The sequence below is a fragment of the Coregonus clupeaformis genome, chromosome 6 (assembly GCF_020615455.1).
Source record: "Coregonus clupeaformis isolate EN_2021a chromosome 6, ASM2061545v1, whole genome shotgun sequence".
In the NCBI taxonomy this organism is placed as follows: domain Eukaryota; kingdom Metazoa; phylum Chordata; class Actinopteri; order Salmoniformes; family Salmonidae; genus Coregonus; species Coregonus clupeaformis.
In genome coordinates, this window is record NC_059197.1 from 18461468 (window position 1) to 18533556 (window position 72089).

Below are 72089 nucleotides of genomic sequence, written 5' to 3' on the forward strand. Positions count from 1 at the left end.
TAAAAAGACAAATTATATTTAATTTATTTTTACTTTACACTAAATTAATGAATTATGTATTTACTTGGCTTCCTTCATGGTTTCTCTGTCAATCAGTCTGCCTGTCAGTCTGTCAGTCTGTCAGTCTGTCTGTCTGTCTGTCTGTCTGTCTGTCTGTCTGTCTGTCTGTCTGTCTGTCTGTCTGTCTGTCTGTCTGTCTGTCTGTCTGTCTGTCTGTCTGTGTTGTACTTATGGGCAGTGTCTCTCTCTGCGCTTTCATCATGGGCTGTATTCAAAGGTCTGTCTGTCTGTCTGTCTGTCTGTCTGTCTGTCTGTCTGTCTGTCTGTCTGTCTGTCTGCCTGTCTGTCTGTCTGTCTGTCTGTCTGTCTGTCGTACTCATCGGCTGTCTGTTTCTCTATGCTTTCTTCATGGGCTGTATTCAAGGGCTGTCTGTCTGTCTGTCTGTCTCTTGTACTCATCGGCTGTCTGTCTCTCTATGCTTTCTTCATGGGCTGTCTTCAGGGTCTGTCTGTATGGGCTGTCTTCAGGGTCTGTCTGTCTATAAATGACAAAACAATATAATTGAGTCATCATACACAATCACATTACCTGTGTTGTCAATAAAAACAATGTAACAACTGAATCTTTATAAACAAATAACAATATTTTATTATATCGATATATACATTATTAAAAAAATAGAATAGTACAAGATGAAAAACTGAAATATCACATAAGTATTCAGACCCTTTACTCAGTACTTTGTTGAAGCACCTTTGGCAGCGATAACAGTCTCACATCTCTTGGGTAAGATACTACAAGCTTGGCACACCTGTATTTGGGGAGTTTCTCCCATTCTTCTCTGCAGATCCTCTCAAGCTCTGTCAGGTTGGATTGGGAGCGTCGCTGCACAGCTATTTTCAGGTCTCTCCAGAGATGTTCGATCGAGTTCAAGTCCGGGCCCCAGTCTAAGGTCCTGAGCACTCTGGAGCAGGTTTCCATCAAGGATCTCTCTGTACTTTGCTCCGTTCATCTTTCCCTCGATCCTGACCAGTCTTCCAGTCCCTGCTGCTGAAAAACATCCCCACAGCATGATGCTACCACCACCATACTTCACCGTAGGGATGGTGCCAGGTTTCCTCCAGACTTGACGCTTGGCATTCAGGCCAAAGAGTTCAATCTTGCTTTCATCAGACCAGAAAATCTTGTTTCTCATGGTCTGAGAGTCCTTTAGGTGCCTTTTGGCAAACTCCAAGTGGGCTGTCATGTGCCTTTTACTGAGGAGTGGCTTCCGTCCGGCCACTCTACCATAAAGGCCTGATTGATGGAGTGCTGCAGAGATGGTTGTCCTTCTGGAAGGTTCTCCCATCTCCACAGAGGAACTCTGGAGCTCTGTCAGAGTGACAATCGGGTTCTTGGTCACCTCCCTGACCAAGGCCCTTCTCCCCCGATTGCTCAGTTTGGCCGGGCGGCCAGCTCTAAGAAGAGTCTTGGTGGCTCAAAACTTTTTCCATTTAAGAATGATGGAGGCCACCGTGTTCTTGGGGACCTTCAATGCTGCAGACATTTTTTGGTACCCTTCTCCAGATCTGTGCCTCCACATAATCCTGTCTCGGAGCACAACGGCCAAATCCTTCAACCTCATGGCTTGGTTTTTGCTCAGACATGCACTGTCAACTGTGGGACCTTATATAGACAGGTGTGTGCCTTTCCAAATCATGTCCAATCAATTGAATTTACCACAGGAGGACTCCAATCAAGTTGTAGAAACATCTCAAGGATGATCAATGGAAACAGGATGCACCTGAGCTCAATTTCGAGTCTCAGCAAAGGGTCTGAATACTTATATAAATAAGGTATTTCTGTTTTTAGGTTATATAAATTGGCAAGCAAATCAAAAAACCTGTTTTCACTATGTGATTATGGGGTATTGTGTGTAGATTGATGAGGATTTTTATTTATTTAATCAATTTTAGAATAAGGCTGTAACATAACAAAATGTGGAGAAAGGGAAGGGGTCTGAATACTTTCCGAATGCACTGTATGTGTAGCAAATATATTAAAGAAGCGGGGCATTTGAAAATGTCAGTCGTCTCATCTAATTGGATTGCAAACCAATTTGATGCGCGGGCTCTGTCTAAAACCTGTGGTTCAATATCATCTGCCATATCCTAGATTCTACGCGTGACAGTGTTATTTTAAAGTGGGATTTCACTGACCTTTGTAGCAGCAGTTGGGACTAAAACTTATCAGCAAGCATCCACGACTGGGGGCATGACCACTTTTTCAACTATAGTGAAAGGAGCCTGGCATTTGGAAATGTAATGAGAGAGTATGAAGCCTTCAGTAAAATGTAGTTGTCTGTGAAATTATTGTGCAGCATTTCTGTTTGGTCGGTCATCTCATCTCTTTTTCGTACGGTTTATACTTGAGATGGTTTTGCTTTGTTTCTAAATGTTTGCGCATTTTCGATGGCTTCATAGCATAGTTGCTGAGGCAAGACTGACAGACCGGTTTTGGTGGGCAGCTGTCATTTGAAACAAATCCAGGGAGAGAGAGAGCGCAAGCATGTAGAATACGCAGCAGGGCTACACTAGCAGTGGTGATTTTAGCACGTAAACCTTGGTGGGGCAAACTCAAAAACATTTTAGATGCATGCCAGCAAAGCCACTACACTACACAACACAACACTAAACAATACATTCATTGCACTATAATGGTGACAAACGGTGCCCACAAACTGTTAGGGCCTACATAAAGCTGTCCCAACAGCAGAGCTTTCTTTTCAGCACCATAATAATAATATAATATGCCATTTAGCAGACGCTTTTATCCAAAGCAACTTACAGTCATGTGCGCATACATTTTTACATATGGGTGGTCCCGGGGATCGAACCCACTACCCTGGTGTTGCAAGCGCCATGCGCTACCAATTGAGCTACAGAGGACCATAGAGTGAGTCCTTACCACCGCTACACCTGGCTATCAGCGGAGCCTTGTCTGGCAGCGAAACAGTTAATTCAGCCTAATTTACTGCCTTTAAAAAAAACATAGCTGATATGGCTGACTTGCTTAAACAAATGTGGTTTCTACTGACAATTGAAATGTACAAACTATGGCATAAGGGAACGATGAGCAGAGAAGAGGCAATCTGTAATTTTGATTAAGACATTAATGAGCGAGCTAAGATGGACAAAGTCAATATTACTATTTGTTCAGCACTTTTGAAATCTACAGTGACAGAATTCAGAACATGGGCCATCTTACAGTATTCTCCCTGTACACCAAGTCAGAACCATACGATAAATAAAAGGGGCATAAAAGCTGATATTACAATATTCGATGATGACAATTCTCTAAAACAGGCTATAGGCTACATGTGCACCACCAAGTCAGAACAGTAGGCTAAGTTATGAGTGGGAAAGGGACCAAATTATTAGGGTGAGGCACATGGGCTGCTAACAGCTTACTACACAACATACACTTAGTATTACTTTCTTAGCTAAGGTATACATATCTCCCTGGCATATTACATCATTTATGCAGCAGCATACAATATATTTTTGGACTCACCGTTGTGCTGTGCTCCCTTGAACAGGAAGGTGGTGCAGCGGTCCTTCTTATGGGCAAATCTTGTCATGGAACTTTATCATCAAAGTCTGGCATTCTTAGGATTTATGGTGCTTTCAAGACAACTGGGAACTCTGGAAAAAAGCAGGTCGAATCATGACGTCAGTGATCTTCAGGTCGGAGCCCTAGAAAGAGGCCAGAGTTCCCGACTTGGAATTCCCAGTTGGATGACCGTTCAAAAAGTATTTTCCTAGTCGGAGCTCATTTTCCCCAAGTTCCCAGTTTTCTTGAACTAACTGAAGTCTGAGATTTCCTAGTTCTCAGTTTCCAGTTGTTTTCATCATGTTGACTTGACAACATGGGGTATGTATTCAACCTTTTCTGGCCCATGGTGTTGCGTGAATGTTTATCCTTTTAAGTTTGGAAAAGAGACCCTTAAACCCAGACTTGGACCAAAACACCCTCTCCACCGAATAGCAGGCAGGGGAAGCAATATACTAATTGCTTTGCAATGCTTGCAGTTAGCCACTGATTCCTTCCAAACCACTCATTGTTGAATTTGCGACTTCCAACATGTTGTGTAATGTCTATGTCCAATGGCCGATGAGCACCGATATGTTTTCTCTATAATTTCTCTTCATATGACAAGGATTGAAAAGGATTTGCCAGTAGATTGTCGACGTGATTCATGATGATGACTGCTTGTCTAGCTTGCTAGCTAAGACTTTGAATGTATGATGTTGACATGATCAGTCCAATCAAACCTACGGTAGATATAACGTGATTTGACATCGTTTTATCTGTGGCCAATGACCTTGAGTCTTCTTGGATGGGCACTTCTAATGTACATCTATGGCAGCACCCAAGGGAGCTTGAACTTTCTAGCGCTCCCTGTAGATTTTGCGGTGATGTAGTGTCCCCATGAGTGACAGAACACTGAGCCAATCACGGCGCAACTAGAGAAGATTACCAACCACTACGCTCTGTATTTTCTGCTGGCTGCCCCTCCACCACAGAAAGCACTAAATTAGGCTGAAACACCTGCATTTTGGAGCTGCCTTACTCAAGAAAGCAAAAAAGAGACCATGTTTGTATGAGGCTTTATTAACTCAACGATTTTATTTTATTTTATTTTACAGTGTTTACAAACTGATATGTGATACATATTAATGTCAAAATAACATGCAAAACAGCCTAAAAATATATATGACAGGTCGCCAATGTATACTAGTGTGTGTGTTTAGTGTAGCTATACTTCGTCATGGCAACACAATTTTGTTTCATGCAGCCTAGGTTCAAAATATATCCCATCTTAAACCTGTACTGCAGCATGCATGTAGCATATGTAGTTCAGCGCATTGCGCAAGTAGGCCTACCTCAAGTAGGCCTATTTATACAAGACAAATATGCTGCGGATCAGCAAGCATTCCTCCACGGACCGGCGCCGGTCCACGGACCGGGTTTGACTGACTGCGATAGGCTACCTGCCACCCTGTTATATAAATAGTAATGCTCAATTGTTCACATACTATGTTAAAAGATGGTCTAATGTTTGTCTAATGTTTTGTAAACATGAATATTGTGTCAGCAAGACAAGGTTCTGATTCACCACCTGATAACCTTTATGCAGGTTAAATCACATCTCCACATTACCAGGAATTCATTCAGCGATAAACCTAAATCAGTGTACAACATGTGGGCTAAATACCAGTCAAACCAGTTATCAACAGAATAAACAAATCATGTCAATTTAAATTTCAGATGTAGTTTTTATTAGCAAAAAAGTATTTCTTACATAATGAAATTACACAATTATTCAGTAATTATTTAATTACATATTGAACATTCAAGGCTTACAATATACACACACTCATGATACTCACAAAGAAACACAAATGTTTTGTCACTCGCATGCCATTCCAGTGCTGTCGTTGTGCTGGCACATTCTGTGCAGATGCTTCAGGACCAGGGGTCTGTGGAGGGTTTTTGGCGTTGGACAAGTTGTGCAGGATTTCCCCACTGTGTGTGTGTGTGTGTGTACGTATGTCAGCGTGCATGTGTAAGTGGCGTATCAGTATTGGCAAGGGAACTGACCCCCAGAACACATGTCCACTGATTCTGTAGTGCTCGTCTTCTCCAGTCAATTACCTCCAGCCCAATACTGAGCACTCTGTCATGTGATTGTTCTATTTACTGGACAGAATCATGAAACATTCACGGCTAATTTCCATTCAATGCAAGTGGACAGTTTTTAAAACTTGCTTCTTGTATGGTTTCAATAGAGGAGTTGCTCTTTACAAAAGGGTGGATGGTCAAGCCATTGTTCTGGGAGACTTAAATCTCTAGCAAAGAAGCACTTTAAAAAATGAAAGAACAAAATACACCCATGCAGTTGAGGCAAGGTTACGATACATTCACATGCTACCATCCCCTTGAAAACAGTTTATGTGGTTATCTTCTCCCATCACATGCATAGCTCCTGTTCCACCTGAGCCTTGTTTTATAGTTAGACTGTTAGTGCTGAATCATTCCTGTCACGCCCTGGCTCTGGGGACTCTTAAAAGTTGAGCCAGGGTGTGTAGTGTCTATGTTGTAGTTTCTATGTTTTTGTTCTAGTTCGTGTTTTCTATGTTGGCCAGGGTGGTTCCCAATCAGAGGCAGCTGATTCTCGTTGTCTCTGATTGGGAACCATACTTAGGCAGCCTGTTGGCACTAGTTAATTGTGGGATCTTGTTCTGTATAGGTTTGTGTTGGTGAACCTTTAGACTTCACGTATCGTTTTGTTGTTTTGTTATTGTGTAAAGTACTCATTAAAAGATGTACGCCTATCACGCTGCGCCTTGGTCCGGTTCCTATAACGATCGTAACAGAAGATCCCACCAAAATAGGACCAAGCAGCGTGTGCAGGAGCAAACGCCGGGTATGGAACAGGAGGTTACTCTGGTAGATGTCCTCCTCGGTTGGGGGAGAATCACAGAGGAGGAGGCCGTCCGCTACCGGAGGGCGATGAGGGAGGATGCCCAGGCAGGAGAGGAGAAGCGGCGCCAACCGGGCCGTCGTCGGACAGGCGAGAGGCAACCCCAAGTAATTTTTTTTGGGGGGGGCACACGGCATGGACGACGGGGCTGCTGGAGGCAGCTACAGGGCAAGTTTGCGGACTAGGAGAGGAGGCCACCAGGTTACGGGGGCCATTGGTCATGAGGGGGAAGGAGAGTGTAGAGGCACGGCGAGAGGTACTGTGGTGTATTACCAGTCCGGTCCGGCCCGTTCCTGATCCCTGCACAAGGCCAGTGGTGTGTGTTCCCAGTACGGTCCGGCCTGTTCCTGTCCCTCGCACCAAGCCTGTGGTGCCCGTCGCCAGCCCGGTCCGGCCTGTTCCTGCTCCCCGCACCAAGCCAGTGGTGCGCGTCGCCAGCCCGGTCCGGCCTGTTCCTGCTCCCCGCACCAAGCCAATGGTGCGCGTCGTCAGCCCGGTCCGGCCCGTTCCTGCTCCCCGCACCAAGCCAGTGGTGCGCGTCGTCAGCCCAGTCCGGCCTGTTCCTGCTCCCCGCACCAAGCCAGTGGTGCGCGTCGCCAGCCCGGTCCGGCCCGTTCCTGCTCCCCGCACCAAGCCAGTGGTGCGCGTCGTCAGCCCGGTCCGGCCTGTTCCTGCTCCCCGCACCAAGCCAGTGGTGCGCGTCGTCAGTCCGGCACAGCCCGTGCCTGTTCCACCGGTGCCTGAGCAATCCGCTCCACCGGTGTCCAGTCCAGCTCCGGCCAGCAGGGCCAGACCAGACCAGGGAAGCTACGGGGGGGTAGCGAGAGAGTGGTGGTCACGCCCGGAGCCGGATCCGCCTCCGAGGCGGAATGCCCACCCGGCCCTTCCCCTGTTGGGTTTGGTTGGCGCGGTCGCAGTCCGCGCCTTTGGGAGGGGGGGTACTATCACGCCCTGGCTCTGGGGACTCTTATATGTTGAGCCAGGGTGTGGATTTTCTATGTGTGATTTTCTATGTTGTGTTCTAGTTCGTGTTTTCTATGTTGGCCAGGGTGGTTCCCAATCAGAGGCAGTTGATTCTCGTTGTCTCTGATTGGGAACCATACTTAGGCAGCCTGTTGGCACTAGTTATTTGTGGGATCTTGTTCTGTATAGGTTTGTGTTGGTGAACCTTTAGACTTCACGTATCATTTTGTTGTTTTGTTATGGTGTCAAGTACTCATTAAAAGATGTACGCCTATCACGCTGCGCCTTGGTCTGCCTCTTACAACGATCGTGACAATTCCACTGGAGGTATTGTAAGACATGCAGTGTGTGGAGTTATGGAAGAAGCGCTCTGATCGTAGAACACATTGGGAGAGCCTGGGACCCTTAACCCTGGAGCCTGGGACCTTAAACACTGGAGCCTGGGAACCTAAACCCTGGAGCCTGGGACCCTAAACCCTGGAACCTGGAGCCTGGGACCCTAAACCCTGGAACCTGGAGTCTGGGAACCTAAACCCTGGAGCCTGGGACCCTAAACCCTGGAGCCTGGAGCCTGGAGCCTGGGACCCTAAACCCTGGAGCCTGGGAGCCTAAACCCTAAACCCTGGAGCCTGGGACCCTAAACCCTAAACCCTGGAGTCTGGGACCCTAAACCCTGGAGCCTGGATCCCTAAACCCTGGAGCCTGGAGCCTGGGACCCTAAACCCTGGAGCCTGGGACCCTAAACCCTGCAGCCTGGGACCCTAAACCCTGGCACACCAAAACCACCTGAGAAAGGGAAACAGTTAACTGGAAATAATGTCATTGCATGATGTCACTTTCCTCCATTGCAATCCCATGCTCAAATCCCATGATCTCTGTCATTTGATCCATGTGGTCCAGTAAAGATTGCTGCCAGGGGGTTCCAACCAACCACTTTCAGGGTGGAATATCATGTGCTTCACTGCTCCTCCTCTGACTGGTCAGTCCAGGTACTGAAGAAATGTGAGACTTTGGGTGTTTTGGGGTTGCGTCTGCCCCCCCTGGAGCCCAGCCTGGCCCCTGAGGAAGCGCCCCCTCCCTGGGCCAGGTGGATCCTCTGACTCCCTGAGGTTCTGGGCCCGCACTTCCTGGTTTTGGATCTCTTCTACCACCCGACAGGGGAACCAGCCCCTCTCTCCATCATGGAGCATCTCACCCATCATCCAGCCTGAGGGGGTGATAGAGGGGAGAAAGAGAGTGAGAGCGAGAGGGGAGAGAGAGAAAGAGAGGGAAGAGTGGAAGAGGAGTGTAGATAAAGAAAGAGAGGGAGTAAAGGGAGAGATATTAAATAACAGGCAGCCTGGTAAATCTACAGTAGAGCTAGTAATAAGATCTCCCAGGAGATATGTTGTCTGGTCTCACCATCGTCTGTCGTCTCCAGGATGTTCAGCACGTCAGCCATCTCAATAGACAGCTCATCTGGCTCCTGAGACGAGTATGACTGAATACACTGGACCTGGGGAAAGGCTGACCACACACACACACGCACGCAAACACACACACACACACACACACACACACACACACACACACACACACACACACACACACACACACAGTGGCACATTAATAACATACTGTATATACCACCTGTTATTTGGTACCTAAGAGTTCAGCTGTGAGTAGTGGATGTCATCTCTGAGTCGGTGTGTGTCATCTTTGTGTACTTCTCACCTGGTCGGTGGGCGATTGTAGACATGAATCGCGGGCGGCGGTTTGGCGTGAGAGCACAGATCCAGCGCAGCTTATCACTCCTGGCAGCAGCACACAAGCACACATGGGAGATTGTTTATAACGGATCAATGACATACAGAGAAGTAGTGTACAGAGTACTCTAGGTGCCGAGGGGGCTTGAGGCTCAAATATAATACTGTTAGTTGTAGTCACTCACATGCTGGAGGTCTTGAGCATGTAGTTGACAGGCCTCTCCTCCTGGTTCTCCAGGAGTTTCAGGTTGAACACGTTGGCCAGCATCTGACCATGGTCTTCCAGGTCCTCAGTCCTCAGCATGGCCCGCGTGCACGAGTCCAGCACCTGGAACTTCTCACCACTGACGGAGACACGCACACACAGACACACACATTCACAAAGCCTCCTGTGAGCAAAGGGCAGTTTGGCAGGTAGTAGACTTCAAAACTGCCTGTATACAAAATAATGTGTTGTGAGGGGGAGCAATAGAAAGTCCCAAACTGAAAGTGGGTGTACACTGCGACCCCCAATGACCACTAGCTGTCTCTGTGTGATGATGTCATGTGCTGACCTGGAGCTGCGCTTGGTGATGAGCAGCAGGTTGTTAAAGAGGAACAGGTAGACAGGGTGGTGGAGCTTCTTGCTCCGCATGGTCCTAGTGCTCTTGGGCCCGGCCATCTGCTGCACCTCACCCTTCTTCAGCAGCCAGCGGGAGTGGGAGATCACCGGCACCGACTGGAGGGAGAGGGTCACAGGTCACAAGGTCAGAGTTCAACTCAGGGTTATTATAGATCATGGAGATGTCTTTATTTACATCAGATTTGTTGTTGTTGTTGAAATGCCAACATTTCAGTCTATCGATCTCCTTAAAGGATTCAAACAGGCAATGAACCTAACTGAGATAGATAACCTTTGATCAAGTCTGTTTGTGCCAGTCTGGCAGTGTCACTGTTTGACTATACAGAATATAGACATGTTGTCACATGACTGGCGGCTGCAGGTACCTTAGACTTGAACTCCAGTGTTTTCTCAATGCTGATGAGTTCCTCTGTACGACTCATCTTCCTCACACCCTCGTTGCACTCCTTCACAATCTGACATGCGCACAAACAAACCATTATATAAGGAACACATCCCAACACTCCCTTGGAATTGTATATAGGCAGTTAAAGACATGCTCCGGAACTTTGGCGACTAGTAAGTATTTTTTAAACCTCCCGCTTTGGGCTGGATGTGTCAATGTGTAGTTTATGTAAGGGATAATCAACGACGTAAAAGGTGTGTTCCACGATGTGCTAGCGGAGTGGAACTGACATTCCACAGATCTGCATTCTTTTCCAGAGAACGCATAACGCCTCATTGATTATCCCTTTTATACCATGGCTATATTTTAGCACATTTGCCAGTAGAAATGTGTTCATTTGCCACAAAAAATGTGTTCAACATCCACTGAAGTAGCTAGCAAGTTTACTAGATAGCTACAGTAGTTGCCGTGGTAACCAAACAAACAGACTTGCTAGTTTAGCTAACCAAACCATCAGTCTTAGCTTGCTATTCAAAAGCAGCTCAAACAAAACATGTAAAAATGAACTATAGCCATTGAATTATACCGTGCAAATATACCATGCATTATAGGGAAATAATGCACACTCTAGAATGACCTTCAAGCCAATCAGAAAGGAGTATTCAACAATGCCATGGTATAATCAAGCAATAATGCCAAAGAAGCCGGTGTTTGGAGGATATATTGGCACGGGTGTTGTTAGGCCCGAGACGAAGTCGAGTGGCTCATGAGCTCCACTTTCAGAACTACTGGCAAAAAATTATATAAAAGTACCGGAGAATCTCTTTAACAAACATTACTGGGAGGCAAAGAATATATGCAAATTGTGAGTCCAAAGGAATGGCTGCTAAACCTGTTTCAGAGAGCAAACTAAATGTTTATGTAGAGGCTATACTTGATGCTCCAATTAAAACTACATTCCTTTGTTTGTGGCGACGACAATTAACCTCATCATGACAATCATAATTCAATACACAGAGAGTTGTGGCAACACTAAGTCTTCCCAACATGATGATGGCGATGATTGTTTTTGATGCAACACTCAACACCATGACATGCCATAATCACCACCCGCACTACTTCCTCTAACACGCCCCAGGCCAGTACTGAACCAAATCCAGCACCCTGTCATCTCGCCCAGACTGGTTTAGTACTGTAAACTGGTTTGGTACTGTAAACTGGTTTAGTACTGTAAACTGGTTTAGTACTGTAAACTGGTTTAATACTGTAAACTGGTTTGATACTGTAAACTGGTTTAGTACTATAAACTGGTTTAGTACTGTAAACTGGTTTGGTACTGTAAACTGGTTTAGTACTGTAAACTGGTTTGATACTGTAAACTAGTTTAGTACTGTAAACTGGTTTGGTACTGTAAACTGGTTTGGTACTGTAAACTGGTTTAATACTGTAAACTGGTTTGATACTGTAAACTGGTTTAGTACTATAAACTGGTTTAGTACTGTAAACTGGTTTGGTACTGTAAACTGGTTTAGTACTGTAAACTGGTTTGATACTGTAAACTAGTTTAGTACTGTAAACTGGTCTGGTACTGTTACTGTACCTGCGTCAGTAATGGACCCAAGAAAAGTCAGCACCCCTCCCTACCGTACCTGCTCCAGCTGCTGGTGAGCCTTGATGGCATTGGCCTCCCTCTCAGAATTCTCCTCTGCCTTCTTCAGAATGTTCTGCAAGCAAACACAGCATCAAAAGCTCAACACCAAAAAAAAAAATACTGAATACTGATACTGCAATATGTTAGCACACAGTAAAGCATTATCACAACCATTATTCGCTTTTCAGCAACGCCATGCTTCCCCATCTTGTTTCAGCCCACTCTCTTGCTCCACTTACCTGGACCAACATTTTGAGTCTTGTGATCCTCTGGAAGGGGAGGATGAGGAAGGAGGTGAAGGAGAGGCCTCGGACACGCGGCTGGTTCTCCAGCTGAGCCATGGCCTCGCGGAACGACTGGTTTCCCTGGCTGGACAAAACACAGGCATGTTCAAACCACCACAAAGACAGCCAACACAAAACACAGGCATGTTCAAACCACCCCAAAGACAGCCAACACAAAACACAGGCATGTTCAAACCACCACATGACTTTCCATTGTGCAGAAAGTCATACCATACCAACCACAACACCATCCATATTGTACTACTGCACAGAGAGGTTACACCACATATCCTACTACTATAGACATTAGTTGGAGGGGTACCAACAGAGATGTTAAACCACATATCCTACTACTATAGACATTAGTTGGATGGGTACCCACAGAGAGGTTACACCACATATCCTACTACTATAGACATTAGTTGGAGGGGTACCCACAGAGAGGTTACACCACATATCCTACTACTATAGACATTAGTTGGAGGGGTACCCACAGAGAGGTTAAACCACATATCCTACTACTGTAGACATTAGTTGGAGGGGTACCAACAGAGATGTTAAACCACATATCCTACTACTATAGACATTAGTTGGAGGGGTACCCACAGAATGCGTCGGTAGTTCTTCTCCTGGTACACCTGGTTGATGACATAGGTGATAAAGACGTGAAAGTGCTTGACGGCGTGGTGGTGGACGATGTCACACACCTCTGAGATCTGGAGGGACTGTTCGATACGGTTCTCCAGGTCCATCAGGAACCTAAGGAAGGATGTATAGTATGACATCACCAGCAGGGGACAGGTGAATAAAGGTCACTATACAACTATTACAGTATGATAAGGAATGAAAGATTAATAAGGACTTGTTAACCTTTTACTTTCAGAAAGCTTAACAGCAGTTTAGTGGGGTCAGTAATCACACGTTGCAGAGAGAATGAGGGGCTGATTAGTCACACACACACGCTTCTCTTACCTCTCGCTGGCCTTCATCACCTCCTTGATGTTGGAGAACAGGAAGTGCATGTCTGATTGGCTGAGTGTGTTGACCAGCACAGGGTTCTTCAGGAAGTGGGTCTCCAGCACCTCCAGACTCTTGTAGTAGGATGCCTCTGAGGTCACCAGCTCAAACATGGCCTAGAGAAGAGAGAGAGGACACAGGTCATGTAAGGCTCTCACTTCCCATTCACCACCAGTAAGACCTCTCTGACTTTTCACCCTCCAGTATAACCTTTGACCTCTCTCTCTCTCTGCCCTTGTCACACCCTGGCTCTGGGACTCTATATGTTGAGCCAGGGTGTGTTCATTCTATGTGTTGTATTTCTTTGTTGGGAGTTCTAGTTTGTTTATTTCTTTGTTGGCCTGAGTGACTCCCAATCAGAGGCAACGAGTGTCAGCTGTGGCTGGTTGTCTCTGATTGGGAGCCATATTTAAACTGTCGGTTTTCCCTTAGTGTTGGTGGGATCTTGTTTCTAGTCTGTTGTGTTAGACCGTGAACTGTCACGTTATCGTTTTGTTGTTTTGTGGTGCTTATTATCACTGAAGATAATAAAGTTCAGTATGTTCGTCTGCAACGCTGCGCCTTGGTCTTCATCTGTTCTAGATGATCGTGACAGAAGATCCCACCATCACAGGACCAAGCAGCGTGTCCAGGAGCAGGCGGCCTGGACGTGGGAGCAGATCTTAGACGGGCAGGGGTCCTGGACCTGTGAGGAAATCATGGCCGGGATGGATCGCCGGCCATGGAGTGAGACAGTAGAGAGGCGACGGAGAGAGGAGCAACGGCGTGATCAGTGTCGTCGTCGGACGGTCGAGAGGCAACCCCAAAACATTTTTAGGGGGGGGCACAGGGCATGGACGACGGGGCTGACGGAGGCAGAAAAGGGGCGTATTCAGAAGGCCACCAGGTTACGGGGGCCACTGGTCAAAGTAGGGAAAGAAGGTTTAGAGGCACGGCGAGAGGTACTGGGGTGTGTTACCAGTCCGGTCCGGCCCGTTCCAGATCCTGGGGTAGAGCCAGTGGTGTGTGTCCCCAGTACGGTCCGGCCTGTTACGGCCCCTCGCACCAAGCCTACGGTGTGCGTCGCCAGCCCGGTCCGGCCTGTCCCTGCTCCACGCACCAAGCCTACGGTGTGCGTCGCCAGCCCAGTCCGGCCTGTCCCTGCTCCACGCACCAAGCCTACGGTGTGCGTCGCTAGCCCGGTCCGGCCTGTCCCTGCTCCACGCACCAAGCCTACGGTGTGCGTCGCCAGCCCGGTCCGGCCTGTCCCTGCTCCACGCACCAAGCCTACGGTGTGCGTCGCCAGCCCGGTCCGGCCTGTCCCTGCTCCACGCACCAAGCCTACGGTGTGCGTCGCCAGCCCAGTCCGGCCTGTCCCTGGTCCACGCACCAAGCCTACGGTGTGCGTCGCCAGCCCGGTCCGGCCTGTCCCTGCTCCACGCACCAAGCCAGGGGTGCGCATCGTCAGCCCGGTCCGGCCCGTTCCTGCTCCACGCACCAAGCCAGGGGTGCGCATCGTCAGCCCGGTCCGGCCCGTTCCTACTCCACGCACCAAGCCAGGGGTGCGAGTCGTCAGCCCGGTCCGGCCCGTTCCGGCTCCACGCACCAAGCCAGGGGTGCGCGTCGTCAGTCCAGCACAACCCGTGCCTGGGTCACCAGTGCCTAATCAGGTACCGGTCAACTGCTCCACAACGGAGCTGAAGCTAACCGCTCCTGCTACGTCCAGTTCAGCCCCAGCCAGCGGGGCCAGACCGGACCAGGGGCGCTATGGGGGGTTTATTGGAGGGTGGTGGGCAAGCCCGGAGCCAGAACCGCCGCCGAGGAGGAATACCCACCCAGCCCTCCCCTGTTTTGTTCTAGTTGAGGCGCGGTCGCAGTCCGCGCCTTTAGGGGGGGGTATTGTCACACCCTGGCTCTGGGACTCTATATGTTGAGCCAGGGTGTGTTCATTCTATGTGTTGTATTTCTTTGTTGGGAGTTCTAGTTTGTTTATTTCTTTGTTGGCCTGAGTGACTCCCAATCAGAGGCAACGAGTGTCAGCTGTGGCTGGTTGTCTCTGATTGGGAGCCATATTTAAACTGTCGGTTTTCCCTTAGTGTTGGTGGGATCTTGTTTCTAGTCTGTTGTGTTAGACCGTGAACTGTCACGTTATCGTTTTGTTGTTTTGTGGTGCTTATTATCACTGAAGATAATAAAGTTCAGTATGTTCGTCTGCAACGCTGCGCCTTGGTCTTCATCTGTTCTAGACGATCGTGACAGCCCTTCCTTCTACTGTATGACCTTTGACCTCTCACCTCTTGTATGATGACCTCTCTCTGCGATAGCTGGGTGAGCAGGCCACTCTGCTGCACGACCTCCAGGTTCTGCCACAGACTCAGAGAGCGAGAGTTGTTCCTCAGCTGCAGCTGCAGGGCCGGTGGGGATGTCACCCCTAACCCCGTGCTGACCCCCAAGGTCAACCCATCCTGCTGCCGTCGCTGCTCGATCTCCTGCTGCTTGGATGTGTCCCGGTACTCCTGGTAGAGGAAGGCTGGAGGGACAAAAAGGGACAAAACAGAAAGAACAAAGGACAGAAGCAAGACAACATGAGTCTGAGGACACAGGCATGTTTGGTTTGATAACAATCATATATTATTAGGGTTATTTAGCAGAACTTTAGTCCGAAGCCACATCATACAGAATATGTGGCCCATGGGGGAATCAAACTTATAACTCACAACCACACTTTGGTGTCTTTACACTGACCCCTGTGACCCAGAACTAAAACGTTCCCTTCATATTTGTGTGACATCGTGGAGTTGTAACTACATGAGTTATTGTGTACAGTCAATTTGGAAAGAATGGATCTCATCTCCTTTGAAAGAATAGATCTCATCTCCTTTGAAATAATTTATCTAATTTCCTTCGAAAGAATGGATCTCATCTCCTTTGAAAGAATAGATCTCATCTCCTTTGAAAGAATAGATCTCATCTCCTTTGAAAGAATGGATCTCACGTTCTTTGAAAGAATGGATCCCAGCTCTTTTGAAAGAATGGATCTCAGCTCCTTTGAAATAATGGATCTCATCTCCTTTGAAAGAATGGATCTCATCTCCTTTGAAATAATGGATCTCATCTCCTTTGCGTGTTGGCAGGCCGCCAGTGGCTGACTGACTTCACATTTCTCTTTAAGTCCTCTCCTTTCTTTCTCTTTACCTCTCCCTCAGCCAGTTTCAGGTGAAAGAGGGCTGGACACTTGCACATTGATAAGCAGGGTGGTTAGTTGCGGAGGAGAACATTGGCACTGTGTGTGTGTGTGTGTGTGTGTGTGTGTGTGTGTGTGTGTGTGTGTGTGTGTGTGTGCATGCATGCATGCATGCATTGTTGGCATGCATGTTTATGTTCTGTCTTCTCACGCTACATAGAGGTTAAGGTGATGTTGAACAGCAGGAAACAGTTGCATAAGCCCCCTCAGTCAGATTAAAATGCTCACCTACTGTAGGTGGGCGTCTGGTATTGACACTTATATAAGAGAGGGAGAGAGAGGGTGAGATTGAGAGAGGAGAAAGAGAGAGTGTCACGCTCTGGCTCCGGGACTGTGTATTTTGAGCCAGGGTGTGTTCATTTGGTTGTGTGTGGTATTGGTTGTGTTGTATTTGTTTGGGTTTCCTTGTTTGGTCGTGTGACTCCCAATCAGTGGTAACGAGTGTCAGCTGTCGGCTCGTTATCTCTGATTGGGAGACATATTTAAACTGTCAGTGTTCACCTTAGTGGGGTGGGTTTTTGTTCCGTATTCAGTCTTTGTCACTGTGGACTTCACGTATCGTCATTTGTTTTGTGGTTTTCGTGCTTGCACTTTAATTTAATAAAGTCATGTTCACTCAACGCGCTGCGCTTTGGTCTCATTCGTCAGACGATCGTGACAGAAAAACCCACCGTACCAGGACCAAGCAGCGTGTCCAGGAACACACGCAGGAGGTAACGCTGGTGGATGTCCTCCTCGGCTGGGGGCATATTACGAAGGAGGAGGCCGTCCGGTACCGGAGGGCGATGAAGGGGGAGACCCAGGATGGAGAGGAGCAACGGCGTCAGCAGGGTCATCGTCGGAAGGACGAGAGGCAACCCCAAAAAGTTTTTTGGGGGGGGGCACATGGCTTGGGCGGCTGGGCAGCAGGAGGCTGCCACAGGGCAATTTGGAGAGGAGGCCACCGGGTTTTGGGGGCCAGAAGGCAGGTTGGCGAGGCCGGGATGGAGAGCGGAACCAACTTCCCGTACTCAGGCATGGCAGCATGGGACGGGGCAGGTTCCGCGGTATGCGGAGCAGCGTACGGTGCCACGAGTGGTCCGGCACAGTCCTGTACGTCCTGTGCGAGCACCCCGCACGTGTCGTGCGAAGGGGGGTATGCAGCCAGGACGGAGTGTGCCGGCTCAACGCTCGTGGTCTCCTATGCCTCTCCGCGGTCCCGGATATCCTGCTCCAGTATCACGTGCTGTCATGTCGGTACGGGTACACAGCCCTGTACGTCCTGTGCGGATGCCTCACACAGAGGGTGTGAGGGTAGGCATTCAGCCGGGACGGGTTGTGGCCGCTCTTCATTCCAGGTCTCCTATCCGTCTCCACAGTCCGGTGAGGCCTGTCCCTGCTCCACGCACTAAGTTAACGGTGTGCGTCGCCAGCCCAGCCCGGCCTGTTCCTGCTCTACGCACAAAGCCTACGGGGTGCGTTGCCAGCCCAGCCCGGCCTGTCCCTGCTCTACGCACAAAGCCTACGGTGTGCGTCGCCAGCCCAGCCCGGCCTGTTCCTGCTCCACGCACAAAACCTACGGTGTGCGTCGTCAGCCCAGCCCGGCCTGTTCCTGCTCCACGCACAGAGCCTACGGTGTGCGTCGCCAGCCCAGCCCGGCCTGTTCCTGCTACTCGCACCAAGCCAAGGGTGCGAGTCGTCAGCCGGATCCAGCCTGTTCCTGCTACTCGCACCAAGCCAGGGGTACGAGTCGTCGGCCTGGTCCAGCCCGTTCCTGCTACTCGCACCAAGCCAAGGGTGCGAGCCGTCAGCCTGATCCAGCCCATTCCTGCTACTCGCACCAAGCCAGGGAGGCGAGTCGTCAGCCTGGTCCAGCCCGTTCCTGCTACTCGCACCAAGCCAGGGGTACGAGTCGTCGGCCTGGTCCAGCCCGTTCCTGCTACTCGCACCAAGCCAAGGGTGCGAGTCGTCAGCCTGGTTCAGCTCGTCCCTGCTACTCGCACCAAGCCAAGGGTGCGAGCCGTCAGCCTGATCCAGCCCATTCCTACTACTCGCACCAAGCCAGGGATGCGAGTCGTCAGCCTGGTGAGGCCCGTTCCGGCTCCACGCATCAAGCCTAGGGTGCGTATCGTCAGCCAGGTCCGGTCCGTTCCTGCCTCACGCGCCAAGCCAGGGGTGCGCGTCGTCAGTCCAGATCCTACCAGCTGGGTCAGATCGGACCGGGGGCGCTACGGGGGGATTGAAGAAGGGTGGTGGTCAAGCCCGGAGCCGGAGCCGCCTCCGAGGAGTAATGCCCACCCAGCCCTCCCTGTTTGGGGTTTTGAGGCGCGGTCGCAGTCCGCGCCTTTAGGGGGTACTGTCACGCTCTGGCTCCGGGACTGTGTATTTTGAGCCAGGGTGTGTTCATTTGGTTGTGTGTGGTATTGGTTGTGTTGTATTTGTTTGGGTTTCCTTGTTTGGTCGTGTGACTCCCAATCAGTGGTAACGAGTGTCAGCTGTCGGCTCGTTATCTCTGATTGGGAGCCATATTTAAACTGTCAGTGTTCACCTTAGTGGGGTGGGTTTTTGTTCCGTATTCAGTCTTTGTCACTGTGGACTTCACGTATCGTCATTTGTTTTGTGGTTTTCGTGCTTGCACTTTAATTTAATAAAGTCATGTTCACTCAACGCGCTGCGCTTTGGTCTCATTCGTCAGACGATCGTGACAGAGAGGCATGCTTGAACCAACATGTTGACAAGAAGCACTTTCTCCAGAGTTATTCCATTCATGCATCCATTCAAAGGACATCCATTTATTTACATCCGCAGAACAGGTGTGACCCTGCTCTGAACACCACTATCTTAACTCATCTATACCCATTACGGTAAGTACAGAAAACAAAGCCCCGAACACACTAAACTCAGCCTTCAACCTTGACGGATGCACGGTGAAGTTGTAAGTGATAGATGGATTCAACTTAAGGGAAATCTTGTTCTTTTTAAGGCAATAGCATAGGATATGTTGTTGTTAACAGCAGTGTGTGTGTGTGTGTGTGTGTGCATGCGTGTGTTTGTGTGTACCACTACCTGCGCATGTGTACAGTGGCTTGCAAAAGTATTCACCCCCCTTGGCATTTTTCCTATTTTGTTGCCTTACAACCTGGAATTAAAATTGATTTTTTTGGGGGGGTTGTATCATTTGATTTACACAACATCCCTACCACTTCGAAGATGCAAAATAATTTTTTTTGTGTAACAAACAAGAAATAAGACAAATAAACAGAAAACTTGAGCGTGCATAATTATTCACCCCCCCCCCCCAAAGTCAATACTTTGTAGAGCCACCTTTTCCAGCAATTAGAGCTGCAAGTTTCTTGGGGTATGTCTCTATAAGCTTGGCACCTCTAGCCACTGGGATTTGTAAGGCAAAACTGCTCCAGCTCCTTCAAGTTGGATGGGTTCCGCTGGTGTACAGCAATCTTTAAGTCATACCACACATTCTCAATTGGATTGAGGTCTGGGCTTTGACTAGCCATTCCAAGACATTTAATGTTTCCCCTTAAACCACTTGAGTGTTGCTTTAGCAGTATGCTTAGCGTCATTGTCCTGCTGGAAGGTGAACGTCCGTCCCAGTCTCAAATCTCTGGAAGACTGAAACAGGTTTCCTCAAGAATTTCCCTGTATTTAGCGCCATCCAGCATTCCTTCAATTCTGACCAGTTTCCCAGTCCCTGCCGATGAAAAACATCCCCACAGCATGATGCTGCCACCACCATGCTTCACTGTGGGGATGGTGTTCTCGGGGTGATGAGAGGTGTTGGGTTTGCGCCAGACATAGCGTTTTCCTTGATGGTCAAAATGCTCAATTTTAGTCTTATCTGACCAGAGTACCTTCTTCCATATGTTTGGGGAGTCTCCCACATGCCTTTTGGCGAACACCAAACGTGTTTGCTTATTTTTTTCTTTAAGCAATGGCTTTTTTCTGGCCACTCTTCTGTAAAGCCCAGCTCTGTGAAGTGTACGGCTTAAAGTGGTCCTATGGACAGATACTCCAATCTCTGCTGTGGAGCTTTGCAGCTCCTTCAGGGTTATCTTTGGTCTCTTTGTTGCCTCTCTGATTAATGCCCTTCTTGCCTGGTCTGTGAGTTTTGGTGGGCGGCCCTCTCTTGGCAGGTTTGTTGTGGTGCCATATTCTTTCCATTTTTTTATAATAGATTTAATGGTGCTCCGTGGGATGTTCAAAGTTTCTGATATTTTTTATAACCCAACCCTGATCTGTACTTCTCCACAACTTTGTCCCTGACCTGTTTGGAGAGCTCCTTGGTCTTTATGGTGCCGCTTGCTTGGTGGTGCCCCTTGCTTAGTGGTGTGGTAGACTCTGGGGCCTTTCAGAACAGGTGTATATAAACTGAGATCATGTGACACTTAGATTGCACACAGGTGGACTTTATTTAGCTAATTATGTGACTTCTGGAGGTAATTGGTTGCACCAGATCTTATTTAGGCGCTTCATAGCAAAGGGGGTGAATACATATGCACGCACCACTTTTCCGTTATTAATTTGTTATGATTTTTTTAAACAAGTTATTTTTTTCATTTCACTTCACCAATTTGGACTATTTTGTGTATGTCCATTACATGAAATCCAAATAAAAATCGGAAAAACATAATCGGAAAAACGCCAAGGGGGGTGAATACTTTTGCAAGGCACTGTAGGTGGTGGAACAGAGAAGATCATTATGTTAGAGCAGCAGCAGCTCTGGAGGCTGAACTGTGGGTGGAATACATATGTTACCTCCACCTTGCATGGAATGGACAGTTCTACTGGCTACATTTTTCTCACCAATGTTCTTGACAATGTTGAGACTGTTGCAGATGGATTCTACTTTCAATGGTGTTGAGCCCTTTCTTTCCCCGTTGCTCACCAACCTGAGTAGAGAAAGAGAGAATGAGAGAAAGAAAGAGATAAAAAATAAAGATGAGAGATGAGATGCCTTGACGTCAATGACAAAGCACTATTCATCCTATAATTTACAACATTTCGAGGACACTCATTTGATCATCTGGAGGTCTATGAGAGTCAGATTGAGAGCACTTCATTTCACATTATCCAAATACCATCTGTTCATTTTGTGTGGGCCGACTAACACTGCATGAGAAATGTTAGATATTCAAATCTCAACAGACTACCCATAGATTCTTGTTCTCCCAAACATTTCTTATATGAGAGATTCCATCCTCAAGATCAATAATACGCATTTTAAAAGGCACGTTCCCATAAAATAAGGAATATATTCATGCCCCAAGATTTAAAGCAGGGACCAGGGACTCTGATAGAAGGTGCAGAAATGCTGCAACTCCCACTTCCTCTCATTCTACCGACACACTTGTTGAAATGCCCTGCATAGCTCACTCACACTGTTTTAGTACTTCACTGAGCAACTCTTCAAAAATCTCACCCTCTTAAGCATATTAAAACCCTCTTAAGCAAATAAATCACCTGCAACATACTGCACTTTCACTAATCAATTACCAATTAGCACATAATTACCACGCCCCCCTCCACATATTTTTACCTGAGTTTGACTCCCTCTATGTCGACTTCCTCCTCCGCTGGTTGCGGTGACTGTGTTCCCCCTCCGGGTTCCCGTATGGAGCAGGCGGCGGTGCGTTCTGAGAGGCTCTCCATGTCTTCAGTGTGTATGTGCATGCCATGCGTCCGGTACAACGGAGCGCTAGGAACGGAGGAGGAGGAAGTGGAGCCCCCTCCACACTGACCGCTAGCTGGAGAAGCATCTGCACCCTTCCTCCCTCCTCCTCCTCCTCCTCCACTCGTCTTAAGAGGGGAAGAGGCCATGCTAGAAAGTGTGTGTGGGCTCCTGGGCTCCCCGTTGCTTGGCAACGCAGTTCCAGAATGGAGTGGACGTGGAGATGTTGGCGTACTACATACAAGAGGTACACAGTAATAAGTAGCTGTAATAACAATAAGGAGGAGTGATATCTCTACTTCAAGATGAGGAGGAAAATATAACTCTAACTGTATTAGAGTAACGAAAAAGTATGAAAATGTATGCACTCACTACTGTAAGTTGCTCTAGATAAGAGCGTCTGCTAAATGACTCAAATGTAAATGTAACTGTAGCGCATTCAGCAAACCGATATTCCTTGACACAATATATGGGACAAAGAGCAGTGTCATGTATTGTCTTGCTCTAGGCTCATATATCACTCAATGGAAAGGCAGCTCATGAAAGACAATTACAGTCGAAAGTTTACATACACCTTAGCCAAATACATTTAAACTCAGTTTTTCACAATTCCTGACATTTAATCCTAGTAAAAATTCCCTGTCTTAGGTCAGTTAGGATCACCACTTTATTTTAAGAATGTGAAATGTCAGAATAATAGTAGAGAGAATGATTTATTTAAGCTTTTATTTATTTCATCACATTCCCAGTGGGTCAGAAGTTTACAAACACTCAATTAGTATTTGATAGCATTGCCTTTAAATTGTTTAACTTGGGTCAAATGTTTCAGGTAGACTTCCACAAGCTTCCCACAATAAGTTGGGTGAATTTTGGCCCATTCCTCCTGACGGAGCTGGTGTAACTGAGTCAGGTTTGTAGGCCTCCTTGCTCGCACACGCTTTTTCAGTCCTGCCCACACATTTTCTATAGGATTGAGGTCAGGGCTTTGTGATAGCCATTCCAATACCTTGACTTTGTTGTCCTTAAGACATTTTGCCACAACTTTGGAAGTATGCTTGGGGTCATTGTCCATTTGGAAGACCCATTTGCGACCAAGCTTTAACTTCCTGACTGATGTCTTGAGATGTTGCTTCAATACATCCACATAATTTTCCTTCCTCATGATGCCATCTATTTTGTGAAGTGCACCAGTCCCTCCTGCAGCAAAGCACCCCCACAGCATGATGCTGCCACTCCCATGCTTCACGGTTGGGATGGTGTTCTTTGGCTTGCAAGCAACCCCCTTTTTCCTCCAAACATTACGATGGTCATAATGGCCAAACGTTTACATTTTTGTTTCATCAGACCAGAGGATATTTCTCCAAAAAGTACGATCTTTGTCCCCATGTGCAGTTGCAAACCGTAGTCTGGCTTTTTTATGGCGGTTTTGGAGCAGTGGCTTCTTCCTTGCTGAGCGGCCTTTCAGATTATGTCGATATAGGACTCATTTTACTGTGGATATAGATACTTTTGTACCTGTTTCCTCCAGCATCTTCACAAGGTCCTATACTTGCGTACTATTGTTTGTACAGATGAACGTGGTACCTTCAGGCATTTGGAAATTGCTCCCAAGGATGAACCAGACTTGTGGAGGTCTATAATTTTCTTTCTGAGGTCTTGGCTGATTTCTTTTGATTTTCCCATGATGTCAAGCAAAGAGGCACTGAGTTTGAAGATAGGCCTTGAAATACATCCACAGGTACACCTCCAATAGACTCAAATGATGTCAATTAGCCTATCAGAAGCTTCTAAAGCCATGACATCATTTTCTGGAATTTTCCAAGCTGTTTAAAGACACAGTCAACTTAATGTATGTAAACTTCCGACTTCAACTGTATATACTGGTTGCTTCTCAGTTTGAGTGTGTTTCTGCATGTGAGTGTCTTGTGTGTGTTTGAATCAGTCTGGACTGGGTTATGGTGAGGCTCACCGTCGTGCCCGGGGAGATAGGGTAGGTTTCTGGAGATCAGGGACACTGAGGGAGCTGCTGCCTGACCTGCTGGCTGGGCTGGGCTCTTGGCCAGGCCTCAGAGAGACTGCAGGGCATGGAAGAGGGAGAGAGAGAGGGAGAGGAAGAGAGGGTGAGAGAGTGAGAGAGAGAGAGAGAGAGAGAGAGAGAGAGAGAGAGAGAGAGAGAGAGAGAGAGAGAGAGAGAGAGAGAGAGAGTGAGAGGTGAGAGAGAGAGAGAGAGAGAGAGAGAGAGAGAGAGAGAGAGAGAGAGGAGCCGAGAGCCGAGAGCCGAGAGAGAGATGATAAGTAAGGATTAAGGGAAAGGGGTGAGTGGGCAAAGAGGGAACAGTGACTCACACACACACACACACAGTGACTCCTTTGAGTACAGGGCTGACTGGCAGGTAGTCTTGACTTTGAAACCCCCTTTAGACAGAAGAATTTGTTGCTAGGGGAGCCTCCTGAGTTGGATGGAGAGAGAGTGTGTTTTCAGCATATTACTGTACACTGGGACACGTGAATAACTGGGTTTTCCTCCCAGTGCTAAACTAGTCTACTTAGGGATTGTTTTTCAATGGCACTGTTTGCCTAGCAGCTCCATTCTGGTTCTATATAAGCTGCTGCACCACTGACTAACACCGCCCAGACCTGCTAGCCCTTGATTTTCTTCTGGCAAACTGGCACTAAGTGGGTGAGTTAAGTGACTGATTATCTCATGAGAACACTCACACAGTGAAATTTGAATTAGTAAACTATAAACTCTTGATAAACAGCTGTGCAAATCCCCTACCCTTACCCTGACCTTAACCATAACCATAACCCCTACCCTTACCTTAACACTTACCTTAACCATTTTAAATTTCAACTTCAATGGGGTAGGGACGTCCCAAGGATCCGGGAATTGCGCGGACCGATGCGAATAGCTAGCCTTCAAACACATGTCAATTCCCCTTTTCTGAGATTACCTCCTGCTTGTTCTGAGTCAATTGCTTCCATACGTTCCAGGTTATTGTTGTAACATCAGTTCTATGCAACCACCCATTATGCTTCAGTTCAGTGGAGTTGCAAAGTGCGACCCTTTTCTGCTGTTCTGAGACTACATGGGGCAAAGGCACATGATATTCAATACATACAACAGAATATAATCCTTTGAGATAATCTATCCCTGTTCAGGTGTTTGTCGCAGGATTCCAGTGAAAAATAAAACATTCTTTAGAAAAAGACTTTGTACTTATAGACTGCTGGGGGTTTTATGCATTACTTAACTATTCTGTGTACACTGGCCATGAGTCTGTTAATAAATTGTTATGCAATAGCATACCAGTTTGGACAAAACAAGGCCATTTAATACTATGGGCACACATCCACCACACACTCCACTGAACACCTGTTGTACTTATTACACAGACAGAACAGTGAGTTTAGTTTACACATCCACACACATCAGTAGCTATGGTACAGCCAATCCAATCCCTTACACCTCAGTAGCTATGGAACAGCCAATCCAGTTCCTTACACCTCAGTTGCTATGGAGCAGTCAATCCAGTAACTTACAGCTCAGCAGTTATGGATCAGCCAATCCAGTCACTTACACCTCAGTAGCTATGGAACAACCAATCCTTTACACCTCAGTAGCTATGGAACAGCCAATCCAGTTCCCTTACACCTCAGTAGCTATGGAACAGCCAATCCAGTCCCTTACACCTCAGTAGCTATGGAACAGCCAATCCAGTCCCTTACACCTAAGTAGCTATTGTACAGCCTATCCAGTCTTACACCACAGTAGCTATTGTATAGCCAATCCAGAGTCTTACACAATCAGTAGCTATGGAACAGCTAATCCAGTCATTTACACCTCAGTAGTTATTGTATAGCCAATCCAGTCTTACACCTCAGTAGCTATGGAACAGCCAATCCAGTCACTTACACCTCATTAGCTATGGATCAGCCAATCCAGTCCCTTACACCTCAGTAGCTATGGAATAGCCAATCACTTACACCTCAGTAGCTATGGAACAGCCAATATCTTACACCTCAGTAGCTATGGAACAGCCAATCTAGTCCCTTACACCTCAGTAGCTATGGAACAGCCAATCCAGTCCCTTACACCTCAGTAGCTATGGTACAGCCAATCCAGTCACTTACACCTCAGTAGCTATGGAACAGCTAATCCTGTCCCTTACACATCAGTAGCTATGGAACAGCCAATCCAGTCACGCACACCTCAGTAGCTATGGAACAGCCAATCCAGTCCCTTACACATCAGTAGCTATTGTATAGCCAATCCAGTCTTATACCTCAGTAGCTATGGAACAGCCAATCCAGTCACTTACACCTCATTAGCTATGGATCAGCCAATCCAGTCACTTACACCTCAGTAAATATGGAACAGCCAATCCAGTCACTTACACCTCAGTAGCTATGGAACAGCCAATCCAGTCACTTACACCTCAGTAGCTATGGAACAGCCAATCCAGTCCCTTACACCTCAGTAGCTATGGAACAGCCAATCCATTCCCTTACACCTCAGTACCTATGGTACAGCCAATATCGCCCTTTCACCTCATTAGCTATGGAAAAGCCAATCCAGTCCCTTACACCTCAGCAGCTATGGCATAGCCAATCCAGTCTCTTACTTCTCAGTAGCTATGGAACAGCCTATCCAGTTTCTTACACCTTAGTAGCTATGGAACAGCCCATCCAGACCCTTACACATCAGTAGCTATGGAACAGCCAATCCAGTCACGTACACCTCAGTAGCTATGGAACATCCAATCCAGTCCCTTACACCTCAGTAGCTATGGAACAGCCAATCCCTTACACCCCAGTAGCTATGGAACAGCCAATCCAGACCTTTACACCTCAGTAGCTATGGAAGAGCCAACCCAGGCCATTACACCTCAGTAACTATGGAACAGCCAAACCAGTCCCTTACACATCACTAGCTATGGAACAGCCAATCCAGTCCTTTAAACCTCAGTAGCTTTGGTACAGCCAATCCAGTCCCTTACACATCGGTAGCTATGGTAGAGCCAATCCAGTCATTTACACTTCAGTAGCTATGGAACAGCCAATCCAGTCATTTACACCTCAGTAGCTATTGTATAGCCAATCCAGTCATACACCTCAGTAGCTATGGAACAGCAAATCCAGTCACTTACACCTCATTAGCTATGGATCAGCCAATCCAGTCACTTACACCTCAGTAGCTATGGATCATCCAATCCAGTCCCTTACACCTCAGTAGCTATGGAACAGCCAATCCAGTCCCTTACACCTCAGTAGCTATGGAACAGCCAATCCAGTCCCTTACACTTCAGTAGCTATGGTACAGCCAATCCAGTCCCTTACACATCAGAAGCAATGGAACAGCCAATCCAGTTCCTTACACCTCAGTAGCTATGGAGCAGCCAATCCAGTAATTTACACCTCAGCAGTTATGGAACAGCCAGTCCAGTCCCTTACACCTCAGTAGCTATGGAACATCCAATCCTTTACACCTCAGCAGCTATGGAACAGCCAATCCAGTTCCCTTACACCTCAGTAGCTATGGAACAGCCAATCCAGTCCCTTACACCTCAGTATTTATGGAACAGCTAATCCAGTCCCTTACACCTCAGTAGCTATGGAAGAGCCAATCCAGTCCCTTACACCTCAGTAACTATGGAACAGCCAAACCAGTCCCTTACACATCACTAGCTATGGAACAGCCAATCCAGTCCTTTAAACCTCAGTAGCTTTGGTACAGCCAATCCAGTCCCTTACACATCGGTAGCTATGGTAGAGCCAATCCAGTCATTTACACCTCAGTAGCTATGGAACAGCCAATCCAGTCCCTTACACCTCAGAAGCTATTGTATAGACAATCCAGAGTCTTACACCTCGGTAGCAATGGAACAGCCAATCCAGTCATTTACACCTCAGTAGCTATTGTATAGCCAATCCAGAGTATTACACCTCGGTAGCAATGGAACAGCCAATCCAGTCATTTACACCTCAGTAGCTATTGTATAGCCAATCCAGTCATACACCTCAGTAGCTATGGAACAGCAAATCCAGTCACTTACACCTCATTAGCTATGGATCAGCCAATCCAGTCACTTACACCTCAGTAGCTATGGATCATCCAATCCAGTCCCTTACACCTCAGTAGCTATGGAACAGCCAATCCAGTCCCGTACACCTCAGTAGCTATGGAACAGCCAATCCAGTCCCTTACACTTCAGTAGCTATGGTACAGCCAATCCAGTCCCTTACACATCAGAAGCAATGGAACAGCCAATCCAGTTCCTTACACCTCAGTTGCTATGGAGCAGTCAATCCAGTAATTTACAGCTCAGCAGTTATGGAACAGCCAGTCCAGTCACTTACACCTCAGTAGCTATGGAACATCCAATCCTTTACACCTCAGTAGCTATGGAAGAGCCAATCCAGTTCCCTTACACCTCAGTAGCTATGGAACAGCCAATCCAGTCCCTTACACCTCAGTATTTATGGAACAGCTAATCCAGTCCCTTACACCTCAGTAGTTATGGAAGAGCCAATCCAGTTCCCTTACACCTCAGTAGCTATGGAACAGCCAATCCAGTCCCTTACACCTCAGTATTTATGGAACAGCCAATCCAGTCCCTTACATCTAAGTAGCTATTGTACAGCCTATCCAGTCTTACACCACAGTAGCTATGGAACAGCCAATTCAGTCACTTACACCTTAGTAGCTATGGAACAGCCAATCCAGTCACTTACACCTCATTAGCTATGGATCAGCCAATCCAGTCACTTACACCTCAGTAGCTATGGATCAGCCAATCCCTTACACCTCAGTAGCTATGGAACAGCCAATCTCTTATACCTCAGTAGCTACGGAACAGCCAATCACTTACACCTCAGTAGCTATGGAACAGCCAATCTAGTCCCTTACAACTCAGTAGCTATGGAATAGCCAATCCAGTCACTTACACCTCAGTAGCTATGGAACAGCCAATCCAGTCTCTTACTTCTCAGTAGCTATGGAACAGCCTATCCAGTTTATTATAGCTTAGTAGCTATGGAACATCATATCCAGTCCCTTACACATCAGTAGCTATTGTACAGACAATCCAGTCCCTTAAACCTCAGTAGATATGGTACAGCCAATAGAGTCCCTTACAACTCAGTAGCTATGGAACAGCCAATCCAGTCCCTTACAACTCAGTAGCTATGGAATAGCCAAAACAGTCATTTACAAATCAGTAGCTATTGTATAACCAATCAAGTCCCTTTTACCTCAGTAGCTATGGAACAGCCAATCCAGTCACGTACACCTCATTAGCTATGGATCTGCCAATCCAGTCATTTACACCTCAGTAGCTATGGAACATCCAATCCAGTCCCTTACAAATCAGTAGCTATGGAACAGCCAATCCAGTCCCTTACAAATCAGTAGCTATGGAATAGCCAATCCAGTCCCTTACATCTCAGTAGCTATGGAACAGCCAATCCAGTCCCTTACACCTCAGTAGCTATGGTACAGCCAATCTAGTGCCTTACACCTCAGTAGCTATTATACAGCCAATCCCGTCTTACACCTCAGTAGCTATAGAACAGCAAATCCATTCACTTACACCTCAGCAGCAATGGAACAGCCAATCCAGTCCCTTACAAATCAGTAGCTATGGAACAGCCAATCCAGTCCCTTACACCTCAGTATTTATGGAACAGCCATTCCAGTCCCTTTCACCTCAGTAGCTATGGAACAGCCAATCCAGTCCCTTACACCTCAGTAGCTATTATACAGCCAATCCCTTACACCTCAGTAGCTATGGAACAGTCAATCCAGTCACTTACACCTCAGTAGCTATGGAACAGTCAATCCAGTCACTTCACCTCAGCAGCTATGGATCAGCCAATCCAGTCACTCACACCTCAGTAGATATTGAACATCCAATCCAGTACCTTACACCTCAGTAGCTATGGAACAGCCAATCCAGTCCCTTACACCTCAGTAGCTATGGAACAGCCAATCCAGTCCCTTACACCTCAGTAGCTATGGTACAGCCAATCCAGTCACTTACACCTCAGTAGCTATGGAACAGCCAATCCAGTCCCTTACACCTCAGTAGCTATGGAACAGCCAATCCATTCCCTTACACCTCAGTACCTATGGTACAGCCAATATCGCCCTTTCACCTCATTAGCTATGGAAAAGCCAATCCAGTCCCTTACACCTCAGCAGCTATGGCATAGCCAATCCAGTCTCTTACTTCTCAGTAGCTATGGAACAGCCTATCCAGTTTCTTACACCTTAGTAGCTATGGAACAGCCCATCCAGACCCTTACACATCAGTAGCTATTGTACAGCCAATCCAGTCACGTACACCTCAGTAGCTATGGAACATCCAATCCAGTCCCTTACACCTCAGTAGCTATGGAACAGCCAATCCAGTCCCTTACACCCCAGTAGCTATGGAACAGCCAATCCAGACCTTTACACCTCAGTAGCTATGGAAGAGCCAACCCAGGCCATTACACCCCAGTAGCTATGGAACAGCCAAATCCAGTCCCTTACAGCCCAGGAGCTAAGGAACAGCCAATCCAGTCCTTTAAACCTCAGTAGCTTTGGTACAGCCAATCCAGTCCCTTACACATCGGTAACTATGGTAGAGCCAATCCAGTCATTTACACCTCAGTAGCTATGGAACAGCCAATCCAGTCCCTTACACCTCAGAAGCTAGACAATCCAGAGTCTTACACCTCGGTAGCAATGGAACAGCCAATCCAGTCATTTACACCTCAGTAGCTATTGTATAGCCAATCCAGAGTATTACACCTCGGTAGCAATGGAACAGCCAATCCAGTCATTTACACCTCAGTAGCTATTGTATAGCCAATCCAGTCATACACCTCAGTAGCTATGGAACAGCAAATCCAGTCACTTACACCTCATTAGCTATGGATCAGTCAATCCAGTCACTTACACCTCAGTAGCTATGGATCATCCAATCCAGTCCCTTACACCTCAGTAGCTATGGAACAGCCAATCCAGTCCCGTACACCTCAGTAGCTATGGAACAGCCAATCCAGTCCCTTACACATCAGAAGCTATTGTATAGCCAATCCAGTCATACACCTCAGTAGCTATGGAACAGCAAATCCAGTCACTTACACCTCATTAGCTATGGATCAGCCAATCCAGTCACTTACACCTCAGTAGCTATGGATCATCCAATCCAGTCCCTTACACCTCAGTAGCTATGGAACAGCCAATCCAGTCCCGTACACCTCAGTAGCTATGGAACAGCCAATCCAGTCCCTTACACTTCAGTAGCTATGGTACAGCCAATCCAGTCACTTACACCTCAGTAGCTATGGAATATCCAATTCAGTCCCTTACACCTCAGTAGCTATGGAACAGCCAATCCAGTCCCTTACACATCAGAAGCTATGGAACAGCCAATCCAGTTCCTTACACCACAGTAGCTATGGAACATCCAATCCTTTACACCTCAGTAGCTATGGAAGAGCCAATCCAGTTCCCTTACACCTCAGTAGCTATGGAACAGCCAATCCAGTCCCTTACACCACAGTAGCTATGGAACAGCCAATTCAGTCCCTTACACCTCAGTAGCTATTGTATAGCCAATCCAGAGTCTTACACCTCAGTAGCTATGGTACAGCCAATCTTGTCATTTACACCTCAGTAGCTATTGTATAGCCAATCCTGTCTTACACCTTAGTAGCTATGGAACAGCCAATCCAGTCACTTACACCTCATTAGCTATGGATCAGCCAATCCAGTCACTTACACCTCAGTAGCTATGGATCAGCCAATCCAGTCCCTTACACCTCAGTAGCTATGGAACAGCCAATCTCTTATACCTCAGTAGCTACGGAACAGCCAATCACTTACACCTCAGTAGCTATGGAACAGCCAATCTAGTCCCTTACAACTCAGTAGCTATGGAATAGCCAATCCAGTCACTTACACCTCAGTAGCTATGGAACAGACAATCCAGTCTCTTACTTCTCAGTAGCTATGGAACAGCCTATCCAGTTTCTTGTACCTTAGTAGCTATGGAACATCATATCCAGTCCCTTACACATCAGTAGCTATTGTACAGACAATCCAGTCCCTTAAACCTCAGTAGATATAGTACAGCCAATAGAGTCCCTTACAACTCAGTAGCTATGGAACAGCCAATCCAGTCCCTTACAACTCAGTAGCTATGGAATAGCCAAAACAGTCATTTACAAATCAATAGCTATTGTATAACCAATCAAGTCCCTTTCACCTCAGTAGCTATGGAACAGCCAATCCAGTCACGTACACCTCATTAGCTATGGATCTGCCAATCCAGTCATTTACACCTCAGTAGCTATGGAACATCCAATCCAGTCCCTTACACCTCAGTAGCTATGGAAGAGCCAATCCAGTCCCTTCAAATCAGTAGCTATGGAACAGCCAATCTAGTGCCTTACACCTCAGTAGCTATTATACAGCCAATCCCGTCTTACACCTCAGTAGCTATAGAACAGCAAATCCATTCACTTACACCTCAGCAGCAATGGAACAGCCAATCCATTCCCTTACACCTCAGTATTTATGGAACAGCTAATCCAGTCCCTTACACCTCAGTAGCTATGGAACAGCCAATCCAGTCCCTTACACCTCAGTAGCTATGGAACAGCCAATCCAGTCCCTTACACCTCAGTATTTATGGAACAGCCAATCCAGTCCCTTACATCTAAGTAGCTATTGTACAGCCTATCCAGTCTTACACCACAGTAGCTATGGAACAGCCAATTCAGTCACTTACACCTTAGTAGCTATGGAACAGCCAATCCAGTCACTTACACCTCATTAGCTATGGATCAGCCAATCCAGTCACTTACACCTCAGTAGCTATGGATCAGCCAATCCCTTACACCTCAGTAGCTATGGAACAGCCAATCTCTTATACCTCAGTAGCTACGGAACAGCCAATCACTTACACCTCAGTAGCTATGGAACAGCCAATCTAGTCCCTTACAACTCAGTAGCTATGGAATAGCCAATCCAGTCACTTACACCTCAGTAGCTATGGAACAGCCAATCCAGTCCCTTACTTCTCAGTAGCTATGGAACAGCCTATCCAGTTTATTATAGCTTAGTAGCTATGGAACATCATATCCAGTCCCTTACACCTCAGTAGCTATTGTACAGACAATCCAGTCCCTTACACCTCAGTAGATATGGTACAGCCAATCGAGTCCCTTACACCTCAGTAGCTATGGAACAGCCAATCCAGTCCCTTACAACTCAGTAGCTATGGAACAGCCAAAACAGTCATTTACAAATCAGTAGCTATTGTATAACCAATCAAGTCCCTTTTACCTCAGTAGCTATGGAACAGCCAATCCAGTCACGTACACCTCAGTAGCTATGGATCTGCCAATCCAGTCATTTACACCTCAGTAGCTATGGAACATCCAATCCAGTCCCTTACAACTCAGTAGCTATGGAACAGCCAATCCAGTCCCTTACAAATCAGTAGCTATGGAATAGCCAATCCAGTCCCTTACATCTCAGTAGCTATGGAACAGCCAATCCAGTCCCTTACACCTCAGTAGCTATGGTACAGCCAATCTAGTGCCTTACACCTCAGTAGCTATTATACAGCCAATCCCGTCTTACACCTCAGTAGCTATAGAACAGCAAATCCATTCACTTACACCTCAGCAGCAATGGAACAGCCAATCCAGTCCCTTACAAATCAGTAGCTATGGAACAGCCAATCCAGTCCCTTACACCTCAGTATTTATGGAACAGCCATTCCAGTCCCTTTCACCTCAGTAGCTATGGAACAGCCAATCCAGTCCCTTACACCTCAGTAGCTATTATACAGCCAATCCAGTCCCTTACACCTCAGTAGCTATGGAACAGTCAATCCAGTCACTTACACCTCAGTAGCTATGGAACAGTCAATCCAGTCACTTCACCTCAGCAGCTATGGATCAGCCAATCCAGTCACTCACACCTCAGTAGCTATGGAACATCCAATCCAGTCCCTTACACCTCAGTAGCTATGGAACAGCCAATCCAGTCCCTTACACCTCAGTAGCTATGGAACAGCCAATCCAGTCCCTTACACCTCAGTAGCTATGGTACAGCCAATCCAGTCAGTTACACCTCAGTAGCTATGGAACAGAAAATCCAGTCCCTTACACCTCAGTAGCTATGGTACAGCCAATCCAGTCCCTTACACCTCAGTAGCTATGGTACAGCCAATCCCTAACACCTCAGTTGCTATGGAACAGCCAATCCAATCCCTTACACCTCAGCAGCTATGGCATAGCCAATCCAGTCTCTTACTTCTCAGTAGCTATGGAACAGCCTATCCAGTCCCTTACACCTTAGTAGCTATGGAACAGCCCATCCAGTCCCTTACACATCAGTAGCTATTGTACAGCCAATCCAGTCCCTTACACCTCAGTAGCTATGGAACATCCAATCCAGTCCCTTACACCTCAGTAGCTATGGAACAGCCAATCCAGTCCCTTACACCCCAGTAGCTATGGAACAGCCAATCCAGTCCTTTACACCTCAGTAGCTATGGAAGAGCCAACCCAGGCCATTACACCCTAGTAGCTATGGAACAGCCAAATCCAGTCCCTTACAGCTCAGTAGCTATGGAACAGCCAATCCAGTCCCTTTACACCTCAGTAGCTTTGGTACAGCCAATCCAGTCCCTTACACATCGGTAACTATGGTAGAGCCAATCCAGTCATTTACACCTCAGTAGCTATGGAACAGCCAATCCAGTCCCTTACACCTCAGAAGCTAGACAATCCAGAGTCTTACACCTCGGTAGCAATGGAACAGCCAATCCAGTCATTTACACCTCAGTAGCTATTGTATAGCCAATCCAGAGTATTACACCTCGGTAGCTATGGAACAGCCAATCCAGTCCCTTACACCTCAGTAGCTATGGTACAGCCAATCCAGTCCCTTACACCTCAGTAGCTATGGAACAGCCAATCCAGTCCCTTACACCTCAGTAGCTATGGATCAGCCAATCCAGTCACTTACACCTCAGTAGCTATGGAACAGCCAATCCAGTCCCTTACACCTCAGTAGCTATGGTACAGCCAATCCAGTCCCTTACACCTCAGTAGCTATGGACCATCCAATTCAGTCCCTTACACCTCAGTAGCTATGGAACAGCCAATCCAGTCCCTTACACATCAGAAGCTATTGTATAGCCAATCCAGTCATACACCTCAGTAGCTATGGAACAGCAAATCCAGTCACTTACACCTCATTAGCTATGGATCAGCCAATCCAGTCACTTACACCTCAGTAGCTATGGATCATCCAATCCAGTCCCTTACACCTCATTAGCTATGGATCAGCCAATCCAGTCACTTACACCTCAGTAGCTATGGAATATCCAATTCAGTCCCTTACACCTCAGTAGCTATGGAACAGCCAATCCAGTCCCTTACACATCAGAAGCTATGGAACAGCCAATCCAGTTCCTTACACCTCAGTTGCTATGGAGCAGTCAATCCAGTAATTTACAGCTCAGCAGTTATGGATCAGCCAATCCAGTCACTTACACCTCAGTAGCTATGGAACATCCAATCCTTTACACCTCAGTAGCTATGGAAGAGCCAATCCAGTTCCCTTACACCTCAGTAGCTATGGAACAGCCAATCCAGTCCCTTACACCACAGTAGCTATGGAACAGCCAATCCAGTCCCTTACACCTCAGTAGCTATTGTACAGCCAATCCAGTCCCTTACACCTCAGTAGCTATGGTACAGCCAATCCTGTCACTTACACCTCAGTAGCTATTGTACAGCCAATCCTGTCCTTACACCTTAGTAGCTATGGAACAGCCAATCCAGTCACTTACACCTCATTAGCTATGGATCAGCCAATCCAGTCACTTACACCTCAGTAGCTATGGATCAGCCAATCCAGTCCCTTACACCTCAGTAGCTATGGAACAGCCAATCTCTTATACCTCAGTAGCTACGGAACAGCCAATCACTTACACCTCAGTAGCTATGGAACAGCCAATCCAGTCCCTTACACCTCAGTAGCTATGGATCAGCCAATCCAGTCACTTACACCTCAGTAGCTATGGAACAGCCAATCCAGTCTCTTACTTCTCAGTAGCTATGGAACAGCCTATCCAGTTTCTTATACCTTAGTAGCTATGGAACATCATATCCAGTCCCTTACACATCAGTAGCTATTGTACAGACAATCCAGTCCCTTAAACCTCAGTAGATATAGTACAGCCAATAGAGTCCCTTACAACTCAGTAGCTATGGAACAGCCAATCCAGTCCCTTACAACTCAGTAGCTATGGAATAGCCAAAACAGTCATTTACAAATCAGTAGCTATTGTACAACCAATCCAGTCCCTTACACCTCAGTAGCTATGGAACAGCCAATCCAGTCACGTACACCTCATTAGCTATGGATCAGCCAATCCAGTCATTTACACCTCAGTAGCTATGGAACATCCAATCCAGTCCCTTACACCTCAGTAGCTATGGAACAGCCAATCCAGTCCCTTCAACTCAGTAGCTATGGAACAGCCAATCCAGTCCCTTACACCTCAGTAGCTATTATACAGCCAATCCCGTCCCTTACACCTCAGTAGCTATGGAACAGCCAATCCATTCACTTACACCTCAGCAGCAATGGAACAGCCAATCCATTCCCTTACACCTCAGTATTTATGGAACAGCTAATCCAGTCCCTTACACCTCAGTAGCTATGGAACAGCCAATCCAGTCCCTTACACCTCAGTAGCTATTATACAGCCAATCCCTTACACCTCAGTAGCTATGGAACAGTCAATCCAGTCACTTACACCTCAGTAGCTTTGGTACAGCCAATCCAGTCCCTTACACATCGGTAACTATGGTAGAGCCAATCCAGTCATTTACACCTCAGTAGCTATGGAACAGCCAATCCAGTCCCTTACACCTCAGAAGCTAGACAATCCAGAGTCTTACACCTCGGTAGCTATGGAACAGCCAATCCAGTCATTTACACCTCAGTAGCTATTGTACAGCCAATCCAGTACTTACACCTCGGTAGCTATGGAACAGCCAATCCAGTCATTTACACCTCAGTAGCTATGGTACAGCCAATCCAGTCCCTACACCTCAGTAGCTATGGAACAGCCAATCCAGTCCCTTACACCTCAGTAGCTATGGTCAGCCAATCCAGTCACTTACACCTCAGTAGCTATGGATCATCCAATCCAGTCCCTTACACCTCAGTAGCTATGGAACAGCCAATCCAGTCCCGTACACCTCAGTAGCTATGGAACAGCCAATCCAGTCCCTTACACCTCAGTAGCTATGGAACAGCCAATCCAGTCCCTTACACCTCAGTAGCTATGGAACAGCCAATCCAGTCCCTTACACATCAGTAGCTATTGTACAGCCAATCCAGTCACTTACACCTCAGTAGCTATGGAACAGCCAATCCAGTCACTTACACCTCATTAGCTATGGAACAGCCAATCCAGTCCCTTACACCTCAGTAGCTATGGATCAGCCAATCCAGTCCCTTACACCTCAGTAGCTATGGAACAGCCAATCCAGTCCCGTACACCTCAGTAGCTATGGAACAGCCAATCCAGTCCCTTACACCTCAGTATTTATGGAACAGCTAATCCAGTCCCTTACACTTCAGTAGCTATGGAACAGCCAATCCAGTTCCTTACACCTCAGTTGCTATGGAGCAGTCAATCCAGTAATTTACAGCTCAGCAGTTATGGATCAGCCAATCCAGTCACTTACACCTCAGTAGCTATGGTACAGCCAATCCCTTACACCTCAGTAGCTATGGAACAGCCAATCCAGTCCCTTACACCTCAGTAGCTATGGAACAGCCAATCCAGTCCCTTACACCTCAGTAGCTATGGAACAGCCAATCCAGTCCCTTACACCTCAGTAGCTATTGTACAGCCAATCCAGGTCCCTTACACCTCAGTAGCTATGGTACAGCCAATCCTGTCACTTACACCTCAGTAGCTATTGTATAGCCAATCCTGTCTTACACCTTAGTAGCTATGGAACAGCCAATCCAGTCCCTTACACCTCAGTAGCTATGGAACAGCCAATCCAGTCCCTTACACCTCAGTAGCTATGGAACAGCCAATCCAGTCCCTTACACCTCAGTAGCTATGGAACAGCCAATCCAGTCCCTTATACCAAAGTAGCCATGGAACATCCAATCCAGTCCCTTACACCTCAGTAGCTATGGAACAGCCAATCCAGTCCCTTACATCTCAGTAGCTATGGAACAGCCAATCCAGTACCTTACACCTCAGTAGCTATGGAACAGCCAATCCAGTCCCTTACATCTCAGTAGCTATGGAACAGCCAATCCAGTCCCTTACACCTCAGTAGCTATGGAACAGCCAATCCAGTCCCTTACACATCAGTAGCTATTGTACAGCCAATCCAGTCCCTTACACCTCAGTAGCTATAGTACAGCCAATCGAGTCCCTTACACCTCAGTAGCTATGGAACAGCCAATCCAGTCCCTTACAACTCAGTAGCTATGGTACAGCCAAACCAGTCCCTTACACATCAGTAGCTATTGTACAACCAATCCAGTCCCTTTCACCTCAGTAGCTATGGAACAGCCAATCCAGTCACTTACACCTCATTAGCTATGGATCAGCCAATCCAGTCCTTTACACCTCAGTAGCTATGGAACATCCAATCCAGTCCCTTACACCTCAGTAGCTATGGAACAGCCAATCCAGTCCCTTCAAATCAGTAGCTATGGAACAGCCAATCCAGTGCCTTACACCTCAGTAGCTATGGTACAGCCAATCCCGTCCCTTACACCTCAGTAGCTATAGAACAGCCAAATCCATTCCCTTACACCTCAGTAGCTATGGAACAGCCAATCCAGTCCCTTACACCTCAGTAGCTATGGAACATCCAATTCCTTACACCTCAGTAGCTATGGTACAGCCAATCCAGTCCCTTACACCTCAGTAGCTATTGTACAGCCAATCCCATCATACACCTCAGTAGCTATGGAAGAGCCAATCCAGTCACTTACACCTCAGTAGCTATGGAACAGTCAATCCAGTCATTTCACCTCAGCAGCTATGGATCAGCCAATCCAGTCACTCACACCTCAGTAGCTATGGAACATCCAATCCAGTACCTTACACCTCAGTAGCTATGGAACAGCCAATCCAGTCCCTTACACCTCAGTAGCTATGGAACAGCCAATCCAGTCCCTTAAACCTCAACAGCTATGGATCAGCCAATCCAGTCACTTACACCTCAACAGCTATGGTACAGCCAATCCAGTCACTTACACCTCAGTAGCTATGGAACAGCCAATCCAGTCCCTTACACCTCAGTAGCTTTGGTGCAGCCAATCCAGTCCCTTACACCTCAGTAGCTTTGGAACAGCCAATCCAGTCACTTACACCTCAGTAGCTATTGTATAGCAAATCCAGTCTTACACCTCAGTAGCTATGGAACAGCCAATCCAGTCATTTACAAATAAGTAGCTATTGTATAGCCAATCCAGTCTTACACCTCAGTAGCTATGAATCAGCCAATCCAGTCACTTACACCTCATTAGCTATGGATCAGCCAATCCAGTCACTTACACTTCAGTAGCTATGGAACATCCAATCCAGTCCCTTACACCTCAGTAGCTATTATACAGCCAATCCCGTCTTACACCTCAGTAGGTATGGAACAGTCAATCCAGTCACTTACACCTCAGCAGCTATGGATCAGCCAATCCAGTCACTTACACTTCAGTAGCTATGGAACAGCCAATCCAGTCCCTTACACATCAGTAGCTATGGAATAGCCAATCCAGTCCCTTACACCTCAGTAGCTATTGTAGAGCCAATCCAGTCCCTTACACCTCAGTAGCTTTGTAACAGCCAATCCAGTCCCTTACACCTCAGTAGCTATTATACAGCCAATCCCGTCTTACACCTCAGTAGCTATGGAACAGTCAATCCAGTCACTTACACCTCAGCAGCTATGGATCAGCCAATCCAGTCCCTTACACCTCAGTAGCTATGGAACAGCCAATCCAGTCCATTACACCTCAGTAGCTATGGAACAGCCAATCCAGTCCCTTAACCACAGTAGCTATGGAACAGCTAATCCAGTCCCTTACACCTCAGTATCTATGGAACAGCCAATCCAGTTTTTTTGACCTCAGCAGCTATGGATCAGCCAATCCAGTCCCTTACACCTCAGCAGCTATGGAACAGCCAATCCAGTCCCTTACACCTCAGTAGCTATGGTACAGCCAATACAGTCCCTTACACCTCAGCAGCTATGGAACAGCCAATCCAGTCCCTTACACCTCAGTAGCTATGGTACAGCCAATCCAGTCCCTTACAACTCAGTAGCTATGGTAAAGCCAATCCAGTCCCTTACATCTCAGTAGTTATGGAACAGCCAATCCAGGCCCTTACACCTCAATAGCTATGGAACATCCAATCCAGTCACTTACACCTCAATAGCTATGGAACATCCAATCCAGTCCTTTACACCTCAGTAGCTATGGAACAGCCAATCCCGTCCCTTACACATCAGTAGCTATGGAACAGCCAATCCAGTCCCTTACACCTCAGTAGCTATGGAACAGCCAATCCAGTCCCTTACACCTCAGTAGCTATGGAACAGCCAATCCAGTCCCTTACACCTCAGTAGCTATGGAACAGCCAATCCATTCCCTTACACCTCAGTACCTATGGTACAGCCAATCCAGTCCCCTTACACCTCAGTAGCTATGGAACATCCAATCCAGTCCCTTACACCTCAGTAGCTATGGTACAGCCAATCCAGTCCCTTACACCTCAGTAGCTATGGAACAGCCAATCCAGTCCCTTACACCTCAGTAGCTATGGAACAGCCAATCCAGGCCCTTACACCTCAGTAGCTATGGAACAGCCAATCCAGTCCCTTACACCTCAGTAGCTACGGTACAGCCAATCCAGTCACTTTCACCTCAGTAGCTTTGGAACAGCCAATCCAGTCCCTTACACCTCTGTAGCTATGGAACAGCCAATCCAGTCCCTTACACATCAGTAGCTATGGAACAGCCAATCCAGTCCCTTACACCTCAGTAGCTATGGAACAGCCAATCCAGTCCCTTACACCTCAGTAGCTATGGTACAGCCAATGCAGTCCCTTACACCTCGGTAGCTATGGTAGAGCCAATCCAGTCCCTTACACCTCAGTAGCTATGGAACAGCCAATCCAGTCCCTTACACCTCAGAAGCTATTGTATAGACAATCCAGAGTCTTACACCTCGGTAGCAATGGAACAGCCAATCCAGTCATTTACACCTCAGTAGCTATTGTATAGCCAATCCAGTCATACACCTCAGTAGCTATGGAACAGCAAATCCAGTCACTTACACCTCATTAGCTATGGATCAGCCAATCCAGTCACTTACACCTCAGTAGCTATGGACCATCCAATCCAGTCCCTTACACCTCAGTAGCTATGGAACAGCCAATCCAGTCCCGTACACCTCAGTAGCTATGGAACAGCCAATCCAGTCCCTTACACCTCAGTAGCTATGGTACAGCCAATCCAGTCCCTTACACATCAGAAGCTATGGAACAGCCAATCCAGTCCCTTACACCTCAGTTGCTATGGAACAGCCAATCCAGTAACTTACACCTCAGTAGCTATGGATCAGCCAATCCAGTCACTTACACCTCAGTAGCTATGGAACATCCAATCCTTTACACCTCAGTAGCTATGGAAGAGCCAATCCGTCCCTTACACCTCAGTAGCTATGGAACAGCCAATCCAGTCCCTTACACCTCAGTATCTATGGAACAGCCAATCCAGTCCCTTACACCTCAGTAGCTATGGAACAGCCAATCCAGTCCCTTACACCTCAGTAGCTATGGAACAGCCAATCCAGTCCCTTACACCTCAGTAGCTATGGAACATCCAATCCAGTCCCTTACACCTCAGTAGCTATTGTACAGCCAATCCGGTCTTACACCTCAGTAGCTATGGAACAGCCAATCCAGTCCCTTACACCTCAGTAGCTATGGAACAGCCAATCCAGTCCCTTACACCTCAGTAGCTATGGATCAGCCAATCCAGTCCCTTACACCTCAGTAGCTATGGATCAGCCAATCCAGCCTTACACCTCAGTAGCTATGGAACAGCCAATCCTCTTATACCTCAGTAGCTACGGAACAGCCAATCACTTACACCTCAGTAGCTATGGAACAGCCAATCCAGTCCCTTACAACTCAGTAGCTATGGAACAGCCAATCCAGTCACTTACACCTCAGTAGCTATGGAACAGCCAATCCAGTCTCTTACTTCTCAGTAGCTATGGAACAGCCTATCCAGTCTATTATACCTTAGTAGCTATGGAACATCATATCCAGTCCCTTACACATCAGTAGCTATTGTACAGCCAATCCAGTCCCTTAAACCTCAGTAGATATGGTACAGCCAATCGAGTCACTTACACCTCAGTAGCTATGGAACAGCCAATCCAGTCCCTTACAACTCAGTAGCTATGGAACAGCCAAAACAGTCCTTTACAACTCAGTAGCTATTGTACAGCCAATCAAGTCCCTTTCACCTCAGTAGCTATGGAACAGCCAATCCAGTCACTTACACCTCATTAGCTATGGATCTGCCAATCCAGTCCTTTACACCTCAGTAGCTATGGAACATCCAATCCAGTCCCTTACAAATCAGTAGCTATGGAATAGCCAATCCAGTCCCTTACATCTCAGTAGCTATGGAACAGCCAATCCAGTCCCTTACACCTCAGTAGCTATGGTACAGCCAATCCAGTCCTTTACACCTCAGTAGCTATGGTACAGCCAATCCCTTACACCTCAGTAGCTATGGAACATCCAATCCATTCCCTTACACCTCAGTACCTATGGTACAGCCAATATCGCCCTTTCACCTCATTAGCTATGGAAAAGCCAATCCAGTCCCTTACACCTCAGCAGCTATGGCATAGCCAATCCAGTCTCTTACTTCTCAGTAGCTATGGAACAGCCTATCCAGTTTCTTACACCTTAGTAGCTATGGAACAGCCCATCCAGACCCTTACACATCAGTAGCTATGGAACAGCCAATCCAGTCACGTACACCTCAGTAGCTATGGAACAGCCAATCCAGTCCCTTACACCTCAGTAGCTATGGAACAGCCAATCCAGTCCCTTACACCCCAGTAGCTATGGAACAGCCAATCCAGACCTTTACACCTCAGTAGCTATGGAAGAGCCAACCCAGGCCATTACACCTCAGTAACTATGGAACAGCCAATCCAGTCCCTTACACATCACTAGCTATGGAACAGCCAAATCCAGTCCCTTACAGCCCAGGAGCTAAGGAACAGCCAATCCAGTCCTTTAAACCTCAGTAGCTTTGGTACAGTCAATCCAGTCCCTTACACCTCAGAAGCTATTGTATAGACAATCCAGTCTTACACCTCGGTAGCTATGGTACAGCCAATCCAGTCACTTACACCTCAGTAGCTATTGTACAGCCAATCCAGTCACTTACACCTCAGTAGCTATGGAACAGCCAATCCAGTCACTTACACCTCATTAGCTATGGATCAGCCAATCCAGTCCCTTACACCTCAGTAGCTATGGATCAGCCAATCCAGTCCCTTACACCTCAGTAGCTATGGAACAGCCAATCCAGTCCTTTACACCTCAGTAGCTATGGAACAGCCAATCCAGGCCCTTACACCTCAGTAGCTATGGAACAGCCAATCCAGTCCCTTACACCTCAGTAGCTATGGAACAGCCAAATCCAGTCCCTTACACCCCAGGAGCTAAGGAACAGCCAATCCAGTCCTTTAAACCTCAGTAGCTTTGGTACAGTCAATCCAGTCCCTTACACCTCAGAAGCTATTGTATAGACAATCCAGGTCCCTTACACCTCGGTAGCAATGGAACAGCCAATCCAGTCCCTTACACCTCAGTAGCTATTGTATAGCCAATCCAGTCACTTACACCTCAGTAGCTAATGTACAGCCAATCCTTTACACCCCAGTAGCTATGGAACAGCCAATCCAGTCCCTTACACCTCAGTAGCTATGGAACAGAAAATCCAGTCCCTTACACCGCAGTAGCTATGGAACAGCCAATCCAGTCCCTTAGACCTCAGTAGCTATGGAACAGAAAATCCAGTCCCTTACACCTCAGTAGCTATGGTACAGCCAATCCAGACCCTTACACATCAGAAGCAATTGTACAGCCAATCCAGTCCCTTACACCTCAGTTGCTATGGAACAGTCAATCCAGTAATTTACACCTCAGCAGCTATGGATCAGCCAATCCAGTCCCTTACACCTCAGTAGCTATGGAACATCCAATCCTTTACACCTCAGTAGCTATGGAACAGCCAATCCAGTCCCTTACACCTCAGTAGCTATGGAACAGCCAATCCAGTCCCTTACACCTCAGTAGCTATGGTACAGCCAATCCAGTTCCTTACACCTCAGTAGCTATGGAACAGCCAATCCAGTTCCCTTACACCTCAGTAGCTATGGAACAGCCAATCCAGTCCCTTACACCTCAGTAGCTATGGAACAGCCAATCCAGTCCCTTACACCTCAGTAGCTATGGTACAGCCAATCCAGTCCCTTACACCTCAGTAGCTATGGAACAGCCAATCCAGTCCCTTACACCTCAGTAGCTATGGAACAGCCAATCCAGTCCCTTACACCTCAGTAGCTATGGAACAGCCAATCCAGTCACTTACACCTCAGTAGCTATGGAACAGCCAATCCCTTACACCTCAGTAGCTATGGAACAGCCAATCCAGTCTTATACCTCAGTAGCTACGGAACAGCCAATCACTTACACCTCAGTAGCTATGGAACAGCCAATCCAGTCCCTTACATCTCAGTAGCTATGGAACAGCCAATCCAGTCCCTTACACCTCAGTAGCTATGGAACAGCCAATCCAGTCCCTTACATCTCAGTAGCTATGGAACAGCCAATCCAGTCTATTATAGCTTAGTAGCTATGGAACATCATATCCAGTCCCTTACACCTCAGTAGCTATTGTACAGCCAATCCAGTCCCTTAAACCTCAGTAGATATGGTACAGCCAATCGAGTCCCTTACACCTCAGTAGCTATGGAACAGCCAATCCAGTCCCTTACAACTCAGTAGCTATGGAATAGCCAAACCAGTCATTTACAACTCAGTAGCTATTGTATAACCAATCAAGTCCCTTTTACCTCAGTAGCTATGGAACAGCCAATCCAGTCACGTACACCTCATTAGCTATGGATCTGCCAATCCAGTCATTTACACCTCAGTAGCTATGGAACATCCAATCCAGTCCCTTACAAATCAGTAGCTATGGAATAGCCAATCCAGTCCCTTACATCTCAGTAGCTATGGAACAGCCAATCCAGTCCCTTACACCTCAGTAGCTATGGTACAGCCAATCCAGTCCTTTACACCTCAGTAGCTATGGTACAGCCAATCCAGTCCCTTACACCTCAGTAGCTATGGAACAGCCAATCCATTCCCTTACACCTCAGTAGCTATGGTACAGCCAATCCGCCCTTTCACCTCAGTAGCTATGGTACAGCCAATCCAGTCCCTTACACCTCAGTAGCTATGGTATAGCCAATCCAGTCCCTTACACCTCAGTAGCTATGGAACAGCCTATCCAGTTCCTTACACCTCAGTAGCTATGGAACAGCCCATCCAGACCCTTACACCTCAGTAGCTATGGAACAGCCAATCCAGTCCCGTACACCTCAGTAGCTATGGAACAGCCAATCCAGTCCCTTACACCTCAGTAGCTATGGAACATCCAATTCAGTCCCTTACACCTCAGTAGCTATGGAACAGCCAATCCAGTCCTTTACACCTCAGTAGCTATGGAACAGCCAACCCAGTCCATTACACCTCAGTAACTATGGAACAGCCAATCCAGTCCCTTACACATCACTAGCTATGGAACAGCCAAATCCAGTCCCTTACAGCCCAGGAGCTAAGGAACAGCCAATCCAGTCCTTTAAACCTCAGTAGCTTTGGTACAGTCAATCCAGTCCCTTACACCTCAGAAGCTATTGTATAGACAATCCAGAGTCTTACACCTCGGTAGCAATGGAACAGCCAATCCAGTCACTTACACCTCAGTAGCTATTGTACAGCCAATCCAGTCATACACCTCAGTAGCTATGGAAGAGCCAATCCAGTCACCTACACCTCAGCAGCTATGGATCAGCCAATCCAGTCACTTACACCTCAGTAGCTATGGAATAGCCAATCCAGTCCCTTTAACCTCAGTAGCTATGGAACAGCCAATCCAGTCCCTTACACCTCAGTAGCTATGGAACAGCCAATCCAGTACCTTACACCTCAGTAGCTATAGAACAACCAATCCAGTCCCTTTAACCTCAGTATCTATTGAACAGCCAATCCAGTCCCTTACACCTCAGTTGCTATGGAACAGCCAATCCAATAACTTACACCTCAGTAGCTATGGATCAGCCAATCCAGTCCCTTACACCTCAGTAGCTATGGAACATCCAATCCAGCTTTACACCTCAGTAGCTATGGTACAGCCAATCCAGTTCCCTTACACCCCAGTAGCTATGGAACAGCCAATCCAGTCCCTTACACCTCAGTAGCTATGGAACAGACAATCCAGTCCCTTACACCTCAGTAGCTATGGAACAGCCAATCCAGTCCCTTAGACCTCAGTAGCTATGGAACAGAAAATCCAGTCCCTTACACCTCAGTAGCTATGGTACAGCCAATCCAGACCCTTACACCTCAGTTGCTATTGTACAGCCAATCCATTCCCTTTCACCTCAGTAGCTATGGATCAGCCAATCCAGTCCCTTACACCTCTGTAGCTATGGAACAGCCAATCCATTCCCTTACACATCAGTAGCTATGGAACAGCCAATCCAGTCCCTTACACCTCAGTAGCTATGGAACAGCCAATCCAGTCCCTTACACCTCAGTAGCTATGGAACAGCCAATCCAGTCCCTTACACCTCAGTAGCTACGGAACAGCCAATCCAGTCCTTACACCTCAGTAGCTATGGAACAGCCAATCCAGTCCCTTACACCTCAGTAGCTATGGAATAGCCAATCCAGTCACTTACACCTCAGTAGCTATGGAACAGCCAATCCAGTCCCTTACTTCTCAGTAGCTATGGTACAGCCTATCCAGTCTATTACACCTCAGTAGCTATGGAACATCAAATCCAGTCCCTTACACATCAGTAGCTATGGTACAGCCAATCCAGTCCCTTACACCTCAGTAGCTATGGTACAGCCAATAGAGTCCCTTACAACTCAGTAGCTATGGAACAGCCAATCCAGTCCCTTACACCTCAGTAGCTATGGAACAGCCAAACCAGTCACTTACACCTCAGTAGCTATGGTACAGCCAATCCAGTCCCTTACACCTCAGTAGCTATGGTACAGCCAATCCAGTCACTTACACCTCAATAGCTATGGAACAGCCAATCCAGTCCTTTACACCTCAGTAGCTATGGAACAGCCAATCCAGTCCCTTACAACTCAGTAGCTATGGAACAGCCAATCCAGTCCCTTACACCTCAGTAGCTATGGAACAGAAAATCCAGTCCCTTTCACCTTAGTAGCTATGTTACAGCCAATCCAGTCCCTTACACCTCAGTAGCTATGGTACAGCCAATCCCTAACACCTCAGTTGCTATGGAACAGCCAATCCAATCCCTTACACCTCTGTAGCTATGGAACTGCCAATCCAGTCCCTTACACCTCAGTAGCTATGGTACAGCCAATCCAGTCCCTTACACCTCAGTAGCTATGGAACAGCCAATCCAGTCCCTTACACCTCAGTAGCTATGGAACAGCCAATCCAGTCCCTTACACCTCAGTAGCTATGGTACAGCCAATCCCTTACACCTCAGTAGCTATGGAACAGCCAATCCAGTCCCTTACACCTCAGTAGCTATGGAACAGCCAATCCAGTCCCTTACACCTCAGTAGCTATGGAACAGCCAATCCAGTCACTTACACCTCAGTAGCTATGGAACAGCCAATCCAGTACCTTACACCTCAGTAGCTATGGAACAGCCAATCCAGTCCCTTACATCTCAGTAGCTATGGAACAGCCAATCCAGTCCCTTACACCTCAGTAGCTATGGTACAGCCAATCCAGTCCCTTACACCTCAGTAGCTATGGAACAGCCAATCCAGTCCCTTACACCTCAGTAGCTATGGAACAGCCAATCCCTTACACCTCAGTAGCTATGGTACAGCCAATACGTCCCTTTCACCTCAGTAGCTATGGAACAGCCAATCCAGTCCCTTACACCTCAGTAGCTATGGAACAGCCAATCCAGTCCCTTCACTCCTCAGTAGCTATGGAACAGCCAATCCAGTCCCTTACACCTCAGTAGCTATGGAACAGCCCATCCAGTCCCTTACACATCAGTAGCTATTGTACAGCCAATCCAGTCCCTTACACCTCAGTAGCTATGGTACAGCCAATCCCTTACACCTCAGTAGCTATGGAACAGCCAATCCAATCCTTTACACCTCTGTAGCTATGGAACAGCCAATCCAGTCCCTTACACCTCAGTAGCTATGGAACATCCAACCCAGTCCCTTGCACCTCAGTAGCTATGGTACAGCCAATCCAGTCCCTTACACCTCAGTAGCTATGGAACAGCCAATCCAGTCCCTTACACCTCAGTAGCTATGGTACAGCCAATCCAGTCCCTTACACCTCAGTAGCTATGGTACAGCCAATCCAGTCCCTTACACCTCAGTAGCTATGGAACAGCCAATCCAGTCCCTTACACCTCAGTAGCTATGGAGCAATCCAGTCCCTTACACCTCTGTAGCTATGGAACAGCCAATCCAGTCCCTTACACCTCAGTAGCTATGGTACAGCCAATCCCTTACACCTCAGTAGCTATGGAACAGCCAATCCAGTCCCTTACACCTCAGTAGCTATGGAACAGCCAATCCAGTCCCTTACACCTCAGTAGCTATGGTACAGCCAATCCAGTCCCTTACACCTCAGTAGCTATGGAACAGCCAATCCAGTCCCTTACACCTCAGTAGCTATGGTACAGCCAATCCAGTCCCTTACACCTCAATAGCTATGGCACTGCCAATCCAGTCAGTTACACCTCAGTTGCTATGGAACATCCAATCCCTTACACCTCAGTATCTATTGTACTGCCAATCCGGTCTTACACCTCAGTAGCTATGGAACAGCCAATCCAGTCCCTTACATCTCAGTAGCTATGGAACAGCCAATCCAGTCCCTTACACCTCAGTAGGTATGGAAAAGCCAATCCAGTCCCTTACATCTCAGTAGCTATGGAACAGCCAATCCAGTCCCTTACACCTCAGTAGCTATGGAACAGCCAATCCAGTCCCTTACACCTCAGTAGCTATGGTACAGCCAATCCAGTCCCTTACACCTCAGTAGCTATGGAACAGCCAATCCAGTCCCTTACACCTCTGTAGCTATGGAACAGCCAATCCAGTCCCTTACACCTCATTAGCTATGGTACAGCCAATCCAGTCCCTTACACCTCAGTAGCTATGGTACAGCCAATCCAGTCCCTTGCACCTCAGTAGCTATGTTACTGCCAATCCAGTCCCTTACACCTCAGTAGCTATGGTACAGCCAATCCCTTACACCTCAGTAGCTATGGAACAGCCAATCCAGTCCCTTACACCTCAGTAGCTATGGAACAGCCAATCCAGTCCCTTACACCTCAGTAGCTATGGAACAGCCAATCCAGTCCCTTACACCTCAGTAGCTATGGAACAGCCAATCCAGTCCCTTACACCTCAGTAGCTATGGAACAGCCAATCCAGTCCCTTACACATCAGTAGCTATGGTACAGCCAATCCAGTCCCTTACACCTCAGTAGCTATGGAGCAGCCAATCCAGTCCCTTATACCAAAGTAGCCATGGAACATCCAATCCAGTCCCTTACACCTCAGTAGCTATGGTAAAGCCAATCCAGTCCGTTACACCTCAGTAGCTATGGTACAGCCAATCCAGTCCCTTACACCTCAGTAGCTATGGAACAGCCAATCCAGTCCCTTACACCTCAGTAGCTATGGTACAGCCAATCCAGTCCCTTACACCTCAGTAGCTATGGAACAGCCAATCCAGTCCCTTACACCTCAGTAGCTATGGAACAGCCAATCCAGTCCCTTACACCTCAGTAGCTATGGAACAGCCAATCCAGTCCCTTACACCTCAGTAGCTATGGTACAGCCAATCCAGTCCCTTTCACCTTAGTAGCTATGTTACAGCCAATCCAGTCCCTTGCACCTCAGTAGCTATGGTACAGCCAATCCATTCCCTTAAACCTCAGTAGCTATGGTACAGCCAATCCAGTCCCTTGCACCTCAGTAGCTATGGTACAGCCAATCCAGTCCCTTACACCTCAGTAGCTATGGTACAGCCAATCCAGTCCCTTACACCTCAGTAGCTATGGTACAGCCAATCCAGTCCCTTACACCTCAGTAGCTATGGTACAGCCAATCCCTTACACCTCAGTAGCTATGGAACAGCCAATCCAGTCCCTTACACCTCAGTAGCTATGGAACAGCCAATCCAGTCCCTTACACCTCAGTAGCTATGGAACAGCCAATCCAGTCCCTTACACCTCAGTAGCTATGGAACAGCCAATCCAGTCCCTTACACCTCAGTAGCTATGGTACAGCCAATCCAGTCCCTTACACCTCAGTAGCTATGGTACAGCCAATCCAGTCCCTTACACCTCAGTAGCTATGGAACAGCCAATCCAGTCCCTTACACCTCAGTAGCTATGGAACAGCCAATCCATTCCCTTACACCTCAGTAGCTATGGTACAGCCAATCCAGTCCCTTACACCTCAGTAGCTATGGAACAGCCAATCCAGTCCCTTACACCTCAGTAGCTATGGTACAGCCAATCCAGTCCCTTACACCTCAGTAGCTATGGAACAGCCAATCCAGTCCCTTACACCTCAGTAGCTATGGTACAGCCAATCCAGTCCCTAACACCTCAGTAGCTATAGTACAGCCAATCCAGTCCCTTACACCTCAGTAGCTATGGAACATCCAATCCAGTCCCTTACATCTCAGTAGCTATAGTACAGCCATTCCAGTCCCTTACACCTCAGTAGGTATGGAAAAGCCAATCCAGTCCCTTACATCTCAGTAGCTATGGAACAGCCAATCCAGTACCTTACACCTCAGTAGCTATGGTACAGCCAATCCAGTCCCTTACACCTCAGTAGCTATGGTACAGCCAATCCAGTCCCTTACACCTCAGTAGCTATGGAACAGCCAATCCAGTCCCTTACACCTCAGTAGCTATGGTACAGCCAATCCAGTCCCGTTCACCTCAGTAGGTATGGAACAGCCAATCCAGCCTTACACCTCAGTAGCTATAGTACAGCCAATCCAGTCCCTTACACCTCAGTAGCTATGGAACAGCCAATCCAGTCCCTTACACCTCAGTAGCTATGGTACAGCCAATCCAGTCACTTACACCTCAGTAGCTATGGAACAGCCAATCCAGTCCCTTACACCTCAGTAGCTATGGAACAGCCAATCCAGTCCCTTACACCTCAGTAGCTATGGAACAGCCAATCCAGTCCCTTACACCTCAGTAGCTATGGAACAGCCAATCCAGTCCCTTACACCTCAGTAGCTATGGAACAGCCAATCCAGTCCCTTACACCTCAGTAGCTATGGTACAGCCAATCCAGTCCCTTACACCTCAGTAGCTATGGAACATCCAATCCAGTCCCTTACACCTCAGTAGCTATGGAACAGCCAATCCAGTCCCTTACACATCAGTAGCTATGGAACAGCCAATCCAGTCCCTTACACCTCAGTAGCTATGGAACAGCCAATCCAGTACCTTACACCTCAGTAGCTATGGAACAGCCAATCCAGTCCCTTACACCTCAGTAGCTATGGAACAGCCAATCCACTTTACACCTCAGTAGCTATGGTACAGCCAATCCAGTCCCTTACACCTCAGTAGCTATGGAACAGCCAATCCAGTCCCTTACACCTCAGTAGCTATGGAACAGCCAATCCAGTCCCTTACATCTCAGTAGCTATGGTACAGCCAATCCAGTCCCTTACACCTCAGTAGCTATGGAACAGCCAATCCAGTCCCTTACACCTCAGTAGCTATGGAACAGCCAATCCAGTCCCTTACACCTCAGTAGCTATGGAACAGCCAATCCAGTCCCTTACACCTCAGTAGCTATGGTACAGCCAATCCAGTCCCTTTCACCTCAGTAGCTATGGAACAGCCAATCCATTCCCTTACACATCATTAGCTATGGAACATCCAATCCAGTATCTTACACCTCAGTAGGTATGGAATAGCCAATCCAGTCCCTTACATCTCAGTAGCTATGAAACAGCCAATCCAGTCACTTACACCTCAGTAGCTATGGAACAGCCAATCCCTTACACCTCAGTAGCTATCGTACAGCCAATCCAGTCCCTTACACCTCAGTAGGTATGGAATAGCCAATCCAGTCCCTTACATCTCAGTAGCTATGGTACAGCCAATCCAGTCCCTTTCACCTCAGTAGCTATGGAACAGCCAATCCAGTCCCTTACACCTCAGTAGCTATGGAACATCCAATCCAGTCCCTTACACCTCAGTAGCTATGGAATAGCCAATCCAGTCCCTTACATCTCAGTAGCTATAGTACAGCCATTCCAGTCCCTTACACCTCAGTAGCTATGGAACAGCCAATCCAGTCCCTTACACCTCAGTAGCTATGGAATAGCCAATCCAGTCCCTTACATCTCAGTAGCTATTGTACAACCAATCAAGTCCCTTTCACCTCAGTAGCTATGGGAACAGCCAATCCAGTCACTTACACCTCAGTAGCTATGGAACAGCCAATCCAGTCATTTACACCTCAGTAGCTATGGAACATCCAATCCAGTCCCTTACACCTCATTAGCTATGGAACAGCCAATCCAGTCCCTTACACCTCAGTAGCTATGGAACAGCCAATCCAGTCCCTTACACCTCAGTAGCTATGGTACAGCCAATCCAGTCCCTTTCACCTCAGTAGCTATGGAACAGCCAATCCAGTCCCTTACACCTCTGTAGCCATGGAACAGCCAATCCATTCCCTTACACATCAGTAACTATGGAACAGCCAATCCAGTCCCTTAAACCTCAGTAGCTATGGTACAGCCAATCCAGTCAGTTACACCTCAGTAGCTATTATACAGCCAATCCAGTCCTTACACCTCAGTAGCTATGGAACAGTCAATCCAGTCCCTTACACCTCAGTAGCTATGGAACAGCCAATCCAGTCCCTTACACCTCAGTAGCTATGGTACAGCCAATCCAGTCCCTTACACCTCAGTAGCTATGGAACAGCCAATCCAGTCCCTTACACCTCAGTAGCTATGGTACAGCCAATCCAGTCCCTTACACCTCAGTAGCTATGGTACAGCCAATCCAGTCCCTTACACCTCAGTAGCTATGGAACTGCCAGTCCAGTACTGTAAGATCATCCTTAACAAAATCCTTACTAGTTCGTTTACACAAACATCAACCTATCTTTCTAAAATCATCCACCCATTACTGTACATCATTCCTGTAGATTCAAGATTGTTTAGAGAACGTGTGGGGGTTGAAAAAGTTCAACAACAATTGTTATACAACTCCTATGAAAAAAGCAATTGGACAGAGATAAGATAAGATAATTTTCCAAACTATAAGTCGTAATCAGCTTTGACTAGAGGTTGAATAATGGTTTGACTTTGTCTCAAAGGACTCTAATCCTTCAAGAAGGAAATATCAATGGTTACAGTCTTTGATGCGTAGGTAATCTAAGAACATCATCTCTTTTCATCCTATTTTATAATGGTCCCATACATTTTACAACGTACTCTTGTTTAACTAGGGCGCCTGACTCTCGGACCTATCTGGTCATACATAAAGAAATGTCCCTCACACCCTAAAAGCCTATCTCACAGGCTGGGCAATGTCTACCAGGGACCAGGAAACAGTCCTGGAGAAATGAACTGTCTGTGTCTATTCCTGGAAACCTGCACCATGTACAGGTGCCACCTTTATTTTGGGTAATAAACAAAAAGGGGGAATGGTTGAAGTAAAAACAGCATACCATACTACCGTAGAATGCATAAGTGTAGTCACACGTGTTCTTCGTCCATTGGCCTACACATTCATGTATCTGACTACTTTGTTGACAGTAGCAATGTATTATGGTGTGTAGTAAAGGTTAACAACCCACTGAGCACAGACATCAGTTCAACATCTAGTTTTGATTTTCACTTGGTTGAGTTGTCAACTAATGTGAATTCATTGTGAAATCAACAAAAAATGTTACCCTGTCATTGGATTTAGGTTAAAAGTTTGGTGAAAAAAATGAAATTCCATTACGGGAATCTCCAGCCTCAGGCTATATGAAGCTTGTAGGCTGGAGGTTAAAGGTGGGTGGCTAGAAGAACAGGCATCACTCACTCACATTTGTTAAAACAACACATATTTTAAAACAATGGAACCGGTTCCTCTGGTTTCATTAGCTTTCATTGGCTCTCAAGCCTGTGTTCTCTGTAGAACAATACAACCGCTCCTGTTCTGCGGTCTATGGAAAACCACAGAATAACAACAATGATACCCCAGACAGACTGGCTGGCTGATTTTAGGAAAGGGGTCAGGGGTTCTTGTGTCCATCAATGGGATATAAAGAGCAGTTGTGTAAAATACTTTGAAGTACTACTCTTAAGTCGTTTTGTGGGGTATCTGTACTTTACTATTTATATTTTTGACTACTTTTACTTTTACTTCACTACATTCCTGAAGAAAATAAGATACTTTTTACTTCATACATTTTCCCTGACACCCAAAAGTACTCCTTACATTTCGATTGCTTTAGCAGGACAGGAACATTTTCTAATTCACACACTAATCAAGAGAACATCCCTGGTCGTCCCTACTGCCTCTGATCTGGCGGACTCATTAAACACAAATGCTTCATTTGTAAATTATGTCTGAGTGTTTGTGCCCCTGGTTATCTGTAAATTAAAAAAAACAAGAAAAGCATGCTTTCTGGTTTGCTTAAAGGGATACTTCAGGATTTTGGCACTAAAGCCCTTTATCTACTTCCCCAGAGTCAGATGAACTTGTGGAAACCATTTTTGTCTCTGCGTGCAGTTTGAAGGAAGTTGCTAACTAGTATTAGCACAATTGCTAACTAGCATTAGTGCAATGACTGGCAGTCTATGGTATCTATAGCACAGTGACTGAAAGTCTATGGTAACTGCTAGCATGCTACTGTAGTAGATACCATAGACTTCCAGTCATTGCTCTAACACTAGTTAGCATTGGCTCACGAAACTACCTCATACTTTCCCCCTTCTGATAACCAGGTGGCGAATCGCATCTCTGCATGTCTGGCAGACATATCAGTGTGGATGTCGGATCACCACCTCAAGCTGAACCTCGGCAAGACGGAGCTGCTGTTCCTCCCAGGGAAGGACTGCCTGCTCCATGATCTCGCCATCACGGTTGACAACTCCATTGTGTCCTCCTCCCAGAGTGCAAAGAACCTTGGCGTGACCCTGGACAACACCCTGTCGTTCTCTGCTAACATCAAAGCGGTGACCCGATCCTGTAGGTTCATGCTCTACAACATTCGTAGAGTACGACACTACCTTACACAGGAAGCGGCACAGGTCCTAATCCAGGCACTTGTCATCTCCCGTCTGGATTACTGCAACTCGCTGTTGGCTGGGCTCCCTGCCTGTGCCATTAAACCCCTACAACTCATCCAGAACGCTGCAGCCTGTCTGGTGTTCAACCTTCCCAAGTTCTCTCACGTCACCCCGCTCCTCCGAACACTCCACTGGCTTCCAGTTGAAGCTCGCATCTGCTACAAGACCATGATGCTTGCCTATGGAGCTGTGAGGGGAACGGCACCTCCTTACCTTCAGGCTCTGATCAGTCCCTACACCCAAACGATGACATTGAGTTCTTCCACCTCTGGCCTGCTGGACCCCCTTACCTCTGCGGAAGCACAGTTCCCGCTCAGCCCAGTCAAAACTGTTCGCTACTCTGGCACCCCAATGGTGGAACAAGCTCCCTCACGACGCCAGGACAGCGGAGTCACTGACCACCTTCCGGAGACACTTGAAACCCTACCTCTTTAAGGAATACCTGGGATAGTATAAAAGTAATCCCCTCCCCCCCACAAAATATATAAAATAATAATAATAATAATAATAATAATAATAATAATAATAATAATAATAATAATAATAATAATAATAATAATAATAATAATAATAATAAAACAATATAAAAAAATATATACAGTGGGGGAAAAAAGTATTTAGTCAGCCACCAATTGTGCAAGTTCTCCCACTTAAAAAGATGAGAGAGGCCTGTCATTTTCATCATAGGTACACGTCAACTATGACAGACAAATTGAGGAAAAAAAATCCAGAAAATCACATTGTAGGATTTTTAATGATTTTATTTGCAAATGATGGTGGAAAATAAGTATTTGGTCACCTACAAACAAGCAAGATTTCTGGCTCTCACAGACCTGTAACTTCTTCTTTAAGAGGCTCCTCTGTTCTCCACTCGTTACCTGTATTAATGGCACCTGTTTGAACTTGTTATCAGTATAAAAGACACCTGTCCACAACCTCAAACAGTCACACTCCAAACTCCACTATGGCCAAGACCAAAGAGCTGTCAAAAGATACCAGAAACAAAATTGTAGACCTGCACCAGGCTGGGAAGACTGAATCTGCAATAGGTAAGCAGCTTGGTTTGAAGAAATCAACTGTGGGAGCAATTATTAGGAAATGGAAGACATACAAGACCACTGATAATCTCCCCTCGATCTGGGGCTCCACGCAAGATCTCACCCCCGTGGGGGTCAAAATGATCACAAGAACGGTGAGCAAAAATCCCAGAACCACACGGGGGGACCTAGTGAATGACCTGCAGAGAGCTGGGACCAAAGTAACAAAGCCTACCATCAGTAACACACTACGCCGCCAGGGACTCAAATCATGCAGTGCAAGATGTGTCCCCCTGCTTAAGCCAGTACATGTCCAGGCCCGTCTGAAGTTTGCTAGAGTGCATTTGGATCATCCAGAAGAGGATTGGGAGAATGTCATATGGTCAGATGAAACGAAAATATAACTTTTTGGTAAAAACTCAACTCGTCGTGTTTGGAGGACAAAGAATGCTGAGTTGCATCCAAAGAACACCATACCTACTGTGAAGCATGGGGGTGGAAACTTCATGCTTTGGGGCTGTTTTTTCTGCAAAGGGACCAGGACGACTGATCCGTGTAAAGGAAAGAATGAATGGGGCCATGTATCGTGAGATTTTGAGTGAAAACCTCCTTCCATCAGCAAGGGCATTGAAGATGAAACGTGGCTGGGTCTTTTAGCATGACAATGATCCCAAACACACCTCCCGGGCAACGAAGGAGTGGCTTCGTAAGAAGCATTTCAAGGTCCTGAGTGGCCTATCCAGTCTCCAGATCTCAACCCCATAGAAAATCTTTGGAGGGAGTTGAAAGTCTGTGTTGCCCAGCGACAGCCCCAAAACATCACTGCTCTAGAGGAGATCTGCATGGAGGAATGGGCCAAAATACCAGCAACAGTGTGTGAAAACCTTGTGAAGACTTACAGAAAACGTTTGACCTGTGTCATTGCCAACAAGGGGTATATAACAAAGTATTGAGAAACTTTTGTTATTGACCAAATACTTATTTTCCACCATCATTTGCAAATAAATTCATTAAAAATCCTACAATGTGATTTTCTGGATTTTTTTTTCTCATTTTGTCTGTCATAGTTGACATGTACCTATGATGAAAATTACAGGCCTCTCTCATCTTTTTAAGTGGGAGAATTTGCACAATTGGTGGCTGACTAAATACTTTTTTGCCCCACTGTATATAAAAATTGTAAAGTGGTTGTCCCACTGGCTATCATAGGGTGAATGCACCAATTTGTAAGTCGCTCTGGATAAGAGCGTCTGCTAAATGACATAAATGTAATGTAAATGGATGCAGAGACATAAAAATGGTATCCATTAGTTCATCTGACTCTGGGGAAGTAGATACAGGGCTTCATTGCCAACATCCCGAAGTATCCCTTTAATATAAGGAATTTGATATGATTTATACTATTACCTTTGAGACTTAAGTATATTTTAGCAATTACATTTACTTTTGATACTTAAGTACTTTCAGACTTTTACTCAATATGTATTTTGCGGGTTGGCTTTCACTTTTACTTGAGTCATTTTCTATTAAGGTGTCTTTACTTTTACTCAAGTGAGACAATTGGGTAGTTTTTCCACCACTGCTAAAGAGATCCAGTTACCCAAGCAGCTCAGCTTTATACTCCAGAATTAGGGCCTTACATGAAGTTAGATGTAGACAAACTTCCGAACTTTCCTAAAACTGCTGTAGACATAGATTATAAGCATTCCATGCTACCTGAATCCCAGGTATTTTCAAACTGAAATGTGTTATTGTATTCTCAAACTTAATGACTGTCCACTGTAGCAGACAAAAGACACAGATGCTTGGTGAAATTCAGAGCGGAAGGGAAGAGGGGGGTATTCTATTCTTACGTTCAGGTTGTTCTGACGAGGCCAGCCTCTTCTTCCTCATGGAACTGTAGAAGCGGGAGTTCCTGCGGATGGGGCCGATGACCCTGTCATCCTCATCATCATCCTCCTCGTGGTTGCTGGAGTGCACTGGTGCTGCGGGCCGCTTCTCAGGGGGCTCCTGCAACTTTTGACCCCACTTGCCCCTGAACAGGGCCATCATCGCCATGGCAATTGGCTCCAGGCTCCGTGTGGGGTGTGTGTCACCCTCCTGTTCTCAGATCCGGGATGGTGGGGTAGTTCCTGTAGGGTTTGGCTTCAGGGCAGAGGAGAGAGTAGAATCCATCAAATGTTTGCCAGAATCCAGGAGAAAATCCATCCCTGTCAATCTCAAGTCCTGGCGAGGCAACACAACAACAACAACAATAACAACAACAACAACAACATCAACAACACAACACACACTTCAGGGCTCAGTCTCACATAGGTTAGCGACTGCACGGCACACTGAGGCCAAAGTAGCTCTCCCTAGTCTCTCTCTCCTCCCTCCTCCTCTCTCTCTCTCCTCCCCCCTCTCTCTACTCCTCCCTCTTCCTCCTCCCCCTGCCTGGGGGGCAGGAGTGTTGTTAGTTACTCATACAGCCATGGAGCCCCCTCTCTCTCCCTAAGCTGTGATGATTCTGTGTATGACTCGCCCTCTCTTTCCCTCCATCCCTCCGTGTACCACCCTGCACTGCAGTAGTATTCAAACTTTTGCAGCGGAGACCCCATTTCTTCCGACAGAATTTCTGGGGACACCATTTATTTTCTCATGATCCCACCCCACCCCAAATATAATGACACAACCTTAAAATCGGTACATTTTGATTTTTACATCAACAAATAACCTTCAATTCATTACATTTTCCTCTCTTATCAAAATGAAAAGAAACCAATACTCAATACATTTTTATTTTTCTATTTATCTTTCTCAAAAACATTTGTATATTGTCCCATACAATAATCTGTTCTCTTAATTTTTATTTTGCCGACCCCACTGCAGATCCCGACTTTGAATACCACTGCTGTACTGTCTGCTCTCGGCCTGCTGAAAGACATTCCAGAGCCCCGCCTGGCCTCACCTGCATGCCTGACTCTCTCTGCTCTGCTCTTCTGTGCTCTGGAGAACCAGAAAAGCCACTTACCTGTGCCAGGGAATTCAGCCACATGGCAATCACTGATCACTCCTTTAGGACTCCTTTTCTTTAAATCCCTCCTCTCAAGATCTTCGATGTGTTCCCCAGTGGTGTATACCATGTATTCTCCTGTATAGGGGTTATAGTCACACCTCAGAGGACACACTGCCAGTTCTTCTGTAGGTCCTCCAGTGTGGTACAGAACTGTGTGTTCAGCTGACGTGTAGCCTGTTGTCCTGCTTGTTGTGTGGTGGATGACGGCCTCTCTAAACCCGCTCCCCGCTGCCTTCCTTATCTCCAGGCAGCTGATCAGTAGAGTTTAAAGTTCGCTCTTTGTTTCTCCATGCAGCAGCAGCAGAGAGAATTCCAGGGCTCATTTATGACATAATGCAGAGAAAGGGACTCAGCGAGGCCTCGTCGTATGAGCAGATTTTTCGCCTCGCACCATCAAACTCCCTCCCTCTAACCAGACCAGATGGAGAGGGGCTGGGGGTCAAACACATTTACACAACACCCAAAAGATAGGGGAAGGAAGGCTGACAGAGTAACAACACAAGCTCACTGAAACTGCATGTCTTATACAGAACTCCACAGGAATAACTTTCTGTTTCTGTCTTGATCATCCAACCACAATAGTTGTTGTGTCACTGGGAAAGATTCTCATATCTAACAATAGATTAGAGGCACAATAAGGCACACAGATCTTCTTGACGTCTCAGTAAAAACAGAAACAATCTCACGTCACATTGACAAAACAACGATGGGGATAGATTGGGCAAGGCAGAGTCACCTTTCCAGACTCACCCTACTGACTCCTCTCCTCAGACGGGCGCGTTAGTGTGAATCACACAGCTTTGTTGACTGGATCTACTCAACCAATCATATTTAGCTGTTCTGTGTGGTCAAAGGTTATAGTTGTCATGAGACCAACACACTTTCCTGGGGAAGCCTTTCCTTGTAGGTAGATATCTTTACTAGAGTAATGTTTGAATATAGAGAAAGTGTGTAGGGAGGAGAGGTACAGTAGAAAGAAAAAAGAGAGAAGGAAAGTGTAAAGGATTTCTTAGACCAGTGATCAAAATAGGAATGTTTACTTATAGTGACTGTATCAGTACTCTCAGCCTCCCATTCGCAAAAGTATATTGAACAGGTTGGTTTCTGAACTGACAGACAGACAGACAGACAGACAGACAGGCAGACAGACAGACAGACAGACAGACAGACAGACAGACAGACAGACAGAGAGAGACAGACTTCAGATTCTAGTAGGGTTAAGCCGGGTGCTGCAGACTGTTCTAATGCCCTCGCCAATTCGTTGATATATATGTTGAAGAGGGTGGGGCTTAAACTGCATCCCTGTCTCACCCCACGGCCCTGTGGAAAGAAAATTTTTGTGAATTCTTGGTTGGTGAGTGGACCCCAGACCTCACAACCATAAAGGCCAATGGGTTCTATAACTGATTCAAGTATTTTTAGCCAGATCCTAATTGGTATGTCAAATGTTATGTTCCTTTTGATGGCATAGAAGGCCCTTCTTGCCTTGTCTCTCAGATCGTTCACAGCTTTGTGGAAGTTACCTGTGGCAGAGGCATGGGTATGTATAGTTTTTTGTGTGCTCTAGGGCAACAGTGTCTAGATGGAATTTGTATTTGTGGTCCTGGCAACTGGACCTTTTTTGGAACACCATTATTCTTGTCATACTGAGATTTACTGTCAGGGCCCAGGTCTGACAGAATCTGTGCAGAAGATCTAGTTGCTGCTTTAGGCCCTCCTTGGTTGGTGACAGAAGCACCAGATCATCAGCAAACAGTAGACATTTGACTTCAGATTCTAGTAGGGTGAGTTGACGTGTACCTATGATGAAAATTACAGGCCTCTCTCATCTTTTTAAGTGGGAGAACTTGCACAATTAGTGGCTGACTAAATACTTTTTTCTCCCACTGTATGTCATGCAATAAAATGCAAATTAATTACTTAAAAATCATACAATGTGATTTTCTGGATTTTTGTTTTAGATTCCGTCTCTCACAGTTGAAGTGTACCTATGATAAAAATTACAGACCTCTACATGCTTTGTAAGTAGGAAAACCTGCAAAATCGGCAGTGTATCAAATACTTGTTCTCCCCACTGTATGTCCCTCCTTGAGGTTTAAGTATTGTGTAGCCTGGTTAGACATATTTCTGCCCTGTCTTTCTAGTTCACGGGTCAAGAGTGCCGTTTGTAAACTCCAACCACAGTGTGGTTATCTGAGTCGAGCGATGGATTTAATCTACCTACTAAATGCATTGTTAAAATTCCACACCTGAAGTCTGTTGATAATAATATGACAACTACTGTGGTTAACTATTAACCTATGCTCCAGGATAGAACATTTCTACAAAGTGTTTTTACATTTTAAGCATATTTTAACACTGGCTTAACACCTAACAAACACTTTGTACTTCTTTTTTTACAGTTAACATAAACCAGGCCCTGTTGTTACCTCATATTCCAACGATAATGCCTTGCATTATGCCTGTGAAGAAAACACTTTAATTTGCTCATTTTGCCATTGGCTCAACCATTGGCTCAACTTACCCCAAGGCAAACATTTTGACTATATTAACCCACACAGCTACAAGGATGCACTTCATGCTAGGTTTAGGACTTCATATTGAAGCTTATAGAGATCCCATCTGATGTATATAACTATCTTAAAATTAACTACTTTGGTTTAGATACAAGCATTGTGAAACCTCTAACGCAATAAATTAATTTGACTTGGTGAAAATCATTTTTTTGGACCTAACTTGCTTACCATTTTTTCCATGTGGTTTCTTCCTTCACAGACTCCATGAAATGATGACCTCTTCCTAAATATTTGGTAAAATGATTAATTTTGCATGATTTCCTAGAAACAACCCACTGGGCAAAAACTGGTTGAATCAATTTTGTTTCCATGTCATTTCCCCAAAAAAATATATGTGATGACATTGAATCAATGTGGAAAACTGATTAGATTTGCAAAAAGGCATCAACGTAATTAATGCATTTCTGCTTTTATTTACCCACCTTTTTATTGATTTATTTGACTTTTCTTTAGGGGGTAGATCAGCTTTAATATTGCAGATAGATTGTAACTTCCATCAATGTAATTGTCTGCATCACTTCCAATCCCCCATATGTTTTTTCTCTCGCAAATATATATATATATATACATACATACATACATATACACACATACATATCATTTTTAAAAATATATTTCCCTTTATTACTTTCCAACCCCACCACCCCTTCCCTAATTGGAGTAAACTAGTGAACAACAATGCTTAGGCCTCTACTTCCAGCTTATACATACTATATACATTTCATGGACACAGTCAATTTTACAATAATTCTATTTTGTTTGTTTTTACTCCTGAACTTCCTCTACCCTCAACCTCTCCGATCATTTTCACGATGTCCATCCGGTTTGCTTCTATATGCCATATCTTTCTAACTGTGCTCTTTCACAAAAGCGCTCAATGTGGTGAGGTGTGAATGAAGGAGTCAGGCGCAGGAGGTAAAACACCGAAGTCCAGAGTTTATTCCGTTTACATAAATAAAACGCACCAAGTGTCAAAACGAAACTATCACAAGGGAAATATTCCACCTTGGCAATAACAAATGGAAGAGTAGCTCAACCTAGCTACTCGCTCTCACAATGAAACAATCACTCACAAAGACAAGGGGAACAGAGGGAACACTTATACACATACTAATTAGGGGAATGAGCACCAGGTGTGTGTGATTGACAAGACAAGACATGACAAGTGGAGTGATGAGAATGGGATCGGCAGTAGCTAGTAAGCCGGTGACGACGAACGCCGAAACCTGCCCGAACAAGGAGGGGAGGCAGCCTCGGCGGAAGTCGTAACACTCAACCTATAACCTATATACTTATTATGGACACAGTATGCTTACATTATTAGTTATCTTGTTGTTATTAGTTGTTGTTAGTTGTTATTAGTCCCATCCTTCAACTCCATTCAACACCACCCATCTATCACTTAACACCATCCATATTGGATTTCTATTTGCCATATATTTTTCAACTGTACTGTGATGTTTTACAAAAGTTCTGAACCCTTTCTATTCTCATTGTTTCTACAGATTGTAAATTGAAAATAAACATTTTTGCTAAAAGTATTATTATATTATTGATCGATTGACTATGACTTTTCAGATCACCCAGTAATGCTATCTGCAGGGTTAGCTCCAGATAAATATTACAATCCTTTAGCCATTCCTGGACCTGTGTCCAAAAACAAGCTACAAATGGACAGCACCAAAACAAATGATCTAATGATTCTGTCTCTTCGCAGCAAAATCTGCAGAGCTGGGAAGATTGTATCCCCCATATAAATAACATTCTATTGGTAGCAAAATTGAAAAATTATAAGTTTTGAATCCGGCGTCGTTTTGCGTATCAGTTCATAAACACTATGCCATGGGATCTGTACGTCAAAAATCTCTTCCCAACTATTTTGCAATCTATATGGGACGGCTGTCAATCCTTTGGTCCTCAAATGAAACTGGTATACTTTTTTATTTATCACAGTTTTCTTTAACCAATTATGTTCTTTAATGCAAGACCGACAGACAAGTTCCTTACTTTTTCCCCCTTCCACTTTCCTCTTCCATTTTTGCTGCAAATATTTGGTTGTAATATTGGGTAGAGCAGACATTTCCATATGTTTTTGTTAGCTGCATCTGCGACATAACTCCACCAGTCCTACCGATGATATTGTCAAAAAAATAAACAATGTTTTATCAATTAGTATATTTGAGTTTAACCACAATATTTGTTGCATTATTTGTTCTGTCGTTTCTGGAGGATTAAATTGAAATTGCAACCAACTTTCTGAGAAATAGCCATATTTACTATTTTACACCTAGGGTTAATATACATGATTTTAACCCATTTTATAAGAGATTTTCCTAAATTGAAATGCTCCAGGCATTTATATATAAACCCCAGTCGTACTTTATCAAATGCCTTTTCGAAGTCTGCTATGAATAGCAGGCCTGGTTTCCCAGATTTTTCATAGTGTTCTGTTGTTTCCAGTACTTGCCTCATATTATCTCCAATGCATCTTCCATGTAAAAAAAACCTGTCTGATTAGAATGAATAATGTCCGACAATACCTTTTTAATTCTATGCGCTATACATTTTGCTAGAATTTTTGCATCACAACACTGAAATGTAAGGGTCCTCCAATTTTTTCAATGGACTGGATCTATATATTTTCCAATTGTATCCTGTTTCAGTAATAATGAAATCAGACCTTCTTCTTGAGTGTCTGATAATCTACCATTTACATAGGAGTGGTTAAAACATGCTAATAACGGTCATCTGAGTATATCAAAAAAAAGTTTGGTATACCTCGACTGGTATGCCATCCAACCCTGGAGTTTTCCCGGACTTAAAGTCTTTAATCACATCCAGAAGTTCCTCCTCTGTAATTTCACCTTCACCTGAGTCTTTCTGTATGGCTGTTAATTTTCCCCTTTAGCTCCATTTAGCCCACTATACCCTACTAATATGATCCATATAAGGGATTGTCACTCCCATTTATCCTAATCTGATTTACTAATCTATCCACTAGAGGGAAACGTAATTTATCCTAATCTGATTTCCTAATCTATCCACTAGAAGGTATTTCGTATTTTATTAGGATCCCCAGTAGCTGTTGCAAAAGCAGCAGATACTTAGGTAAACCTAATTTATCCTAATCTGATTTACTAATCTATACACCAAAGGGAAACCTCTCCCCAACAAATAAATCTGTGAAATAATCTTATTGTGCAAAACTCTTTTTTTTACAATCATTAAAGATGAATGCCACAATTTCCATATGCTATTGACTAGCCAAAACGCAGTCACAATCAAACCATTACTTATTAATTCATTACTAATGGTTTAGTTTAGGCCTGGATTCAATCAGGTCGAAACCAGCATTGGCCTCATCCGATTAGCTGATGTTTTGGCATAATCATGGTGGCATCCACATTAATGTAGAAGTGTTTAGAAACATATTCTATTCTTATTTACAATAAAAGTGACTCCAAAATGACACCATACATTATTTACCATTCATTTCTAATGGGCACAAAATAATCTGAAACACAACCAAAACAACCAGCAAATGCATCCAACAAGTGTGTAGAGTCACAAGCTTGATGTAATCATTGCGTGCTAGGAATATGGGACCAAATACCCAACTTTTGACTACTTTAATACACATATAAGTGAATCTGTCCCAATACTTTTGGTCGCCTAAAATAGGGGGACTATACACAAAAAGTGCTGTAATTTCTAAACGGTTCACCTGATATGGATGACAATACCCTTAAATGACAGTCTGCACTTTAACCTCATAGTCATTGTATCATTTCGAATACAAAGTGTTGGAGTACAGAGCCAAAACAACAAAAAAGGTCACTGTCCCAATACTTTTGGAGCTCACTATAGTTTAGTAGGATCCCCATTAGCTATTGGACATGCAGGAGCTACTCTTCTGGGGGTCCACATAAAATATACAACCACATGACTGAGTACAGAACAGTTATAGACAAGAACAACATAAGATAATATTACATTACATTAAAAGATTAATAAAGTAATATATTGGCAAGACCCTGGTGATAATTAATTAATTAAATATAAGTAGGCCTAACTTACTGGTTACCTTACACCTGCATGTATTGCTCCTGTAACAGGAGGTAGGTGGGTCATGTTATTAATGTCACATTCTTGGCAGCCTGTGTGGAAATGTGATACAATGAGTGTTAACTCAAAATGCCCACAGTTACCTAATTGGTTATCTACAGTAGCTAGTCAAACAAAATGTTTGGTTAAAAGTGTCACCCCAGGTGACAAAAACTCAGTGGGTCTCTCAATCACCGTCTGTGTTGTACATGGTCTTGAAATATTACCTTAGGCTTACACCTTGTTTCAATAATTTGACAAATGTGTTACCACATCCAGTATATTGCATCTATTGCACAATGCACACATACAGTGCATTCGGAGAGTATTCAGACCACTTAACTTTTTCCACATTTTGTTACGTTACAACCTTATTCTAAAATGGATTAAATTATTTTTTTCCTCATCAATCTACACACAATACCCCATAATGACAAAGCAAAAACAGGTTTTCAGAAATTCTTGCAAAAATTAAATATTAAAATTAACTTATTTACACAAGTATTCAGACCCTTTGCTATGAGACTCGAAATTGAGCTCAGGTCCATCCTGTTTCCATTGATCATCCTTGAGATGTTTCTACAACTTGATTGGTCCACCTGTGGTAAATTCAATTGATTGGACATGATTTGGAAAGGAAAACACCTGTCTATATAAGGTCCCACAGTTCACAGTGAATGTCAGAGCAAAAACCAAGCCATGAGGTCGAAGGAATTGTCCGTAGAGCTCCGAGACAGGATTGTGTCAAGGCACAGATCTGGGGAATTTACCAAAAAATGTCTGCAACATTGAAGGTCCCCAAGAACACAGTGGCCTCCATCATTCTTAAATGGAAGAAGTTTGGAACCACCAAGACTCTTCCTAGAGCTGGCCGCCCGGTCAAACTGAGCAATCAGGGGAGAAGGGCCTTGGTCAGGGAGGTGACCAAGAACCCGATGGTCACTCTGACAGAGCTCCAGAGTTCCTCTGTGGAGATGGGAGAACCTTCCAGAAGGACAACCATCTCTGCAGCACTCCACCAATCAGGCCTTTGTGGTAGAGTGGCCAGATGGAAGCCACTCCTCAGTAAAAGTGACATGACATCCCGCTTGGAGTTTGCCAAAAGGCACCTAAAGGACTCTCAAATCATGAGAAACAAGATTCTCTGTTCTGATGAAACCATGATTGACACTTTGGCCTGAATGCCAAGCGTCACGTCTGGAGGAAACCAGGCATCGCTCATCACCTGGCCAATAGCATCCCTACGGTGAAGCATGGTGGTGGCTGCGTCCTGCTGTTGGGGATGTTTTTCAGCGGCAGGGACTGGGAGACTAGTCAGGATTGAGGGAAAGATGAACGGAGCAAAGTACAAAGAGATCCTTGATGAAAACCTGCTCCAGAGGGCTCAGGACTTTAGACTGTGGCGAAGGTTCACCTTCCAACAGGACAACGACCCTAAGCCCTCAGCCAAGACAACGAAGGAGTGGCTTCGGGACAAGTCTCTGAATGTCCTTGAGTGGCCCAGCCAGAGCCCGGACTTGAACCTGATCGAACATCTCTGGAGAGACCTGAAAATAGCTGTGCAGAGACGCTCCCCATCCAACCTGACAGAGCTTAAGAGGATCTGCAGAGAAGAATGGGAGAAACTCCTCAAATACAGGTGTGCCAAGATTGTAGCGTCATACCCAAGAAGACTCAAGGCTGTAATCGCTGCCAAAGGTGCTTCAACAAAGTAATGAGTAAAGGGTCTAAATACTTATGTAAATGTGATATTTAATTTTTTCATTTTTAATACATTTACGACAAATGTCTAAAAACCTGTTTTTGCTTTGTCATTATGGGGTATTGTGTGTAGATTGATTAGGGGGGGAAAACAATTTCATCCATTTTAGAATAAGGCTGTAAAGTAGCAAAATGTGGAAAAAGTGAAGGGGTGTGAATACTTTCCGAATGCACTGTACACTAACCTGAGAGGAAGGTAGATGCTACTCTGATTTGAGACATGTAGAGTAGGCCTAGAGTAGGCCTTAATCGCTTTTCTTAACCACTAACCTTAACCACTAGCCTAGCTAACGTTAGCCACCAAGCTAATGTTAGCGTTAGCCACCTAGGTAACATTAGCCAAAACTAATTGGAATTCGTAACATATCATACGCTTTGCATATTCGTAACATATCATACGAACTGTAATTTGTAACATATCATACTAAATGGATGCTGGACATCCACAAATTAATACATACCATACGTAACCTAACATACTAATTGGAGTACTATGTTATGTCTAACCCTGACTCCAGGTTGCCCGAAAATGTGTAGTATTTTGGATGTTGAGCAAATGTAGTCACTGTTCAATAGGCAAAATGATTTAATAATAGTTAACAATAACTTTGTTTTGATCTACAACTCTATTTTCAATGTGAATAATCATTGAAAAACAATTCTCCCTTTCCATATCTCTATTCTTTAAATATACAATTTCATCTTAATATGATGCAAGAAAACATAATGTGTTTGATGATTTGCTTATGGTGTTGAATAAACAGTCATAGCAGTCCATGCATTAAAGGATAAGTCCACCCAAAAACGACCTTTTGGTATTTGTTTCATTAGTCCATTGTTGACATAATCCCAAAACGTTTTGTTTGTCAGCACTCAAGTTTTCAAGATATTTAACTTTCAAAAAACAGAAATCACCCCGTATGATGCATTTTGCATCCTATGACGCTGCATTTTACATCATAGGGGATGATTTCTGTATTTTGAAAGTTACAAAACCTGTTGGGACTATGTCAACAATGGACTAATGAAACAAATACCAAAATATTGTTTTTGGGTGGAGTTTTCCTTTAACCTCTTGGTGGGCAATGATCTCCTTGTTTCCATGTCAACAGTGGACATAGTTGGTTAAAATGGTACTAACCATACACTGACATATTTATATGCATAGGTAGTTGGTAGGCTACAACCTAATGTGACATCCCACTGGGCAAAACTAGTTGAATCAGTGTTATTTCCACATCATTTCAACCCCAAAATTATATGTGATGATGTTAAATCAACGTGGAAAACTGATTGGATATGAAAAAAGTAATCAACGTAAGGGCATTTCGTATTTTTTTCACCCAACTTTTAACCTAAATCCAATGACATGGTGAAATGTTTTGTTGATTTCACGTTGAATTCATGTTAGTTGACAACTCAACCAAATATAAATCAAAACTAGACGTTGAACTGACAACTGTGCCCTGAGTTTGTGGGATGGTAGTTATAGACAATAGCTGTACATCACCCCTTGGTTTAGACAGCAGCAAAGAGGATCTCCAAACTAAGACATGGTTCTCAACAGGCCTACCAAATGAATGATAGAAGTAAACAAAATTGCTTTTATTTGGAATTGAACTATTTTGATGAGCAATGGTACAGTGCTGATCTATGATAGGGAAATATTTAATGTACAAAACCACAAATATCTTGATTACAATGAGTTGCTACAGGCAAATAGAGAGATAGGCCAAGTCTTACTGATAGCCTATATGAAAGTCGTTCACTGCACACAGTTTAAGATGAATGCCACACTGATTTCACTGCAAATCTAATAAAGTACCAATACCAGTTGAGCATGTGATAAGTGTCTTTGATAAGTCACATTGCACAAGGGTAAACTATTGGCCTAACCCACTAAATGACAAGCTAATGTCTCAGGCAATGGGAAATAGTTTTTCTAAAATTTTAAAATACAACTCTATTCTGATAAAACAAAGGACAAAGAACAGCGGCTGGCGTTGCCATTATATAAATAGGCGTCTATACTTTCACACTAGTTCTCAAGTCTGGCCCAAAGCATCCATCAACCCCTTCAACATTAGATTTACATTTACATTTACGTCATTTAGCAGACGCTCTTATCCAGAGCGACTTACAAATTGGTGCATTCACCTTATGATAGCCAGTGGGACAACCACTTTACAATTTTTTTTTTATATATATAATTTTCAAATTTGTTAATTTTTAGAGTATATTTGTAATTTTCATTAGTTTTATATATATATACATACAGTGGGGAAAAAAAGTATTTAGTCAGCCACCAATTGTGCAAGTTCTCCCACTTAAAAAGATGAGAGAGGCCTGTAATTTTCATCATAGGTACACGTCAACTATGACAGACAAAATGAGAAAAAAAATTCCTGAAAATCACATTGTAGGATTTTTAATGAATTTATTTGCAAATTATGGTGGAAAATAAGTATTTGGTCAATAACAAAAGTTTCTCAATACTTTGTTATATACCCTTTGTTGGCAATGACACAGGTCAAACGTTTTCTGTAAGTCTTCACAAGGTTTTCACACACTGTTGCTGGTATTTTGGCCCATTCCTCCATGCAGATCTCCTCTAGAGCAGTGATGTTTTGGGGCTGTCGCTGGGCAACACGGACTTTCAACTCCCTCCAAAGATTTTCTATGGGGTTGAGATCTGGAGACTGGCTAGGCCACTCCAGGACCTTGAAATGCTTCTTACAAAGCCACTCCTTCGTTGCCCGGGCGGCGTGTTTGGGATCATTGTCATGCTGAAAGACCCAGCCACGTTTCATCTTCAATGCCCTTGCTGATGGAAGGAGGTTTTCACTCAAAATCTCACGATACATGGCCCCATTCATTCTTTCCTTTACACGGATCAGTCGTCCTGGTCCCTTTGCAGAAAAACAGCCCCAAAGCATGATGTTTCCACCCCATGCTTCACAGTAGGTATAGTGTTCTTTGGATGCAACTCAGCATTCTTTGTCCTCCAAACACGACGAGTTGAGTTTTTACCAAAAAGTTCTATTTTGGTTTCATCTGACCATATGACATTCTCCCCAATCCTCTTCTGGATCATCCAAATGCACTCTAGCAAACTTCAGACGGGCCTGGACATGTACTGGCTTACGCAGGGGGACACGTCTGGCACTGCAGCATTTGAGTCCCTGGCGGCGTAGTGTGTTACTGATGGTAGGCTTTGTTACTTTGGTCCCAGCTCTCTGCAGGTCATTCACTAGGTCCCCCGTGTGGTTCTGGGATTTTTGCTCACCGTTCTTGTGATCATTTTGACCCCACGGGGTGAGATCTTGCGTGGAGCCCCAGATCGAGGGAGATTATCAGTGGTCTTGTATGTCTTCCATTTCCTAATAATTGCTCCCACAGTTGATTTCTTCAAACCAAGCTGCTTACCTATTGCAGATTCAGTCTTCCCAGCCTGGTGCAGGTCTACAATTTTGTTTCTGGTGTCCTTTGACAGCTCTTTGGTCTTGGCCATAGTGGAGTTTGGAGTGTGACTGTTTGAGGTTGTGGACAGGTGTCTTTTATACTGATAACAAGTTCAAACAGGTGCCATTAATACAGGTAACGAGTGGAGGACAGAGGAGCCTCTTAAAGAAGAAGTTACAGGTCTGTGAGAGCCAGAAATCTTGCTTGTTTGTAGGTGACCAAATACTTATTTTCCACCATAATTTG

At 45.6% G+C, this 72089-nt stretch overlaps 1 protein-coding gene across 1 annotated transcript; it reads right to left on the reverse strand.

The window, feature by feature from the left end:
- Positions 1 to 7735: 7735 nt before the first annotated feature.
- Positions 7736 to 60111, reverse strand: LOC121567692 (ephexin-1-like). Its single transcript, XM_041877907.1, has 16 exons — positions 59896 to 60111; positions 58736 to 59027; positions 24052 to 24157; positions 21951 to 22316; positions 21218 to 21303; positions 15468 to 15703; positions 13150 to 13310; positions 12784 to 12936; positions 12133 to 12262; positions 11892 to 11966; positions 10223 to 10312; positions 9790 to 9953; positions 9421 to 9579; positions 9204 to 9283; positions 8892 to 8996; positions 7736 to 8697 (listed from the first exon to the last, which is right to left on the reverse strand). Exons 2-16 carry the CDS (start codon positions 58938 to 58940, stop codon positions 8471 to 8473), a joined length of 2343 nt encoding a protein of 780 aa, XP_041733841.1. The 5' UTR covers positions 58941 to 59027; positions 59896 to 60111; the 3' UTR covers positions 7736 to 8470.
- Positions 60112 to 72089: the final 11978 nt, after the last annotated feature.

Bases quoted from the DNA above. Each gene is read 5' to 3' on its own strand.
- LOC121567692 (XM_041877907.1), bottom strand. From the start codon at position 58,940: ATGGCGATGATGGCCCTGTTCAGGGGCAAGTGGGGTCAAAAGTTGCAG. The intron at 15,704-21,217 runs GTGAGAAAAATG...TTGTCCCTCCAG, and splicing joins CAACATTGTCAAGAACATTG to CCTTCCTCTACCAGGAGTAC. The intron at 9,580-9,789 runs GTCAGCACATGA...TGTCTCCGTCAG, and splicing joins ATCACCAAGCGCAGCTCCAG to TGGTGAGAAGTTCCAGGTGC.